The sequence below is a fragment of the Nicotiana sylvestris genome, chromosome 1 (assembly GCF_000393655.2).
Source record: "Nicotiana sylvestris chromosome 1, ASM39365v2, whole genome shotgun sequence".
Classification (NCBI taxonomy): Eukaryota; Viridiplantae; Streptophyta; class Magnoliopsida; order Solanales; family Solanaceae; genus Nicotiana; species Nicotiana sylvestris.
Window position 1 is genome coordinate 152,306,107 of NC_091057.1, and position 72,089 is coordinate 152,378,195.

Below are 72,089 nucleotides of genomic sequence, written 5' to 3' on the forward strand. Positions count from 1 at the left end.
ATTTATTTATAATAAATAATGTATCAACTTTTACGTAAAATTTTCATTTATAAATATTCCTCTAGAATAAACGCTTGGGCCATCACAGTTTATGAAAACTTATTAATACTTAGTTACTTCGAAAATAAGAAAACTGTGTATGCCCATAGGAATCCGCCAAAAGAGAGGTAAATTGGCGTACGTGGAAGAAAGTTGTGGGGGTATTTTGTGCTAACTCAGCTAATAAATTGTGTAGTACGTGTCCTTTCCAAGTTTGACACCAACAAGTTTAGGTACCTCTCATCATCAACAAATTCATTAGTATCTTATTGGTAATTAAGCCTCATCTCATCATTACAAAACTAGACTTTTATTTCAATTGCCGGTGACATGTTCGTGTGAAATTTTAAAGGCTTAGATCTCATTTCTTCTATCCCCCTCTTAAAACTCCTTTTTCTTCCAAATGAAAGCTAAATACCGAGCTCCACCCAATGAGTGATGAAAAGTTTTTCCGACAGATTTTTTCTTACTCCAAATTCAATCTCAAATTACAATTCATTATATTTGAGATGGGTAACCCAGCTTAACTAAATTAAAATTAAAAGATATTTCAGTTATAACAAAAAAGAACACATCTAGTCTTCTTCTCTGTAACAGTATGAGACCTTTATGAGAATTTTTTATAGAAATAATATAGGTCTCTTCATGAATTGAAAATCTCAATTTTATGATATATAGATGTGGATACAAGGAGGAGAAGGAAACAATTATGTAATTCAACAAACTGCTACTTGAAAAAACCAAAAAGAACAAAAACGAAAGTTGCCATTGTAAAATAAAAAAGTAAGCGCAGCCAGGCTACAACGTTGTCTGATGACTAAGGCCCGTCTGGCCATGAGTTTTGCCAAAATAAATTTGGGATTTATTTCGTGTTTGGCTATAAATTTTGCACATATTTTGGCCAAATCCCAAATCTCAAATTTCAAATCCCAAAATCAGCTATTGAGCTGGCCAAAACTTCAAAACTTGGGAATTATATACATGTTTTTACAAAATAAAATAAATTTGGGATTTATTTCGTGTTTGGCTATAAATTTTGCACATATTTTGGCCAAATCCCAAATCTCAAATTTCAAATCCCAAAATCAGCTATTGAGCTGGCCAAAATTTCAAAACTTGGGAATTATATACATGTTTTTACAAAATAAAACTGGAAAATATGTTTTGAAAACGTATATCCAAACACATTTTGATCTTCAAATCAAATTTTTTAAAATAAATTTGGGATCTATGACCAAACGCTAGCTAAAAAAGACGTAGATAGTGAGTTCTGTATTTTTCTTCCAAGTGAGAGAAAGGAGTTTTAGGAGAAGCAGACGATAAGGGATCTAAGCCTTTAGAATTTTAGAGGGACACGTGGCTCTAATCCAAACCTGTATTGATACATACTGGAGGTACAAGAGGAAAATGTTAATTAAATTATATGGCTTCGAATTTTATGTGGACTGCGATATTTTTTGAGTTAATTGGAAAAGATATAAAATTTAGTGCTTCACTCAACCTAATTTGTCTTATTTGCTATTGATTACTTTAAATACAATAATAAATTCGGTGAAATTTCATATACGGGATCCAAGGAGGGTATGTATATGTAATTCTTACCCTACTTAGAAAGTAGAGAGGTTGTTTCGATTTGATTGCCTCTTATGCTCAAGTCAATTGGAAGATTGCCTATTCAATTTCTGAATCATCCCTTTTTTCATGTTGTTTTAGCACAATAGGTTATTCCCATTTCCCTGGCAACTTGGGTAAAAATAACGAAAAATATCTTTGTTAGTAATGGAAACACCAAAAAAGAACGAAATTACATTTTTTTAGCTCATGTTAAGTACTTAATCTACAACCTAGACGTACTACCATATAGACTACGGGTGTATAAAGGAAATCGACAAGCCGCACCAATCCGATAATTCGAGTCAAATTGAGAAAAAAAAATCCGATTATGGTTTGGTTTGATTTTATTTGGTGTTGGAAAAAAAATTAAGTGGTTTGGTTTGGTTTTAACCAAAGAAAGTCAAACCGAAATCAAATCAACCCGACATTACATATATAAAATTTTTAGATATATTTAATATATAAATATACTTATTCTGATGTAATTTATTAAATATTTCTTAAACTTTTTCATAATTTTATCTTTTAAGATATTATTTCAAGTTTGGACTTAGAGCTTTTGAATGTTTCAATAAATTTAGAGCCATTAATACTAGTAACTTAAATAATGCTAACAAAAGCCCAAATCAAAATCAAATCAATACTAATGCTAATAAAAGAAGACATTCAATTCAATACTACGAACCACAATGTATTGAATATTTATTTTTTGCAATAATTTAAATAAAAATGCATAACCTAATTTTATTTTTTCTTCAACGTTTAGTCAAGTAATTAATACTCCCTTATTAGTTTACTTATTTTAGCATGACTTAGTACTTTTAGATTATATTTATTTTTATTATGACTTTTTAATTAGCAATATTTATATTACATAATTTTATTGTCTTTATTGTTGAATATTTTAGGATAATTCCATGACACATCTCATATTTTGTATTATTTTCTTGCAAAATACATTATATAATTGTATCTTACTAGGATTAACGAAATATTTGAACACAAGTTATATATTTTGTGCTGCAAAGATTTTACCGGAAAAAAAATCTGAAAAAATCCGAATAACCCGAAAAGCCGAAAAAAATCGAGATTGAATAACCCAAGTTTTATTGGTTTGGTTTGGTCTTTAAATTTAATAACCCGACACAATTAATTTGGTTTGATAATTGCAAAATCCGAACCAACCTAACCTATGTACACCCCTAACAGAGACATTAGACTACAGGTCGAGAGTCCACTGGTTGGAATTTGGAAACCTGTCAAATCTGGTTTGTGGATTTACGACTCTGAAACTGAAAGCAAACCCCTGACTCAAAGGATAAAATCCCGCAATTTTTAAAGTCAAAAGGCCAGGTTTCACTCTGTTAGATATAATTTCCCTATTTTGTAGTTTCGTGCTCAAGGCACCAAAACCAAAATCACTAGCCAATTGACGAGAGTTTTGATTGTGAAATGAATGATATTAATTATTAAGCAAAAACGTCGCTCCAGTGAAATTTGTGTGTTGATTCAAAAGGGCACAGAAGAAAGGTGCTCTTATTTAAATAGTGGAGTATCAGATTTCTCCGAGATAAGAGGTTTATAGCACGTTTGGCCAAACTTATAAAATCGTCTCATTTTGAAAAATACTAATCTCAAAGTGCTTTTTAAAAAATACTTTGGTAAAAAATAATTTGTACTTGACAGCTAATTAATTTAAAAAGTACTTTTGAGCAATAATCAGAGTTTAACCAAACTTTTAAAAAATATTTTTATTACTTTTGGGAAGAAGTTATGCTTCTCAAAAACTGCTTCTGCTTCTACTAAAAAATATATTTTTTTCCCTTCTAAAAGTTTGGCCCAACAACTTAACTTTAAAACAAAGCATTTTTAGCCAAAAAAAAGCTTGGCCAAACAAGCTATTAGTGTGTGAAAGGTGAACTTCTGAGACGGTATCCAAGAACACAACAGTACCTGCCGTTTAATTAACACGACTACAGCAATATACAGCTCAAAGCATGACGGAAATACCAAATCTGCCATATAAGGAACACGATATTACGCCAATTCTCACAATTTAGCAATTTGACAACGTTTACAGACCATATAAAAGGAGAGGATAAAAAGAATTGAAAAAATGAATCCCCATTGCTATTTTTACAATTTACAAAAAAAACCCTGACTGATATATAAGCGACACAATTCTCTCTATATATACACACATCAGTTTAAGAGGTCCAAAAAAAAAGCCTAAATAATTAACAAGACTGAAAGACTGAGCACTCTATCTTGCTATGCTATCTAGTTGAACTTATCTTTGATAGTAAATTGGGTGTTCGCGCTATAGGCCCCTGCAAAATAGTCTTTTCCTGCATACAAATACTCGCATGAGAACAGCAGCACGGGAATTTTAGACCACAATAAGCTGGTAATGCACCGATAAGAATTCCTGGGTACAAGTCAAGTACCAACATTTTTCTTTTGTATAACTTTTTTCCCAAACTGTAACCCCCCCCCCACCCCACCCCCACCCCATCCCCAGAGAGCTCCCTATCCAGGATCCCAATAATGGCCCTTTTCCACTTTATTCCCTTGGAGACTCACATCGCTGACTTATGGTTGGAGGTGCAGGGTCTTTATCACTGGGCTATCCTTCCATCATCAAGTCAAGTTACCAACTTTAGAGCTTATATAAGGATCTCAAAGCAAATTCAAAGGAGAACCACTGCAGACAACAATTCATGCAACAAATAGTTCTTTGCTGTGCCATTAACCCATGACTTGTTCACAGCCTTAAGAGATCATTGAGCATCACAAGCTTTACGGCACCATCTCCACCACATGTAAGAAAACCATGAGGAACAATTTGAATATCTGTAACAGCTGCCTGAAAACGCAGGAGAAAAAATCCCTTTAGTTTTGCAAGCTCAGGATCTCGGTAATTTTTCTTCCAACTATTCACGCATCTGATCAAAAAAGTTACCTGTACCACACCACCAAAGCCACGGGAGCTTGGCTGCAAGAAGGTGTGTCTTTCGTGCAATTTTGGCCAATGAAATACTAATTTTGCATTTTTGGCATCCCAAAGTTTTACATCTCCATCTTTACTTCCCGTCAAGAAAAAACTGGTATGTGGTATGGTTGATATTTTGGTAACACTCCCTGCACGAGATAAAGTAGAATTAGAGAAAGATCTCATTATGTACTGCCAATCAACTATCTACAGCATTTTCAGCCACAATCATCTAAAATGGTCCAATACCTGTGTGAGCCTTCGGAATATACCAGAGCATCCCATTACGATTCTGATCACCGGTTTTCTTCTTCATGTCAACCATGGAATTCACACCATGATCACCAATTTCTGTATGCTTCTGTCTTTTTGCCTTTCCAGTAGCTATGTACCGGAAATCATGAAGTCCAACATCACCACCTTTCCCACCCGTCACAATGAGGGGGGAAATAGAACCACTTCCTAAATCATTATCAAACACTGCTAGGGAGCGTGCACCTCCTGGAAACAAGAACAGGGTCAATAATCTTAGCAAGTTAAAAGCTTATAACGGCTAATGAACTAAACAAAGACCATTATCAAGGTTTTGCTAAGGTTCTGAAGAAAAGCACTACATGTAGACTTTAAGTGGCTTATACCTATTTTCTTGCCAAAAAAGACAGTCACTGAGAATCCACCATTTAGCTCTTGACAGATGAAATGTCCCCCCCTCACAGTCCTCCTCCGAATCCACCAATAATCCATATACATGTAGAATTTTCTTCTCATGAAGGTCACACATTTCCTAGACAAGAGCTTTATCCTTTTGCTGTCGAGTAGAATTCTTCTACTTGAGGGTTCTCTATAGATTAGGTTCACTTTGTTACTAATATCTAGGGTGTTTAATCTTAAATTAAATGTTCTACCTTTTGCTTTAAATTTGGGTCTTCGCTAAATTCTCTTTAATTGCTTTTCTAGCTTATTGTTATTCCTATCATTTAAAAACTGACATTTAAGAATAAATTGACATATCTTAGTTCCGCATTTGTCTTTTTGCTAGAACTTAATATTAGGAACTGTCCCGTTCCTTCACAAAAAGGAAAACATATCAACAAACGAACCTTCATGACACATTATGGAGGCTCGAGATGTCGCTGGTGGAGCAAGTGTGTCCCATATGACAACGTTAACACCACTGGAGCTATATCCCGCGGCAGCTATGATAGAACCACTTGACGTAACATATGTGACATCCCTGCAGTCATTACGAGGCACAGCAGGCTTTATAAGAAAGCAAAAGATGGAAACTATAGCAAAAGCATAACGACTGCATAGCAAGGAGCAGGAGAAACAGAAAACAAGGAAGATAAATGTAACTGCTTCATCTTTCAAATCACTCCGACAATGTTACTAGTTGGAACTGATATTCATGGTGTCCTTGCGGTTACTAATGACGCAACGAAAGACCAAGTGCAAGTAAGGAAAATAGAAACAATTTCAAACGCTTCCAGCCCCCTGTCACCATCCAAAGACAGTATAGAGCATTCTGGTGGTTACGGGGTGGTGCTAGGTACTGGAGAGGCACCAAATAAATAAGAAAGCTTTTCCGTTAATAATATATCAGTTCAGCTTCGAGACAACTTTGAGGAGATACCAATACTTAGTTTCGATGTATTATAATACTTGAACAGGAAGTTCATACAATTTTCGCTGCTTATGGTGTATGGTAATTAAGGAAAAGAGAAGGTTAAGGCCTACGAATGTTATTAAGTAGCAATGAGGCACTAAAGTACAAAGAGAGAATATCCAAAAATCTAACTTTTCAGTTTGGATACAATTTTGTGGAGATAGTAATGCTCAGTTCCACCTAACATAAAGTTAACACGATTTGGGTGCTTACGATGTATAATTATTAAAGCAAAGAGAGGATTCTGTTGGCCGAATGTTACTTCTGCCTCCTACTTCAAGCTGCCACGTGCACACAGTACCATCCGAAGCAGCAGATACAAATCTGTGACCACAATGATCAAATTTCACGGCAGATACAGAAGCAAGAGCATATGGTGGAGGGACATTTGCAGCAGGAAGCACTCCATATGTTGCAGTAGCTCTATCTTTGCCAAACTGCAGATATCAAAATTTATTCTAAATACCATATCTTAAGAAACCACAATAACACAAGTATGTGACGAAACAAGTTTCCAATCTCATGTAAGAACAACGAAAAAGACATAGCCTACAAACAGTAAAAGAAAAAGAAAATGGCCAGACATATCATGCCACTGCATGAAGATTACTTAATACTTACTAATTTGCAAGTACAGAAAATATTCTACATTCCTTTTAGGAGTCAAACTTGCTCAAGGTGCAAATTAAGCCTTACTGTTGCCACTGCAAAAGATCTAATTAATCTGTTGATCGTGATGCTTTACCTCCCACAAATATATGTGTGTATTGCTTGAGCCAACCAAGAAAAAAGGCCTTGAAGGGTGAGTTGAGAATGCCCTTGTCCTAACATTTTCTACGGTGGCAGGAGGGTCAAGAAACTCATCAAAATCCTCTTGAACTCCCCAGCCAAGACTGGATCCACCCGTATTGGCATAACCTGGAAGCCCAAATGTAGGTCTTGCCTGAAAACCTGCGCCAACAGTTGCTCCACCTAGCCCGAGGTGTGTGCCCTTTTTACTCCCGAGACCCACTCCAGGAGAGACGCAAGTAGGAATTGGTGTAGAATCGGATCCCGCCCAACCATTATGTGGCCAATCAGCTTCTGCCCAGACATTATCAAATCTGTTCGCACAAGGAAGTCCATCTTCCCAATTGAAGAATAATAATCCCTGAATCAGACATAAGTAGATTGAGCGATCAGGAAAAATGTCACTGACTTTACAAATATAGAAGATTACTGGGAAATTTAAATGTGAAACAAATAAAATAGACGTATTTACTTTATCGCCAAACTGTAAAGCGCAGAGTCTAAAGACCAGAATAGGAATTTACTATGAATGTCTAACAGGCAAAATACTTCCCGAGTAATATAACAATATCAGAAGGCAGCCAACTGATATTTATTCATCAATAAATCTCTTAAAAGCAAAATACTTTCCATTTATTATCCCTATTTAAAAACTAAGATCAGAATAATTTTCTGCACAATGAAATGATGAATTTGCAAAAGATCAGAGTTCATGGAAGTGTGAAGCATCAGATACAAATTTCTCCTATTGAAGTGACACTTGGGATACATTTGAGACACCCTAGAATTTGTACCGTTGACATTCCCACACCATATAACAAGTTGAATACAGCGAACATGAAAGATACCACGTGACTCATCTTTAGATTCACTTATGCCTCTCTCATATCATAAGTACACCTCTCAAAGTTCATAATAACCATGAAGTACCGTACTCTTAAAGTTTCACGAACATGCAGCCAAATCAGTTTAACATCTCCATTTACCCCACCACAAACATTTCAACTTATCCCAGTTTACTTATGCATCAAGTCGTTCTTTTAAGTATGAAACTTGGAGCTGGATGTTAATAATTGTAAAGTGACATGATCCCTAAAGCCACAAGTTTATTTCATGTTACGACCAAAATGATGTATCAGATGCATCCTAAACCACTGGGAAAACATCAAATTCAGATGCATAAAATATAGACCGCTAAATAAGCCCCAAAGCACAGTCTCACCTTCCGATTGCTAGCAAGAGCAGCTTCATGTTGATCAACGGAGTTGATGCACAAAGCCTGCTCAAATACAGGAGAATTGCATTCGTTAGCATCAAGAAAGAAGATTTGCCATTAAATTTACCTGTTATCTGTAAGAAATATAAAGTGCAATTCAAATTAAAAAAAATTAGGAGAAGAATTACCTCCAAAAGTTCTCCATTTCTCTTATATATCTCCATCGGACTACGAAAAGGCAAAACCTTCTTTGTATGGTTCGTATCTTTTCCCCCGGAACTTTGGAAAGGATGATTATTTGGTGACAAACAAGCAAGAGGAGATCCAGCTGCGCTGCTTGGACTACCAAACCTATCGTCTCTGTCACAAGTTTCCTCAGCTTCACACTCTCTTACAATGCTGGGGTACATTTCATTCCATCCTTTAAAGGACTTTAGCAAGGTATGCTGTAAAAACTTCTGGTCTTGAAGCAAAAATCCCTGATTAGCTTTCTTAAGCTCAGAACAAATATCCCATAATGCCTCAAATGCTGATAATTCATCTTCAGCAGTCAGCTTATCCAGATCATTATTTCTATGACTAAGTTTAGTATCTGGCGCTTTATGTAGGGACGGATAATCTTCAGACCAGAAAATAGTAGTTGCACCTGGATCTATGCTCTCCAGCAGGATGGATGCAAACCGATTCGTACAGTAAGAAGAGATGTGAGTACATGTGATCTTTAGTATCTTCGCCAGAAGTCCTGGAACAATCCCATTGTGGGTTGAGACATTGTTGCCATTTACACAGTTTAGTGAAGTGGATACACTGGGATGTCCGCCTGGAGGTAGAAACAAATCGCTTTCTTCATGTTCTGGAGATAGCAGATTTAGCTTGTATTTTAAAAAGCTAGATACATATCCCCAAAAAGAAGCAACCATGACATGCCATCTCTCTTCCGGAACAGACAACATAACATCCCCAAATTGTGCCCGTGGCATTTGATTCTTGTTCTGGAAAGAAGATCCAGCATCATGAATAGATAAATCATGAGCCACCGTTTCTCGAATCTCACAAAGCAGTTTTTGTATATCCTTTATGCCTGTCTCATCTGAAGTTCTTGCCATCAAGAGAGGCTTCACAATCAGGAGAAGAACACTGTAATCTCTTTGTACCAAAGCAGATGCAAACAGTAACAAATACTCTGTTAAATCAAGGATGGTGAAATGTGTCCCCACAAAATTTTCTGCAGAAGAAACTGAAGAAAACTGCATTGTGGCTCTAAGACACCATAATGACCAAGACAGCCTCTTTTTATACAGCTCTAAGACGGCGCCATAAATATTTTCATCAGCTCCATTACTCCTAAGGGCGAATGACTTCAAGTAGAAACAGTCCATGCTACACATAATGATGTATCTTGCAGAAATATAAAATAATTCTCCAGATACTTCAAGAAATAGCTTGGGAAGGAAAGCATACAATGAGCAACCATCAAGTTCATGGCCTTGCTCCATCGACAGATATTTATTTATGTAGTCTCGCAACAAGTAGCATCCTGTATACGCCAAACCACCATTGCAAAATGACAAAAAAGTCTGAAAGAGGAAAAAGGAAAAAACTGACAATCAGTCCTCCGGAAAGAAAAAAAACCCATAAACATAACACTTGTTCCATAAATAAGCAGAGATACCAAGTACATAAGATGTAGAGGAATTAAGGAGAATTTCAGTTGAAAGGATGCAATTGTCGTCATCAGTTCATCTTGAAAAGCTTCGACTGAAAGCTTGTATTCTTCATTCTCTGATACAGTATCCATGTGTCCCTGAAGACATATCATACCATGGTCTACCCAGCTTGGATGTCTCCTTAACATCTTACACAAGTATTGCATAGACAAGTCTGATCTCATGTGTGATTCTATCCGTAAAGCCACATCCGATGATAGCCAGTTTGATGAAGTTTCATTTAGCATTGCACGCAGCATTTCATGCAGGTATCCAGAGTCCACATTATCAGCCACACTTCCTCCAGTTGGACCACCAATGATGCTCACAGAAGATGAAAGGCATTCCAAAGCATCAAGCTTACATAGAAAAAGATAGGAAAACTTTTTTGAGAATGCGAAAAGAGATAGGAAAACTATAGTCCTTCGACGAAAAAAATCTAATTAAAATGAACATACAATGGTACATCCATACACACGACCAGGCTGGCTGAGAGGGTCGCTTGGCATTAGATAACATTAAGGTATACCCCCTAAACTGACTTATAGAAGAAAAGGTATGATAAAAGTCAATGTGTCAATCACAAGTGAACATTTCCCTAGATACTCTCTCTCCTACTTCCTAGGAGGTTAGAGCCACCTTTCCGGTGGGATCCTGTCAGGACGGTGTTTCGCTCCGGTAGAGCTGAGAAGAACCAACCCAGCTGCAACCAAGAAACCTGTATCCGAAGAAGAGGCTGAGGAGTTCCTGAGAAAGATGAAAGTGCAGGACTACTCCGTGGTCGAACAGCGGAGGAAAACACCGGCCCAGATCTCGCTGCTGTCATTACTAATCCATTCTGAGGAGCATCGTCGGGCCTTGATGAAGATATTGAACGAAGCTCATGTGCCCAACGAGATTTCTGTAAACCACCTGGAAACCATTGCCAACAAGATTTTCGAGGTGAACAGGGTAACATTCTCAGATGATGACCTGCCGATGGAAGGTACAGAGCATAATAAAGCTCTCTACCTAACTGTCAAATGTGAAAACTCGGTAGTTACTCGGGTATTGGTGGATAACGGTTCAAGTGCCAATATCTGCCCATTATCCACTCTAAACCAGTTAAAGATCGACCACGGAAGAATCCACAAGAATAGCATCTGTGTCCGAGGATTTGACGGAAATGGAACAGCCACTGTAGGGGATGTTGTACTTGAATTGACCATCGGTCCAGTCCTGTTCACCATGGAGTTCCAGGTGTTAGATGCCACAGTATCTTATAACCTTCTGTTAGGACGACCATGGATTCATGCAGCCAAAGCAGTGCCCTCCACCCTACATCAGATGGTGATGTTCGAGTGGGATAGGCAGGAGGTCGTGCTACACGGCGAGGACACGGCGTTCACCATGGGTGGCGCAATTGTATCTTTCATAGAGACCGATGATGACAAAGGTCCTTGGGTCTACCAGATTTTCGATACAGGGTCGGCAAACAAAATTGCTGAAGGAGAAATCATCCCGCACCCTAGGGTAGCTGCCGCGACAGTCATGATGGTCTCGGAAATGCTGGGTAATGGATTTGTGCCGGGAAAGGGCCTGGGAGTCGAGCTTCAGGGGATTGTCCAACCTGTCTCCCTGCCTAAAAATCTGGAAACTTTCGGATTGGGGTTCAAACCAACCGCAGCAGATGTAAAGCAAGCGCGGAAAATGAAGAAGAAAGTCTGGTATCTTCCCAAACCCGTGTCACGTCTTTCAAGATCTTTTGTCAAAGCAAGCGCCAAAGGGCCACCGGTCCCAAAGGTTCTAGGACCATTGAGTGGTATGGATGGGGACCTGAATCAGAGTTTCGAGAAGCTATTCGCTGATGTCAGTATGGTAGAAGCTGGAGAAGGTTCCAGCAGAGCAGGGATACAGTTTGTGGGGCCTGAGGCCAAAACCAACAATTGGACAGTTACTCCTCTTCCTGTCCGAGGGTAGTCTTGGTAGTAGGCTTTAATTTATGTTTTTGTTTGTTTTGTTTTGTTCGGATTATTCCAGGGTGTAATCCAAATTTTACTTTTGTTTTGTAAAAGTGTGAACCCTTTTATCCCGCAAGTTTAATAAAGTTCCCTTCTTTTGTCCCATTTTAATTTTGTTTTGTTCTTTTTCTTTCTGAACAGTTCTCTTTTTACTGGTTCTAACGACATGGCATGCACAACGGATCTTCGACCTAGTCTAATAAATCAATCTGAATCCGACTTAAGGGTACAAGAGATCGTTTGTGACGATGAATCTGAATATGACGAAGATAAAGCCTTCGAAGAGATAAGCCGAGAACTGTGCCAATTTGAAGAAAAACTCAAACCTAACCTAAATGACACTGAGGCTGTGAATCTAGGAGACGCTGATAATGTCCGAGAAACCAAAATCAGCATCCATATTGAGCCGAATGTCAGGGAAGAATTGATCAAAACCCTCGTGGAATTCAAAGATGTTTTTGCATGGTCATATGATGATATGCCGGGATTAAGCACCAATTTAGTGGTTCACAAATTGCCCACTGACCCGGCATACCCTCCGGTCAAGCAAAAGCTAAGGAAATTTAAAACAGAAATGAGTGTAAAGATCAAAGAAGAGGTGATTAAGCAGTTGCAGGCGAAGGTCATTCGGGTCACTCGATATCCCGAGTGGTTGGCCAATGTGGTACCAGTTCCAAAGAAGGACGGGAAAATCAGGGTGTGCGTCGACTACCGCAACCTCAACAAAGCAAGTCCCAAGGACAATTTTCCATTGCCCAACATCCATATCCTGATCGATAATTGCGCTGGGCGCGAGATCGGATCCTTTGTGGATTGTTATGCGGGTTATCATCAGATCCTAATGGACGAGGAAGATGCGGAAAAAACAGCTTTTATTACGCCATGGGGAACTTACTGCTATCGGGTAATGCCGTTCGGATTGAAGAACGCCGGGGCAACGTACATGCGAGCAATGACTACTGTGTTTCACGACATGATACACAAAGAAATTGAGGTGTACGTAGATGATGTGATCATAAAGTCCTGGCGTCAAGAAGACCATGTAGCAGATCTAAGGAGATTTTTCCAAAGACTCCGAAGGTATGATATCAAGCTCAATCCGGCCAAATGCGCATTCGGGGTTCCATCAGGAAAGCTGTTAGGATTCATCGTCAGTCGGCGGGGGATTGAGTTAGACCCATCCAAGATCGAATCCATCCGAGATTTGCCACCGCCAAAGAACAAAACAGAGGTAATGAGTTTGTTGGGTAGACTCAATTACATCAGCGGGTTTATCGCTCAACTCACGGCGATTTGTGAGCCCATATTTCGGTTGCTAAAAAAGGATGCTGGTGTAAGTTGGACGGCAGAATGTCAAGAGGCTTTCGACCAAATCAAAGGGTATCTGTCTAATCCACCCGTGTTGGTCCCGCCAGAATAGCAATAGTACAGATTCCACAGTTCTTTAACCCTATTTGATTAAAAGAAAAGAAAACAACATATGGGAAAGCAACAAAGCCAAATAAACAAGACTCGACCAAAGATTAATTTTCCAACTTAAGGGCCCACGAGGCATCATTCGGCCTCTTCGCGGCCCTTGGTGTGAGGTCCCTCTGCAAGCTCTTCAACTCATTCATAATTCGGTGGACGCAGCCCATGATGGAAACAAGGAGGGTTTTCCGAGGTATTTGCTCCCCTCCTAGGCATTTCATGTAGATGTAATGCCCAATTTCGTCGATCCTTCCTCGAATGTTGTCCCTCTCAATGAACAATTGCCTGATTTGTCGGTTCTTCAAACCCAGTGCCTGAGCATTGTCGGCAAGTCGATCCTGGAACAACTCCATTTGTCTTTCCATGCAGGCCATTGCATCGTAACAATGTCTCCTGTCGGCCTGAGCGTCTCGTGCTTGTTTGATGATCCGATCATGTAGAGTGGAGTTCGTTTCCCTTAATATCCCGATGCTCATTTCATAATCCCTTATGACCTGTTGCAGACGCTGTTTCCGGGCCATTGTGCATTTTGCCCATCTGACCTTCATCCTTGCTACGCGAGCTTCTGATTGTTCTAATTCTTCCTGGCTTTGGACGACCTGATTTTTCAAACTTGCTATCAACCTTTCGTCAGAGCGACGTTTCTGTCGGTCAATGTTACTTTTGCTGGCTTGGCGTAGGCGGGCCTTCAGTGTCTGGTTCTCTTGGGCTAGCTTGTTCTTTTCGCCCTGCTCCGAGGCGACTTGCACGTTGTTCTCAAATACAAGCCTCTCGACTTGTTGCTTTAGCCTCCCGATTTCAGCCCGGTAGCCTTCTTCTCTTTTTAACCAGCTCCACTCTGCCTGTGAAGATTCCTCAAAGCCTTGGATGTGAGCTCTCTTAGTTGGTCTCTGATGTTCAAGCTCTCTTCTGTACCACGGGAGGTATTTCGGAGACACTTCGCCCTTAGCCCGATCTCGTACACAAGTATCTAACTTCAGGGTTTGACATTCATTCCAGATCCTCCGAACGAATGCTTCAGGGAACTGCCCACCAGGTCCAATTTCAATCACCTGGCTACTGAGATCTTCTTCCTTCGGGATCACTTGGTATCGTCCCAACTGCCTCAACACCCTGCATGGTGCGTAGGGCTGGATACTTTGGAGACCCATCAACAGCAAATAAGATTCGGCGGCCGCCATGTGTATGACCTCATCTAGGGGTAGCCACTCGAATGCCCACTCTATCTGGTTTGCTGAAACAGAGCGCAGTAGCGTGACCCATTCGGCGACCCCTTCCGGCAATCTGAACCCGTCGATCCTGGTGGGAAACTCTTCTATACAAGTCTTTTGTGATGACCCATACTTCAGAAATTGAGGGCGACGACCCATACTTCAAAGAAATTTCCTCCGGTTTTGCAAAAGGTGAGCGCGCGGAAAATTTCCGCAATTATCAGTGGTGCCAGAGTGTTATTTTCTTGTCTGATCAAAGTATTGACGACCCCAGCAATTTGTATGTTAATTTTTCCGTCTCTTTTAGGGAACACCAAAAAACCCAGAAAGGCTATCATAAAAGCAATACATTTGTGCCTCTCCCACTCCAACCGGTTCTCCCCACTGCAGATCTTACTCTCGGGATTGTTGAGCCCTCCCAGATGACCGTATCTGTCGTACAGAAATGCAAAACTACAAAACCCTTTTGATAACTCTGGGTTATGAACCGTTCTGCGGATCTTTACGATATCCAGGAATTTGTGTATGGTTACAGCCCTTGGTGCAATGAGATACTGCTCTTTCATAGGGATGTTAGGACATCCAATGTACCCTGCCAACTCCTCCAGTGTCGGGGTGAGCTCGAAATCTGAGAAGTGAAATACGTTGTGGGCCGAGTCCCAAAATGAAATTAGAGCTCTGATAACGTCCCCTCGCGGATCGATGTCCAGCAATCCAACCAAATTTCTCAAGTATATTTTGACCGTATCTTGCCCCGATCCTCCCAAGTTGCTCCACCACATGCGTAAGCCCAGAGGAACTTTGTTTATAATGGCCTCAGATGAACACCTACTTGTGCTCATTCTGCACATTTATTAAGGTGTTTTTAGACAAGAAAGAAAAGATTTTTTTTTTGAAAGAAATAATATGTGTATATACATACATGGGTATATGCGTATATATATATAATTTTTGGTAAACAAAATCGGGGAGTTGGACCCGATAAGCGTTGCCTACGTATCCCACATCCGGTGAGAATCAAACTGACGTAGTTCGGGTAAGAAATTTATCTAAATCACGAGTCTTCTAAAACTGAAAAATATCTGGACATTGCTTTTTTTTCATTTTTATTTATGCTATCGAAACTCCTGTTATCACCCGCCGGTCAACATGCAAATTTGAAGCAAATTAAATGCGATAACAGACAAAATGCCACATGATGGTCTCCTTTTTTTTGTTTCAGGTTGTTATTCTTGGACGGGCCCAACCCCTGTGTTGAGTCCCCTAAGTCAAATGCAACGTGATGCAAATAAGCGTTTTCCTACTAGGGATCCGGCATGAAGTTATGTTTTACTAAGCTTCAATCTGGGCTTTGTTCTAGACCTGGCTTACACGAGCGAACAACTCGAGTCGAGGAGGGGGCTACGTACCGGGGACCCGCGGGGTCGTCCGGCTTTGTAACTTATCCGAGCCTCTTTCTACTTGGGCATTGGCACTAACAGAATAGGGAGTCTCGACCAGCGAGCTTCTCCCCGGAGGTAAGAAGAGAAGGGTTTCGGCACTGTTTATATGTACAGTTCAAATAATATCAAAGCGGTAAAAGCAGCATTTAGCACATTAGGCTCAAACATGTAAAAATCAGAAAGAACCAAATATAACAATTTATCTAAGATCGAATATCTAACCCTGAACCAGTGGTTCTGGGTCCATGTCCCCAATGGAGTCGCCAGAGCTGTCACACCTCCTTTTTCCGCACCCGCAAGAGTGCAAGGGAGTTTTTTCCAATTAAAGGACAACCGAAACGGGATTCGTTTGTCTATTTCAGAGTCGCCACTTGGGAGATTTAGGGTGTCCCAAGTCACCAATTTTAATCCCGAATCGAGGAAAAGAATGACTCCATATTACAATCTGCGTACCAGAAATCTGGATAAGGAATTCTGTTAACCCGGGAGAAGGTGTTAGGCATTCCCGAGTTCCGTGGTTCTAGCACGGTCGCTCAACTGTTATATTCGGCTTGATTATCTGATTTTATACAAATGTGAACTTATGTGCCAATTTTATCTTTTAACCGCTTTTATCATTTAATGTTATTTTTATCAAGAATTGCAACATCGTGGAAACACACCTCGAACCACGTTACAATCAATGTACCTGTGGTTAGAGCTACGTTTCAACTCTGTTGAGATTGGGATTTGGGTCACATAAATGTGCACCCGAGTTTAGGAAGATAACATTATTAAAGACGTGCCTAAAGCAACTAGCGTATTGTTATTTTTAGGGAAGGCCGTAAAATTCGCTAAACGGCCGGTTGGTTGTAGTGTGGCTTGCCAGCCCTGGGACCAACTGCCTACCTCGATCGTGGCAATTTCTTCTTTCTTTCTTCTTCCCAGCGCTCCTCCCGTGCCGCTCTGAATAGCCTGGGTCGTGGCCTTGAGTGCTGAGTAATTCAGGATTTTGTCAGACCTCAGACACTCTTCTATCATGACCCCTATCTTCACCACCTCGTTGAAGGATTTTCCAACCGTCGTTACCAAGTGACCAAAGTAGGTTGGCTCCAATGTTTGCAAGAAATAGTCCACCATCTCTCCCTCTCTCATGGGAGGATCGACTCTGGCCGCTTGCTCCCTCCAACGGAACCCGAACTCGCGAAAACTTTCCCCGGGTTTCTTCCCGGTCCTCAACAACGTGAGACGGTCAGGGACTATCTCGAGATTGTATTGGAAATTACCTGCGAAAGCCTGCGCCAGATCATCCCAAGTGTACCATCTACCGGAATCCTGCCAGTTGGACGGCAGAATGTCAAGAGGCTTTCGACCAAATCAAAGGGTATCTGTCTAATCCACCCGTGTTGGTCCCGCCTAAGCCAGGGAAGCCCTTAATTCTTTATTTGACGGTCCTGGAAAATTCATTTGATTGTGTACTGGGGCAACATGATGACACAGGAAGGAAGGAGCAGGCCATCTACTATCTTAGCAAGAAATTCACAGTATACGAGGTCAAGTACACTCAACTCGAGAAAACATGCTGCGCCCTAACTTGGGTAGCTCAGAAGTTGAAGCACTACCTGTCCTCGTATACTACTTATCTCATATCCCGTTTGGACCCATTAAAGTATATCTTTCAGAAACCTATGCCCACAGGGAGGTTGGCAAAATGGCAAATTGTGCTCACAGAGTTTGATATCGTCTATGTGACGAGAACAGCCATGAAAGCCCAGGCGTTGGCCGACCATTTGGCAGAGAATCTCGTTGATGAAAAATACGAGCCTTTAAGAACGTATTTTCCCGACGAAGAGGTAATGCATACAAATGAGCTGGAGTTACCCGAGGAAAACGACCCGTCCTGGAAGCTGAATGCTTCGATATATACATTTAACGAGGGCCCCGCAGCTTGTGCGTTTTTATTTGTCGAGGCTCATCTCGTCTTTATTTTAGAAGGATATCCTATAGCAACTACGTTTCTTGTCGCGTTTGTCTCTACTAATTGAAAGCAGAGATAGTCCTAGTTAATTATATGTTTGCAGGTTATTTATAGCAGGATTCGGAATGCTTTTACAAAGAGTAAACAAAGCCGCGACCCACGGGCCGGCGATCGGATCTCATGGTCCCAAACCCAGCTTATGCGGGATTGGCCAGGCCTGGGCCATTGATCTCACGGCCAAGGCCTGCTTAGCCCGTTTCGACTTGGGCTCAACCTTCGTGAGGTTGGGGAATGCAGACTTGTGCTATTTGTTCTAAAGGCGTGGTTCGACAATTATAATGAGGCAGTTTATCAAAAGGGAAATGAAATTAGCTAACATGGATAGTTCTATACTTGACATGCATTTAAGGACATGCTAATCATAAAACACAGCTAATTTCTAAAATGTAGCCCACTATACTGCCAGTCCTCTTGTCTGTCAACCTACACACAATATGATATTAAATTATCTTACATTTACATTCACTAAATAAGAGGACCAACCCCAGTATCCAACCTCACGAAAAAAATAACTCTGAAGAATAGCAATAGTACAGATTCCACAGTTCTTTAACCCTATTTGATTAAAAGAAAAGAAAACAACATATGGGAAAGCGACAAAGCCAAATAAACAAGACTCGACCAAAGATTAATTTTCCAACTTAAGGGCCCGCGAGGCATCATTCGGCCTCTTCGCGGCCCTTGGTGTGAGGTCCCTCTGCAAGCTCTTCAACTCATTCATAATTCGGTGGACGCAGCCCATGATGGAAACAAGGAGGGTTTTCCGAGGTATTTGCTCCCCTGCTAGGCATTTCATGTAGATGTAATGCCCAATTTCGTCGATCCTTCCTCGAATGTTGTCCCTCTCAATGAACAATTGCCTGATTTGTCGGTTCTTCAATCCCAGTGCCTGAGCATTGTCGGCAAGTCGATCCTGGAACAACTCCATTTGTCTTTCCATGCAGGCCATTGCATCGTAACAATGTCTCCTGTCGGCCTGAGCGTCTCGTGCTTGTTTGATGATCCGATCATGTAGAGCGGAGTTCGTTTCCCTTAATATCCCGATGCTCATTTCATAATCCCTTATGACCTGTTGCAGACGCTGTTTCCGGGCCATTGTGCATTTTGCCCATCTGACCTTCATCCTTGCTACGCGAGCTTCTGATTGTTCTAATTCTTCCTGGCTTTGGACGACCTGATTTTTCAAACTTGCTATCAACCTTTCGTCGGAGTGACGTTTCTGTCGGTTAATGTTACTTTTGCTGGCTTGGCGTAGGCGGGCCTTCAGTGTCTGGTTCTCTTGGGCTAGCTTGTTCTTTTCGCCCTGCTCCGAGGCGACTTGCACGTTGTTCTCAAATACAAGCCTCTCGACTTGTTGCTTTAGCCTCCCGATTTCAGCCCGGTAGCCTTCTTCTCTTTTTAACCAGCTCCACTCTGTCTGTGAAGATTCCTCAAAGCCTTGGATATGAGCTCTCTTAGTTGGTCTCTGATGTTCAAGCTCTCTTCTGTACCACGGGAGGTATTTCGGAGACACTTCGCCCTTAGCCCGATCTCGTACACAAGTATCTAACTTCAGGGTTTGACATTCATTCCAGATCCTCCGAACGAATGCTTCAGGGAACTGCCCACTAGGTCCAATTTCAATCACCTGGCTACTGAGATCTTCTTCCTTCGGGATCACTTGGTATCGTCCCAACTGCCTCAACACCCTGCATGGTGCGTAGGGCTGGATACTTTGGAGACCCATCAACAGCAAATAAGATTCGGCGGCCGCCATGTGTATGACCTCATCTAGGGGTAGCCACTCGAATGCCCATTCTATCTGGTTTGCTGAAACAGAGCGCAATAGCGTGACCCATTCGGCGACCCCTTCCGGCAATCTGAACCCGTCGATCCTGGTGGGAAACTCTTCTATACAAGTCTTTTGTGATGACCCATACTTCAGAAATTGAGGGCGACGACATAGATGCTCTATCATCCACATTTGTAGCAGTATATTACATCCCTCAAAGAAATTTCCTCCGGTTTTGCAAAAGGTGAGCGCGCGGAAAATTTCCGCAATTATCAGTGGTGCCAGAGTGTTATTTTCTTGTCTGATCAAAGTATTGACGACCCCAGCAATTTGTATGTTAATTTTTCCGTCTCTTTTAGGGAACACCAAAAAACCAAGAAAGGCTATCATAAAAGCAATACATCTGTGCCTCTCTCATTCCAACCGGTTCTCCCCACTGCAGATCTTACTCTCGGGATTGTTGAACCCTCCCAGATGACCGTATCTGTCGTACAGAAATGCAAAACTACAAAACCCTTTTGATAACTCTGGGTTATGAACCGTTCTGCGGATCTTTACGATATCCAGGAATTTGTGTATGGTGACAGCCCTTGGTGCAATGAGATACTGCTCTTTCATAGGGATGTTAGGACATCCAATGTACCCTGCCAACTCCTCCAGTGTCGGGGTGAGCTCGAAATCTGAGAAGTGAAATACGTTGTGGGCCGAGTCCCAAAATGAAATTAGAGCTCTGATAACGTCCCCTCGCGGATCGATGTCCAGCAATCCAACCAAATTTCTCAAGTATATTTTGACCGTATCTTGCCCTAATCCTCCCAAGTTGCTCCACCACATGCGTAAGCCCAGAGGAACTTTGTTTATAATGGCCTCAGATGAACTCCTACTTGTGCTCATTCTGCACATTTATTAAGGTGTTTTTAGACAAGAAAGAAAAGATTTTTTTTTTGAAAGAAATAATATGTGTATATACATACATGGGTATATGCGTATATATATATATAATTTTTGGTAAACAAAATCGGGGAGTTGGACCCGATAAGGGTTGCCTACGTATCCCACATCCGGTGGGAATCAAACCGACGTAGTTCGAGTAAGAAATTTATCTAAATCACGAGTTTTCTAAAACTGAAAAATATCTGGACATTGCTTTTTTTTCATTTTTATTTATGCTATCGAAACTCCTATTATCACCCGCCGGTCAACATGCAAATTTGAAGCAAATTAAATGCGATAGCAGACAAAATGCCACATGATGGTCTCCTTTTTTTTGTTTCAGGTTGTTATTCTTGGACGGGCCCAACCCCTGTGTTGAGTCCCCTAAGTCAAATGCAACGTGATGCAAATAAGCGTTTTCCTACTAGGGATCCGGCATGAAGTTATGTTTTACTAAGCTTCAATCTGGGCTTTGTTCTAGACCTGGCTTACACGAGCGGACAACTCGAGTCAAGGAGGGGGCTACGTTACCGGGGACCCGCGGGGTCGTTCGGCTTTGTAACTTATCCGAGCCTCTTTCTACTTGGGCATTGACACTAACAGAATAGGGAGTTTCGACCAGCGAGCTTCTCCCCGGAGGTAAGAAGAGAAGGGTTTCGGCACAATTTATATGTACAGTTCAAATAATATCAAAGCGGTAAAAGCAGCATTTAGCACATTAGGCTCAAACATGTAAAAATCAGAAAGAACCAAATATAACAATTTATCTAAGCTCGAATTTCTAACCCTGAACCAGTGGTTCTGGGTCCATGTCCCCAGTGGAGTCGCCAGAGCTGTCACACCTCCTTTTACCGCACCCGCAAGAGTGCAAGGGAGTTTTTTCCAATTAAAGGACAACCGAAACGGGATTCGTTTGTCTATTTCAGAGTCGCCACTTGGGAGATTTAGGGTGTCCCAAGTCACCAATTTTAATCCCGAATCGAGGAAAAGAATGACTCCATATTACAGTCTGCGTACCAGAAATCTGGATAAGGAATTTTGTTAACCCGGGAGAAGGTGTTAGGCATTCCCGAGTTCCGTGGTTCTAGCACGGTCGCTCAACTGTTTATTCGGCTTGATTATCTGATTTTATACAAATGTGAACTTATGTGCCAATTTTATCTTTTAACCGCTTTTATCATTTAATGTTATTTTTATCAAGAATTGCAACATCGTGGAAACACACCTCGAACCACGTTACAATCAATGTACCTGTGGTTAGAGCTACGTTTCAACTCTGTTGAGATTGGGATTTGGGTCACATAAATGTGCACCCGAGTTTAGGAAGATAACATTATTAAAGACGTGCCTAAAGCAACTAGCGTATTGTTATTTTTAGGGAAGGCCGTAAAATTCGTTAAACGGCCTGTCCCGAATTCTAAGTATTTTAATATATACACTTAGAGGGCCCCGCAGCTTGTGCATTTTTGTTTGTCGAGGCTCGTCTCGTTTGTTATTTAAAAAGAATTTGCAACGTCATGGAAATGCATCTCGGATCACGTCACAATCAATGTACCCATGATTAGGGACACATATCGATTTCGTTGAGATTTGGATTTGGGTCACATAAATGTACACTCGAGTTTAAGGAGATAACATTATTAAATACGCGCTTAAAGAGACTATCGCGTTATTATTCTAGGAGGGCCATGAGATTTGCTAAACGACCCGTCCTGGAAGCTGAATGCTTCGATATATACATTTAACGAGGGTCCCGCAGCTTGTGCGTTTTTATTTGTCGAGGCTCATCTCGTCTTTATTTTAGAAGGATATCCTATAGCAACTACGTTTCTTGTCGCGTTTGTCTCTACTAATTGAAAGCAGAGATAGTCCTAGTTAATTATATGCTTGCAGGTTATTTATAGCAGGATTCGGAATGCTTTTACAAAGAGTAAACAAAGCCGCGACCCACGGGCCGGCGATCGGATCTCATGGGCCCAAACCCAGCTTATGCGGGATTGGCCAGGCCTGGGCCATTGATCTCACGGCCAAGGCCTGCTTAGCCCGTTTCGACTTGGGCTCAACCTTCGTGAGGTTGGGGAATGCAGACTTGTGCTATTTGTTCTAAAGGCGTGGTTCGACAATTATAATGAGGCAGTTTATCAAAAGGGAAATGAAATTAGCTAACATGGATAGTTCTATACTTGACATGCATTTAAGGACATGCTAATCACAAAACACAGCTAATTTCTAAAATGTAGCCCACTATACTGCCAGTCCTCTTGTCTGTCAACCTACACACAATATGATATTAAATTATCCTACATTTACATTCACTATATAAGAGGACAGACATGCAACAAAAGGAACACATGCAACCGGAAGAGGAGAGAACATTTGGAGAGTGGACAATCGAAGAAGTTCTCCCCTCAAATTCTCTAGATAATGAAGAAGAAGAGGACCAAAGTTTGAGGCATCAATTTGGGTGCACCAAAATATTATTAGGTTGAGCAAAGAGTTTGGGGCGGAATTCAAAGGGTGCGAAAAGGAAGCACTCCAATTTTTCATGAAAATTGATGGAAAGAGAAGGAATTCAATGGAGTCAACATCACTGATTATGGAGACTGTCACACCAAAGAAGAAAGGAAGCAAAGAATTGAAAAACTTAGACCTTGGAAGCAGTTTCAAATGCAATGGCACAAGAAGCAGGGGAGGGTATATTGTCATCGATAGTCAATGATGATTAAAATAGTATCTTGGAATGTTAGGGGACTTAACAGAGTTAGGAAGAGGGAGTTGATAAAAAATATGGTGAGTAGCTGGAAGGCAGAAGTCTATTGCTTTCAAGAAACCAAGTAAGAAGGGGAAATCAGGGAGATAGTTAGAAAATTATGGGCAAATAGATGGGTGAAATATGCTCAGTTGGAAGCAAGTGGAACTAGAGGGGGTATTCTCATCATGTGGGAAAGTAGGGCATGGGAAGGGGAAGTCAGTAGTGTCGGTAGATATTCCATCACATGTAAGTTCAGTGGCAAAGCACAAGAATTTGTTTGGCATTTAACCAGTATTTATGCTCCTAATGATAGAGTTGAAAGAAAAGAAGTATACTGGACCAACTTGCTGAAATTGAGGATATACAAGAACTGAGGAGCTTGAATGAGGAAGACACACACAAAAAAACCTCTCTACTGCTAGAATTTTAGGAAAATGCTCGGAAGGAGGAGATAGCATGGAGGCAAAGGTCCAGGGCCTTTTGAAAGAAGGCGACAAAAATACTAAGTTCTTTCATAGAACTGCAAATGCCCATAAAAGATATAACAACATTGACAAGCTACAAGTCAATGGGAAAACTGTGGAGAATCCTGAAGATATCAAGAGGAAGATAATTTCTTTCTACCAAAACTTATACATAGAAGCTGAGGAGTGGAGACCACAATGCAGCCTAAGGGACTGCCAAACTATCAGCTCAGAGGATAATCGGATGTTATTGAATCCTTTTGAACCTCAGGAAATCTGGGAGAATGTCAAAGCATGTGCAGGGGACAAAGCACCTGGTCCAGATGGGTATACTATGGCTTTCTACATTCAATGCTGGGAAGTGATCAAGTCAAGATGTGATAGCTGCAGTCTAGAATTTTCAAGTTACTGGGGTCTTTGAAAAAAGCTTCAATGCTACCTTGGTGGCTTTGATTCCTAAGAAAGTTGGAGCTAAAGAACTGAAAGATTTTAGACCTATCAGTCTGATAGGTAGTATCTACAAAATAATCTCAAAAATCCTAACAGAGAGAATCAAGAAAGTAATGGGCAAGCTGGTGGACAATCAACAGATGACCTTCATCAAAGGTAGGCAAAAATGGATGCTATTCTCATTGCAAATGAGAGTGTAAATGCTAGAATAAAGAGCAAAGAACTCGGTATCATGTGCAAGCTGGACATAGAAAAGGCATATGATCACCTTAACTGGAAGTTTTTGTTGGGAATACTTTTGAAGATGGGCTTTGATGAAAGATGGATTAGCCGGATCAAATTCTGCATTAATACTGTCAAATTTTCTATCTTAGTCAATGGTTCACCTGTTGGTTCCTTTTCCTCTCAGAGAGGCTTGAGACAGAGAGACGCAATTTCCCCTTTCCTATTTATTCTGGCTATGGAAGGTTTACACAATCTGTTTAAAACTGCCAAAGCAAATAATAGGATCAGGGGTTTCAGGGTAAACTCTAGAGAGTCAACCAAATTGGAAATCACCCATTTACAATATGCAGATGATACTTTGGTGTTTTGTGATGCTAGCAGAGAACAATTGCTCTTTCTGAGAATGGTATTCATTCTTTTTGAAGCTATATCTGGACTACACATTAACTGGAACAAGAGTTTCATTTATCCGGTTAATGAAGTAATGGAGATGCATAGTTTGGCTAGAATACTGGGAGGGAAGATAGGAGCCCTACCAATACACTGGGAATGCCACTTGGAGCAAAAAGCTAATCAAAAGGAATATGGAATGGAGTAATTGAGAATGTGAAAAGAAACTAGTTAGTTGGAAGAGTCAATACCTATCATTGGGAGGTAGACTAATCCTCATCAATAGTGTATTGGATGTCATGCCTACTTACATGATGTCTTTATTTCCAGTTCTGGCCAGTGTAGTTAAAAGAATAGATGCACTGAGAAGAAACTTTCTATGGCAAGGCACCAGTGAAAAGAGTAAGTTACATCTGGTCAGGTGGGAAGTACTTATGACCAGCAAGAAGGAAGGGGGAATGGGGATCAGAAATTTGAAAACTCAGAACCAAGCATTGATGATGAAGTGGTTATGGAGGTTTGCTACAACAGAGCAAATTTGTGGAAGAAGGTAATTCAGGCAAGGTATGGGATGGAAGGTAGTTGGACAACAAAAACAGTATGTACTCCTTATGGGGTAAGTCTATGGAGGTCTATCAGAAACATATGGCCAATGTTCAGAAACAACACCAGTCTCAGAGTTGGAAATGGAATGATAACATCCTTCTGGGAAGATAAATGGCTTGGACAAAGAACTTTAAAGCAATTATTCCCGAACATCTACAATCTGAATCAACAACAAAGAGCTTCTGTTGGAGAACTTTGGACAGGTCAAGGATGGAACCTTACGTATAGAAGATTTCTATATGACTGGGAAATAGAGAGGCTGACAGTTTTCTATAATACTCTAGAACAGTTTACAGGGACCAACAACAATGAAGATAGGTTGTTCTGGCAAGGGGGAAAGAAGGAATTTTCTCTGTTAGATCAACTTCAAGGAGTACAACCATTCTAATAATCAGATTGGTTGTTGGCCTTGAAAAATGATTTGGAAAGTTAAAATAACTTACAAAGTGGCATGTTTTGTTTGACTTCTAGCAAGAGAAGCTGTCCTAATCCAAGATAATCTCACTAAGAGAGGATATCAGTTGGGGTCCAGATGTTACTTATGTAAAGCTCGGGAGGAGACAGTCAACCATCTTTTTTTGCACTGCAGTGTCACAGATCAAATTTGGAAGATATTCATCAACCTGAGGAGAATTCAATGGGTTATGCCAAGGAGAATCAGGGAAGTTCTAACAAGTTGGAAAAGAGATGGAATGCAGTCTGCCCAGAAGGAGAGATGGAAGATTGTCCTTGCATGTATATGGTCGACAATTTGGAAAGAAAGGAATCTAAGATGTTTTGAAGATACACATAGTACAATACAAAAGTTGAAAATGAGCTGCCTTACGCTCTTGTGTGAACAGGAGTGCTTAGAAGAGAGTGAATGTATTTTTGATGTTTTAGACCTCTTATGAGCTTTACAGAGACTTAGTTTGTCTCTCTTTGTACTCCCTTTTGTAATTATGGATGGCTACACTGAATTAGTGTAGTCATGTTTATATTTAATACAAAAATGTTACCAATTTCCAAAAAAAAAGTCAATGTGTCTAACTTTGATGCTAAACAGTCACATGACTCACATCAATTGCAAGATAGCAGCACTTATAATGCAAACACTTATCAGCAAAAGAAGCTTAGCCATGGTGGTAGGCCATTCTACCATCGCTCTGACATGGTATTAGGAACTTAATCTGCTTTTAGTAGGATTTAGGTTGACCATTTTACCAAAATTTAGGTCAGCCTTGATTTCAAAAGCCTAATCTAAATTGAGTTTATCCAAGTAGTACTTGACATGCAAAAGACGTTCTAGATTGGGGTTGTGCTAGATTCACTTTAGAAATATCTAATATGTTATTCTTTTTAGTTCTATACATATCTAATATGTTAATACATGAATCTTGCAAGCTATGTATTGACTTGAAAAACAGAACTAATCTAGATCAATGAATTTTCCAAAACTTAAAATTACATTTAAAAGGACCTCAGCCGAATTTTGTTATACGAATCTGCTTTACGACAAAATCATTTCCAAGTACTTGAGAGGAAATGAAGTTGGTGAAATGTGAAGTATGAGGTTAGGGCATTGGGTGGTGTTTTGTGATAATTCTGATAGCAAAGAGAAAAATAATGCTTACATATTGGTAAAACAAGTTATATGGAGTAGTAGTGGAAAGAGTTATAATGGAAAATAAACTACAGCCTCCAATGATGTAAGTCATTTAATTCATTTGGTGTAAATTAATAGGTTCAGGTGACCAAATAGCAATGATTTCATCAAGAAAAATATTTCACTTAGACCTAAACAAGTAAGTTGTGTTCTAATCAAAGTTAGATCAGTTCTGGTCCTTCAGGATTTCAGATCTCAAAGAGGATCATATCAAATATACAATTTCGGAGTCCTTAAAAGAACCCAGCCCCCCCCCCCCACACACACACACACACCCAAAAAAAAACGCTTGCGAATCCCCAAAATTTAGGGAAACCAAAAGAATTAGATGAACTTACAGGTAGACCGCATCTGCTTAAGGCAGTGGCCCTCATCAAGATCGCCCATCTACTCAAGGCAGCAGCATTTTGCTCCCCAATAGAATTCTTCATGGTAGTTTTGGCTGCTAACATTAAGCAAAAGTCACCAACGCTTGGATCTAAGAAGGCAGGTTGACGGGATGAGAATCTTGACTTATCGTTCAAGGAACCCGTTGGGAAAGCAAGCATTCTAAGAAAAGCATGTGAGGGTTTTCCTAATATCCACTGCAAATGAAGAACTTTAAATGAGTATATAAACAAGGGAACAAGATGCAACCAACACAATCCCTTAAGGAAAAAAAAAGCATCACTCTCTATAAAATCTAAACTTCTAGCTGAATACCTCCAGTACGCTTGCAAGCCAGTAGTCACCTTTGGCAAGAGCAGATGGGAGAAGCAATTTCGAAATAAGGTAATGCTCTAGCGTTCCACCATAACCTTCAACAAGTCGGCAAATTACAAGCGCAAGCTGCTCATCCCCAAGATTCTTCACACAAACAGTGACAGCAGATGTGGTATCTCCTCCAAGCAAAAAGAAAGCAATTGCAAGCTCCAACTGGTGTTTTCCCAGTAATACGTATGCATTCTTTAAAGCAGCTGCCTTATTTTTATCTTCCTAAACAAAGGGAATGGGTGAAACTTCTAAGCAACTAAACGCTGAGTAACGATGCTCAATAAGAAAATACAGAAGACTAAAACTTGGATTACAAACAAATTAACAAAGAAGAGTAACAGTTTCACATCAAGACCTCAACATTTTAAAACAGAGGTAATGTGCAGATCTTGTAAAAAACGAACCACAAGAAGAATATGTGAGAAGGCAAGTTAATAGTAATGAAATCTTTTGCTTATTTAACCAAAAAAAAAAAGAGATGTAAATTTAAGAGAAGGTACGAGAAATATAAAAGTAAAGTTTATGCACTTAATTTAACACGCTGTCAGATTTGCTTTAACATTTTCATAAGAATTATCCCAAATGTAGGGCATGGAAAGACAGTACACAAGATCATTTGATCACAACAATACGCTTTACAACATGTTCCTACTTTCCCAATTTAGATACTGGAAAAGAAAATTTAAGAAACAATTCAAGATAAATGGGTCAAAACTCACTCATAAATAATTGGTCAAAACTCGGTAACATTTCTTTTAAAATATTTGTATCAGGCATACAAATAAAGTAGCAGACGTTTAAAAATTACCTGAAAATTTCGTGAAAGAAATGCCACCAGAGGTTTGTCTTTCTCATCTTTGCTAATCTTGAAAAGGCCCGCTAAAACTTGAAGCCTATTCAATGCAATATACAGAAGTGCACATGCCTTGGGATCTCTTTTCTTCAAATATTGCTGCCTTGCCAGCTTTTCCATCTGCAGAAAACCCACCTAAGTCAGAGTTGCAATGCCAAATACAGAGGAAAATGAAAGCTAAGGATATAAGACATTGGTTCTTCCTGTTTCTTTCACCCCTTTCAGAGGAAAGAACAAGAGGAGTAGCTGTAGATTCAGTTGGGAGATGTTGAATTGTTTACAGAATATACAACTACACAGTACCTCCCAAAAAATAACCAAATGATACAGCTGATTTGTTTTATATCGTAAATCCTACCCCCCAAATCCCCCTCCAGGAGTTAACAGTTTCACTTTCCCACTTTGCTCCAGTGGTGGAAAACTCACTTTCCCAAAACCTCACTTGCCATGCTACAACCGAATTCACAATCTTAATGAAAAAAAGTACCTTCACTCGCAGTTGTGCCACACTTGTATACCATAATCCAACACCCATATCGCGCATTTCTTGCCAAGATGGTTCCTTAGATAAAAGAGAATCAAACAAATTCTCTTGGCAATCAGAGTGGAAAGCCCATCCAATCAGCCCCGAGTACACAACCAGCTCACCTTCTGATGGCAGTCTGCCAAATCGTTGAACAAAATACAGCTGCTGAAACCTCACTGAAACCCAAAACCTAGGAAGAAAAGACAAGTAGCATCAATGAATGATAATTTAATTAGAAGCAACTACAGCTGAATAATACCCACAAAAATTCTGAGCCAATCTATCAGAGAATATTGATGCATAGAGCCATCGGGTTTTCTTTTTGGTGTTTTTTTTTTTTTTTTTGGGGTGGGGGGGGGGATGGGGATTTTTATCCATTTATGTCACCATTTACAGTTTTTGCCAACTCTACTCTAATCCCAAGCATAGGGAAGAGTGATGCAATATGAAACTTTTAGTATCTATTTCTTTATGGCGGTGGTGTACGGACCAGCTTGTGCACACCTCGACTATTCTGCCTGCTACCTCCCTCTAGCACATGTACTAGATAACTCTCCCACCAAGGCTTAGGCTGGTGGGAAGAAATCACACCTAGTGTTTTTTGTCTCTGCTGAGATTCGGATGTAAGACCTTACGATTCTCCACCCACTTCAAAACTTAGTGTCTATATCTAAAGCAAAATTGGAATATGTTTTTCTTGTCTGCCAAAAACTACACTTCTGTGGTTGATTATCACTATACACAAAAATTGACAGAACACAGAAGCTCAAGAACTTAACATAAAGGTTGATCATAAAAAGAATGTTTGAGCCTTTACAAACTTGGCAATTGGCATGAAGATATGTTCACACGCATGGAAGATAATTTATTCTAATCTTCTAACTTAGACTTTACCTTCGACCAGGTCCATCAAGGCTATTATAGGCAGAAGTTGACTGCATATTGCTAACTTCATCTAGAAGATGAATAGCAGCACGAATTTGCATCATTTCAGTGGAAGATATAGTTGCAAAATTATGAAGTTTATCAAAGGCTTCTAGAAAGTCAGTAATTTCAGATCTTGCAGAAGAGATAGAATCAGATGCAGCATCTCCCCAGCTTGAGGAAGCTTGGAGGAAACCATTTTGAACCTCTGAAGGTCCACCCCATTGAAATGACTTCTCCCCAGTGCTTAACAAGACATGTCCTTCAAGATAGTTTGACAACGAAATGGGAAATATTAAACCACTGAAGGCTCGAAGGCAGCATATTTCCGCCGATAACTTTGAGGAAGCTACGTGTTTACTGAGACACTGCAGAGCTACATATGCACGTTTCCAATTACCTATACACATTTGGAACACACAACCCTAAGGTCAAACTCAAATTAGCAAGTATTATAAGTCTAAATAAAATAACTGGAATTTCATGATGGGAACATAAGCAGATAAGAAACAAATTGGCAACAATCTTCTGATGACATACAAACCTGGTAGCATTTTCAGACAAGTAAAACATAAAGCTGAAAAAGAAGGCACAATAAAATATCCATTACACAACCGACAGGGTAAGGATTTAGAGGATAGTTACATCCAAGAATAACAAATAGAGAAACAAAACCCAGTACAGGCAAATGATGTGGGTAGAAGATAAAAAGTTTCCTCTACTTTGCAATGATACAAATGTTTCCTGAAAGCAAGCGTGAGCCAACATCTCCCGGAGCAAATGAACACGATTGCTTTCTGATTTTAAGGAAACTTTATGGGATTACTTACCTTGTAAAAAAAACTTCGCGGGTCATTAGGTTCATGGCATAAGTTACAGGGATAAAAATATGAAGATTGTTATGCAGTAAAAAAATAATGCAAGGTTTTTTACGTAGGAATTGCAATACCAAGGTCAAATGCTAGTTGTATAATTAGCATGATTGTATAGGCTTTGCTTTAATTTTTTATATTAAAAATTTATTAAGAATATCTGATATTATCATGAATATTAGTTTTGTAAAAGAAAAGTTTTATGTTATTTACGATAACAAATCACCTTACTTTAAGGGGAGTTTTGTTAATTTAGGTGCTCCTATCCAAATATTACTAATACTCATTTTTCCATTTGTTAAGCAAGTACCATTAGATGTTGCATTAGTGAAACCAAAAGAGCCTTAAGTGTCATCTGCTTCTCTATGAAGAGCATCCAATCAACTAGGGTAGCTGGGATCTCAAAAGTGCTCCAAAAATGTACAAATATTAGAATGTTCCACTTAATCGGAAGAGCACTTTTATAAGTCAAACAGCCCAATAAAAAATCTAAATCAATTTTGGCAGCAGTACGCATTAGATGCTCCTATTTAGGCATGTTCCTGACTTTCACAACCTCGTAATTATGGCTGGGCATCGATTCATTTATGCTGAAGAACCAAATTGCACACAGCTGAAACAATTTCACAAAGTTTAATGTATTTTAACCAGCTTTGGTTTAAATTCTCAACACTGAATATCACCATCATGAGTTCACTAGGAGAGCCTAAGAATTAAAAATGAAGACAAGGAATAAACTTAAAAAACAAGCTCAATTCCTTATCAAATTTTCTTTCCTTCATAAGACCAGGTTTTGGCAGCAGGAAAGATGGAATACCAGTTGCTAAACTAAAGAATAGCATTGCTGCTGAATTCTGTCACGTCATACAATAGGACAAAAAGACAAGAATGAGGTATAAATCGCAAAGAAATTCTGATCCTCCCACATCAGGAGGGCCAGATACTACGTATTAAAACTATATGCGGCGAAATCAGAGGGTCCAATTTCTTGCTATTAAGTCATTTCAGAGGAACACCTCGAGGCCTCGAGGACGCGAAGCTGTGATCGAGTTCCCTCCCTCGAAGCTCGTCGAGGCCCGGCCTAAAGAGAATATTGATCGAGGCTAGAGTAAAATAGGGGATTCCCAATGCACACGGCTAAGTCTGACAAAGCCGGCCTACTCGGAGCCTGTATCAAGGTGTCACGTCTAGCCGTCTCATCTCCATGCCTTTACAATTAATGTATTTTGTACTATAACGGGATCCCCCTCCTATATAAAGGGGATCCTTACCACTTTGTAAGGGGTGGTTGTTGTTCCAACCATTCTACATAAGATCAATAACAACTCTCTCTCTCTCTTTTCTCTCTAACTTAGTCGCTCGAGACTACCACTTTCATTTATTGCTTTCGTACTTGTTCTTCATTTATTGCTTGATATCGGCCATAAAGAGCCTCCTTTAATTATATTCTAATTGTTAGCCCCTTCCCGGTTACCCCCGACAGCTCGAGCCCGACCCCAGGCATCGACCTCGAGGCCCTTCATCGGTTAGCCCGAGGCCCGGACGGCTAGCCCCTCGGTTTGATTATAACTCTGCTTTAGTTCGTAATTCCGCCGTTAAGCTTCACATATCTAGCATCAACTGCTCTAACAACTAGCATAAAAATAGATCGCGCATTTTTAGAGTTTCATTAACAAATTTAATTGTTATTACCATTTTCACGGTAAACAAAAACCAAACAACACTAAATTAAATTTCTCCTCCTAGTTTACTTATCCCTAATGAGCTCATCAAGTGACTTCTTGCCCTCCTAAGGACGATACTCGAGGCATTTAACTAGTATTTAACCAAAACCAACTTAAAAATGCATCTTTACTATTATCTATTAATAGATTTACCCTTCTCTCAAAAAATTCACCTTTACCTCCTCATTTTTTTAACTTTTTTTCCCAGAGCAAATCAATTCTTCAGAAAACAGTAAAGAAACAAGATTTTAACTTTAAAATAAAAGTCCATGTGTCATTACTATCAGAAACTTAACTTTTACACAAAACTAAGATATTTGGTTTTCAAAGAGAGCACATAGGATACCATCATAGAAAAATATTAATTGGACAATAAACCTGTTCATTTGTAAGGCAAGCAGGACACAGACATATGTTACCTAGTTCATAAAAGAAAAGGAAAGCCTAATAAGATAAACAATAAGATCCATTGGTCAAAACGGGACGATTATTACAAGACAATTTCTGCTGATGAGAGACAAAATTTGGATCCTATAAGTATCACGAAAAGTAGATTAACATTGGAGAATTTTGTTCAAATTGTATGCTTATACAAGAAATATTTGAGTTTACTAGCTGAAGAGTAAAGAGTGTAATTCAGTTTTTAGTTTGTCAAGAATCTGCTAATTATTTGGTTTAGAAGTTCAGATATAATAGAATTTACTTCCTAAATGCACATGTAAGTTCCTTAAAGCAGCCAACCACAAATTAATTCGTAAGAACACAACAAATGGTTTGGCTAAATCGTATTAAAACGTCTTCCATTAAAGAAGAAGAGGACTTGGGTATTTGATTTAGGGGAGTGGGGGAAGCGGAAAGAGCATCAACCAAATCATAGATACCTGAAAGTAAGTTTACAAGAATTGCCTCTGGGTGAACAAGAGGAAGAGATCCTCCTACAAGTTCTGCTATCTCTAAAATGCTCCAGATCCCATTTTTAACAGAAGTAAAGCCTTCTTTAGATTTTGTCAAGCTACTAAATAGTGAAGTCTCATTAACCACTTCCATTTTCAAGGGGAAATTAGCCTGATACTGTGCATAGTCACAATTGTTATGACCATAAAATATTGGCACTTTATTAGAACCATAATGACAGACAGAACTGTCCTTGCAAACTTTTCCACCAAGCTGGGGCAGAAGTTTCTTGTTCATAAAGTATGAGAACTTGCTAAACAGAGAAATATATTCATCATGAACAACCACTATCATGGCTTTGGGTCCCCAAAAGAAGTCTTGAATGGTAGGGTTAGTATCACTTGCTGCAAGACATACCCAGATGTTGCCTTCAAATGATTTTTCCGGTTCCAAATTGCATTGACCTCCACACCGCTTTTGAGAAAACACCTGCACCTTACCTCTTGAGCAAACTCCAAGTAAAAACTGACCATTCCCTATCGTCAACCAATTTGAAGCAATAACCTCTGCATCAAAATATAAAGTGTCTTCTAGTATAAAGCTGCCAGCGTCCTCAATTCGCGCACATTCCCATATATGAATAGCAGAAGTACTTAAGTGACCTTTTGAGATAGTTGCAATTTTTCTGCCACAGACACTTGCAGATATAGCCAAAACAGGGCCTTGCTGCAAAGCAATCCGACCAACAAGATCCCATTGAGAATTCGAGCTCCCAGCAGGCACACTTCTCCATAATAGCAAGCTACCATCAAGACAACCAGTGACCATATGATAAGCAAAGTAGTTGCTATATAAATTATTAGCAAAAATTTCTTCAGTTAAACCAGAGTTTGTGGGACAGATCACAGCATAACTTGAAATCTTATCATTGTCATGGGGCTCTGGCAAAACTGATGAACAAGGTTCGACAGACACAAGGTATGTATAACCAGAATAACTACTCTCAAATTTCCATATATTGTTCTGCAAGGTGTTTGCACTGTCAAAACTGCAACCACAGCGTGTTTCCGACAAATCACAGTGATGAAGGTCAATTTTCCACGATAATGCCAGAAAGCCTTTTTCCCACACAGCAAACAGCAAAAAGCTATTTAAAATAGTTTTGTTACAAGTGGAAGGCAACGGAATTGAAAAGACGCTATCCGGGCCCTGTCCATGACTTCCAGCGGTAAGTGGTATAGTACATATTTTGTCACAAACTATTTCCAATTCTTCAGTTTTCACAGCCTTAACTACTAAAAAATCTATTCCATCTACATGTCCAATGACAAGAATACGTTCTTCACTTAACAGAGTGGGTGCCCATCTTAAGCTTGTATACTTGGGTTGTTGAGGGAGTGCTATCGCACCTTTTCCAAGCAGTTTCCAAGATGGGCTCAAAGTTGGGAGGCCCACAACAGTATTTGAAGCAGAAGAAAACAACCAAAAGAGGAGCTTTCCTTCAGTGTCCAGGGAGGCAGCAAATTCCAACTCAGATAAACAAGGATGAATTGCAACTTGCAGAATTTTACTGCAGTGACTGTCTGCATTTGAAAGTCCCCTTGCACATAGTGATAGTAAACATTCAGTCTGACATTTATTTGGAGGCGACTCGTCTGTGCTACTCAGTTCTGAAGATACCTCGGGGAATTTTGAAGAATATAACTGCATCCAGGCTAGAGAGTTACTTGGTAATAGACTAATAAAAGAACACACTGCTGGTGGACCAAAGACCTGATTTCTCATGATAAGGACTTTATTTAAGAGCAATCCCCTTGGCACCTCGTTAGGACTGTTCAACTCTTTTCTTTTCCACAATGTCACCCTTGGGGCTCTCACTGGAGAAAAATCATCAAGACAATGAATAGCCCAAAAGGTCAGTGTCGTTTGAGGACCTACGGCAATCAACCATTCACACCTGCCAGCATTGCTTTGTTGATGTTCATCTGATGAGGTATATGTCACAGCCTCCTCATTGACAGTTATTATACCATTAATATCTGTTGCCCATCTTACAGACACATCCAAGCCCAGCATTCCATTTAATGCTTGGTTTACCTCAACTACAGCGACAACACGAAAAGAGAATTTACTCAGTTTGTGATCATTACTATCCTTGCCAACTTTTCTAACCCTCCCATCATCAATCTCATTCCAGAGCCTTACAGCTCCATCTAAACAGCATGTTAATAACACCAACCTCCTAGAATAGCTGCCATCTCTAGTTGACTGTGTAACTAAAGATGGTCTCCACTGAATCATAGAAACTGGTAACGGATGGGGTAGCATAGCTTCTAAATGTCCGGCGTCTGCATCTCTTTGACATACCAAAACACATTTGTGTCCTGCATGGATTTTCAAACCCGAACCTTCACTATGTGAAGGTGCAGCAGCCAAAGGTCCTTCAATTGACCAAGTAGCAGAAATCAGAGTCTGAGGCAGTTGTGGTTTAAATCTCCAAGCTATTTCCCACGATCTCTCCTTCTTTCTCCATAATATCAATTCAACGCCACCTGAAACTATCCCATCTCCTGATCCCGTCCATATGATTGAGTCCACCTTTGTAGATTGTACTAGTGTTGAGGTCTGGCTCCAACAAAAAGAACCTGAATATGAGTAAATAAATTTATACATCTAAGAGGGATGGAAGGGAGGGGAGAGAGAGATTTAATATCCAATTAACCAATAGTAGTAACTGATAGCAAAACAATTGCTTAAAGTTCCATATTCGTATCCAGTAAGAACCAGATCACCTCCTAAACAGAATAGCTTTTGAGTTTAGCGCATAGGATCCAACTAATGCAAGAGTACTGATTTTATTTCCAAGTACACTTAGATGATACGCAGCTCTAACTATGTGACGTACCAAAGAAAAAAAGCACCCTTTCACCAAGTTGGACATCCCGCTGAGCCATTCTTGTTTAGGCATTGATTTTCATCTAGCTTTAACATCTAGTTTGCAAGAACCCCTAATTGGCCTTAAATAATTCAGTGTTGGACTGTTGAAATGAAATAGGCTAAAATAAAGCAAAATGAACACATGGATTTCAGTAAAACCCACCCTAACTAATTTGTGATTGAGACGTGGTTGATTAAATTTATTGAATTTTACTCTTGCTCCTAGTGTAAGAATATTATGGCCATTCTCCAATGCATTACACTGCAAATCATGCATGACTGTACCACGCATATTGCTTGATCCAGAGATCCAGAATGAAAGCATTTCTACATCAAATTACAGGGATATATCTTAAATATTCATCCAAACTAAAGCAACGAACATGTACCAGAATAGTATACACACTTTTAGATAAGTACGTAACGTTGTTAATCAAAAAGGCAACAAGACAGTGCTGGATAGGTAGAGAAAGGAAAAAGATTGTTCCTTTATTAGATTAATAAAGTATAATAAAGTAATCAACTACATAGCATATTAGTATATACATTCGAGAGCGAGATCAGGAAACTGAAACTTACTATGAGAAGCGTCAGAATTGTAAGAAAACAATCCAATGCAGTTATCGAGTGCGGCGGCAAGGTCTCCAGAAGAAGGCGTCACCGGGGACCAAGCAACGGCGGAGACAGTGCCAGTGCCGTCGATTGACAGCTCGAGGACCTGCTGAAAAACTGTGCCGATTACAGTCTCATTTTGTGAGATAGGATTAGGGAATTGACGTATGACGAGGAGAGACGAGGCACCGTAGGCGATCCATGAGTAGCCAGCGAAGTTAGGCTGCCAGTCAATTGCTGGCTCGAATTCGGACGGAGATTTTGATCGGTTCGGTGCCGGAGGGATGATCTCCGATTTGATCAGCTGAAGTGGTAACTGCGAAACGACGTCGTCTACTGAGTTACAACAACTGATATTATGACTCTCCATCGTGGAAAGTTTGAGAAAACGGAGGGGTTCCCGTCGGGAGTCTTGCCAGATTTAGCTTTCGAGTGAGTTGTAGACGAGCTTATAAATCTTTGTCCCAAAAATCCAAATTATGTTGGGTGCCCAAAGGTTTCAAATAAGTCAATTGGGTCCTTTAACTCTTTAGGACTTCAATTTATGTGTGAATTCCACCAACAGATCCAACTATACAAGGATCCCATGGTTCAGGGACAAGTTATCCAAATAAATAGTTTTTCCACTGTCTCAAACTCTCAATATATGTGATATACCTTTTTTAGTCTGACCCAACAAAATTAATAAATTAATTTAAAAAATACTTTAACTATAAACTTCTTAATTTACAAGATAATTTATAGTCATATAATTATTTATGACTTATTTTAGACCATAAATTTTAATTTTTTCTTTTTTAAACTCTGTACACTTTGAAGTGCATCATATTAATATGAATGGATAGGGTTATAGATAAGATACACAATCATCCTTAAAACTTGTTTCCATTTGTTAGCTATAAACTTAAACTTTACCGGACCTTATTACTGTTATTTAATATGATATAGTAACTTATCAAAATATTACCATTTTAAACAAAGAAAATTTTAATTTGAAACTCAAAATGAGGTATTGTAGAAAATAAATTTGCGTTGAAAAAATAAAATTAAGACCCAAATATATTGCAACAATTGTAGTATTTGATTTCGGATAATATGAGTGCACAATCTCTATGAATCATCTGATTCTTCTTTCCAATAGTAAATAAATTCAAGGGTCCTTGAGTATGATCTTGAATCTATATTAGTTGCCACGAAAGATGATCCTGTCTATCGGGACCTGCGGGCATGAGATGCAGCGTTGTTGATACCCAATTTTTTCCTATATATTTTTTACACTCAAAATGCTTTCAAGATAGCATGTGTATGCATATATAAGCATGCCCAAGAGTTTTGGTATTTTTTCCCCAATTTTTTTAAGATTTTTAAAATCAATTTATTGTCTATTTTAACAGTACAAAATCCAATAATTATTTCTAAAATTATCATTTTGGTGAATAATTTATTTCCATCCTCGTATTTACACCAAAATATAATTAAAGTGATTTTTGCATATTTTTACAAATTTATTTGATATTTGTTTAAACTAAATTGCATAAAATTGCAATTATAGCCTATATTACGATTAATAGTGTTTTGCAATTATAAAATCATTCCCAGTATTTTTAGATTAATTTTTTATATTATTAATTAGTTCAGCACTTTTAATTTGTTTTTAAAATCATTTTAACTATTCTATATAAATTAAAAAAAGGAGAAATTGGTTATTTAACACATAGCCACTGTAATTTCAATTCTAGCCCAAAATTAAACCCCAATGCCACCCAATTAAACGACCCAATTTCATTTTTTTACCCGACCCCTTGACCCAATTGCTAAACCCATCCGATTTTTCTTTTAAATCCTGGCCGTTGATCATTTTTGATCAACGGCCATAACCTATCCTTTCCTTTTTTAATCCCTAACCCCCTAACCCTAGTTCATTTACCCAAAGACAGCCGCCTCCAAACTCCCTTCATCTCCCAAAACCTCTCTAGCCCTCCGAAACCCTAACCCTATTCCATCGATCTTTGTCTCATTCCCACCGAAATCCATGGCAACCCTGGCCATAGGTGGCCTGTGCTCACTCTCCCTCACCACTAACTTAAGTTACTCGAAGATTGGAGGCCTGACTTCCATGGTCTCCTTTAGATCTGTCTCAGATCTGCAAGATCCATGGCCTCTCCGGCCATTTTCCGGCATGTTCGAAGCAATATGAGTCTCTCCGACTCATGATCCGACTTTCCTCAAGACTTTCTCATCCTAGGGTCTTCTCTGCCATTTTTAAGTCTTCTAAGGTTCTGTACTCGTCTATTTCTCTCAGAGCTGTGACGTGTTGGGTCTTTAATAGACGTTTTAGGGCTTTTCCCCAAATTTTCTTTTCAAAATTTGTTTGAATCCAATTTTGGGGTTTCTGGAAAAACTTCTTTAAAGGTTTTCTAACTCTTTTGCTCTCTCCTATGTGTGTTTATGCTCGCTTGGTTATTTCTTATTATGTTCAAGATTGTTCTTATTTCTTTACTAATTTTGCAAGATTCTTTTCTGTTCTTTGTTCACGTGCTAACTTAGGTCATTGCTTCTCACTCTTTGCTATGTATGTTTAAGTTCGTGCTTTGATTTTGTTTCACTTTACTAAGTTTCGTTGATATTCCTACTCAGCATGTTCTTGCCTACCTTTTGTCTTAAAACTCGTAGTTTCTCTTGCTTCTATTTGTGTATGTCTGCCTCTCTCAATGACTTTGAACGACTTCTCACCTCTGTTTCCATTTGAAACCCTAAAATTTGGGGGTTTCCCTTCGAGTAGATGGCACTAGGGTTTCACTTTGGAACCCTAGGTTTCCAGACTCGTTGTGAGCCTGGAACTGAATTCGGAATCCTACTTGCCTGTGATTCTAAAATTTTCATTGTTAAGCTTTTCTTTTGTTTGAACTGTATGCTTTATATATGAGGAAAAACTTCCCTTTCAAAGATTTCACCCAGAATTGATTTTCAAATCCCTTTAATCATGTTAGTGATTCATCACTGATTTCTTTCGATTAAATCCCTTTTACCCTACTAGCTGTTTATTTTGATCCTTTTGCGTGTAAAATCATAGGCTTGTGATGTTTTCCTTAAATACTTGATCTTGTGTATCGCTTCTGTGATTCTGTACCAACGTTTGAATTATTTTTTCCTTATTTACCTGAGGTTCTTTGTGATTACAATTGGATACGGGATCCTTTTGACTGATTTTCAAACTGATACCTTATTTTTACTTTATAAAGAACACTACTATTCCATCTTTACTTAATTATCAACTATGTACTTGACCTTATTTGTGCACTATATGGTTTTCTTACCTTAATCAAGCCTTAGTAAACTAATATTTTCCTCTTTATTCCATCTTGATTAGCCATTTGACCTAGACCCCTTAATTAAAGGAGTCTAGTTGTTTTAATTGATACTAATTGATTGGTTTATATGTTTGTGCACTCTTTGCCTGCCTTACTTGCTTTCAAAAACTATATAAGGACCTAGTCCTCCATATTTCTATCATCAATCAATTCTCAAAAATCATAAACACACGAAAATACACCAACTCACACACTGAACTCACTCTTTCTTGCAATACCGTTTTTCTGATCCTGCTTTGCTTGAGATTTTTGGAACTGCTGTCTGCAATTTGGCTTTTTCAAGGCTACTTTTGCTTACTTATTTTCTTTAAAACTGGTATGTCCTTTGTTTAAATATTCTGCCTCACCCCCTATGTGTTTACTTCACAGCTTCAAGCTTCTTGTTTACTTTATTGCTTATATGCTGTAATTTGTGCTTCATATCTCCTTTCTTTGCTTCTGTTTCTGTTATGAATCCTCTACCCATATTCCCTTGTATGTGCTGAGTTAAGTTCTTGGCCTGACAGTATCCTAATTACTGTCCAAGCCTTGGCTTAATCCACAATGGATTCTAACTCACAATGCTTGACTAGCAGGCTGCTCAGGGGTGTGCTAGCATCCCAATTGTTGGGCATGACCACTAGTTTGCCCTGTCTCTCTCTAATTCCCTTCCCCTTGTGCACTTACACCTATTCCTAGAATCTTAAGTTCTGCCCCTCTCTTTTGAGCCTTGCTTTGGGACCTTGAGTTCCCTCTGAATTTGGACATCTGAGAGCTGGCATTTCCACACTGCACTATGTTCTTGATTCTGAAATATGTTTGGGGTGTAAGCACTGCCCTGAGTCCCTTTGAGGCTCTTGGGAACTCTTACACACCCCAAATATGAGGAAGTCTTTTGGAAATCTGATCCTCGAAGTTGGTTTATCTCATATTATTGGACTTTCAGTCGGAATTAGGCTGATTAGATGTAGTTGGAATGTTCTGATGTAATTTTCACTTTCTCCCTCTTTCTGATTCATTCAAGTTGTAATAATTTGTAATAACTATGGGGTATATAGTAAAAATGGGGGGAGGGTTGCTTATTGTATGCACAAGGGTAGATATCATGCTCATTAGGTATTACTTTCTGCAAATTATGTCAAGTTCTGCATTCTCCAATACTTGTCATATAGAGATCCTGCCTTAGATCCTGCATTTATCATAAAAAATCATGTTTTAGATTCTGCATATATTTTATATAGAAAACCTGCCTATATGACTGCATAACCTCTGCATTTTTGCATTTAGAAAATTTGCCTATAGGACCTTTTACAATTCTGCATTTCAGCATCTAGAAAGCATGCCTATAGGTCTTTCAGTGTTTCTGCATGCCTATAGGTCTTTCAGTATTTCTGCATGTATACGCCACTAGGCAACCAACTTTAGGCTTAATAATAACCAATTAATTTAGAGATCATGTCTATAGGATTATTGCAACTGTTAAAATCAATGACACTTAGAAACCATGCCTATAGGATCAATTAATTAAATCAGCCTCGTTTTGAATCTAAAACCCATCTTAAAATCTGCAGATCTCTTTTACTAAAATCAGTAAAGTTTTTCCTTAAAATCGGTATACTTTGCATTATTAGATATCCTGTCTATAAGTTTCACCTAGGCAAGCTGGTAGGTAATTGATTAACTGTATCAGTTTTGATAACTACATCTAGTCAGGGCTAATTTCCTCATCTGGAAAATATGTGATAAATCAGTCTGTCCTACACTTTGCTTAATTAAAGACCCAATCAGTATTTGCAAGTCATGCTAAACAATTTGCTACTTTGAATGAGGAGGCCTACTTGAGCCTTAACTGCTATTTGCTCCCTTTTAGATGTTATTTGTTATTGCCTATCGTTTAGCTTTTTTATCCTTTTAAAATTATGAAAAGCCCCAACTCCCTCCCCTTTAGGATTAGTAGTCTCAATGCCTCCGAGACTGATAGGATTGGAGCAGGTAATAGCATGCAATAAGTAACGATACCATTCCGCGCTTTAATGCCTTCACGGGGTGGGAAGGGTAGATATGGATATGATGACCGGTGCGCTAATATCATGTGCGACCCCTCTTCTGAGGAGTGATTGCTGGATATTGCATTGATGTGATCCATATTAATTATAAACCTAGGACCTCTCCCCCTTTATTTGCTTTTCTTGTAAAACTATTCAAGTCTTTTATAAATTTCTACCTCTTTACCTTTCTCAAGCTTCGATTTATTCGCAATGTTGTATGTGAACCCTTTCTATTTGAGCCCTTAATTACCTACTTGATTATGTGAAGTCACAATATGACATGGCCGGGAACCACACTAGTGGATCTTGAGGGGTGCCTAACACCTTCCCCTCGAGATAATTTCTAGTCTTTACCCAAACTCTGGTTCTTCAAACTCAAATCCTTTATAGTGTCCTAATGCACTTAATCATTAGGTGGCGACTCTTCAAATGCAAACCCAATTCCCAAAGGGAACGAGTTGTCCTCCCAAATGTCATAAACTCGATTTCGCGAGAAAAATGGGGCATCGACAGCATGGCGACTCTGCTGGGGATTTCTTTAGGCTTTTATCATTTCGTGTTATTTGTGACTTTATTGCTTTTATTTGCCTTTATTTAATGTCTTTATCTTTTCTTCTACGAAACTGACTTGGTTTTTGTTTCTTTTTCTTTAATGCTTTCTTTTACCGCTTTCCTTCAATACTATTGTAATTATGAGCAATTATTGTGATCATTACTTTATGAACGCGCAAATACGTGACAACTTGTTTCATTCTTGTAATTGCATATTCAACATCATATTCCACTCGTGCCAAACAAAATATCATAGCAACACTTATAATGAGTGGTTGCGCTCTTCCGATATCATCACCCCCTAAATTTGGCAAAGGCATATTTGCGGTAAAACCAGTCGATCAGCGGTGCAGTCGACGGTTCTGTGCCTTTCCCTCTTGAGTTGTCTGCTCACGGGTACCAGTCTAATACCCCATAGAAACCTTACTCTGTTTAACTGTGCATGCATCATGGTCAAACCTAGTCGAGTTAGTTATGTTGTCCACGTAATGACTCTTTAAGATAGCCCTGTCCAAAGTCCACTGTGTTTCCTTGGAACCCAAACGGACACTACCACGTCTATGCATTTATTTGGAGAACTAAATACTTCTTATGCTAATTATTGATTTAAATAGTCGAGTCTAGCGGGGGATAAGGGCCTAACACTTTGTTTTGCAGAAAATGAGGCACGAAGTCCCTAGATTCGGCATGGTAACCAACATTCACTCAAGGTTGCTAAGCTGGTGGGAAGACCTTCACTCTAGTGATCAGATTCTCGTCCGCAAATATTTGGGAAATTTGCCTTCTCTTTTGGAAATCCAACCCGACAACAAAATCATAGAGGCTGCAACTTTATTCTAGGATAGCGACAGATCTATGTTTTGCTTCGGGAACCTTGAAATGACACCTCTGCTCGAGGAAATAGGAGGGTTAGCTGGTATTCCTTGGGAGACTCCGGGTTTGCTTATGCCAGAAAATCGCAAGGGTAGGGGTTTCCTCAAGATGACGGGACTAAAGAAAAACCCAGACTTGACCTGTTTGAAGGACTCTTACATTCCTTTCGACTATCTGTACGAGAGGTACGACCATAGCAAGTCCTATCGCACTTACCCAGATGAATTTGCCCTCACCTCATTGGGGCATATCCACATAAGAGTCTTCGTCTTTATGTTCTGTTTTTTGGGGATGATAGTATTTCCTATGAAGAAGGCTAGGATCCATACCAGACTAGCCATGGTCACCAAGACTCTAATGGAAGGTATTGGCGGGCAGCCTTTCAGCATAGTACCAATGATTGTCGCAGAGATATACCGAGCCTTGAAAAACTGTCAACAAGGGGCCAATCACTTTGAGGGTTGTAACTTACTACTCCAACTTTGGCTCATGGAGCACCTCCAAAAGGGTAAATATCGGCAAGAGATTTTGCGCAGAGACTGGGATGATCATATCGCCTTCCATCAGCCAAGGCGAATGAACTATATGCCTAACATGTTTGTTCAACCAGAAGATGCTAAAGGGTGGGTAGAGTTGTTTGAAAATCTGAAGGAAGACCAAGTGCGGTGGATGTTCGAGTGGTTCCCTACTGAAGAGTTCATTGTCCGATCTCGGGATGCATCATTTCTTATACTCATCGGTCTAAGGGTAACTTATCCTTATGTCCCTCTCCGAGTCATGAGGCAGGCAATGAGAAAGCAGGTTATACCAAGGGTCGACAAGATGAGTCACTTCAAGGCTGACTTTCAAGATGACGATAGCCCTCACAAGTGCCAGGCTCAGCACATGTGGCACTACAAAATCATCCTGAGAAAAGATTCCATAGAACCAGATAGGTATCATACTGGTTATACCCCATACTATCCAAGTTGGTTGGAAGACGATCATAGTGTGTTAGGACAACCCGAGTTTGTTCGAGGTCACAGGATCATCGATGAAAAGGCTAAAGTACAGGTTAAGTATAACCAATTGCGCAAGAGGATTCGAGAGTGCGAAAGTGAACATCGGGAAATTCAAGAAGCACATCAAAAGTTGATTGAAGAATGGAAATATATGGTTGTCAGCGCCAATAAACGACTGGGGTATTTGGAGCGGGGTTTGGTGGATTGGAAAGGAATTTCATCCAGAAGAGCGAAAACTGCCAGAATGCTGAGGGAAACGAAGGAGGACACTTGGCTAGAGCCTACTTGCTGTTGGGACTACGTGAGCTGGTGAAGCTGTTCGATGGAGTTAAAGATGCCAATTATGGGGAAGGTCCTTCTGGGACCAAGTAGTTAGAGTCTTTTCTTTTCCTTTAAAATGTAATAAGGTCAATGGCCATTAGTGACATTTTATTTTCTGCAATTTTAGTGTCGTTTTGGGATTTATCTTATTTTTATCATTAAAATGAGGCATTTAGCATTATAAGTTCTCCAAACTATTTGTCGTTAGGCCTACCTCGGGCACAACGAGGCACCAAAATTAGGACACGATTTATATTATTGCACTATGTGCTTAAATCGTTATGACATTTTCTTCTCATAATCCACACCAACTTGTTACCTTGTTTTGTTTTTACTTTTGTTTTATTCCCCTCCCCAAAAGGTTAGTTCGTGCACTCTGGCATCATCATCCTACTCCACAAGATCCAAGGGCCCTCCACCTCCTCCTCCTCTGAGTCCTATCAGAAACAAGAACAGAAGGAAAATAGAAGATTTGAACAACTCGGCCGAAAGGGTAGAGGTTCCTCAGGGTATTCAGGTTTTCAAAGAAAGTGTCGCGTAGCTTGAACATAAGTTATTGAAATTTCAGGAAGAACTGGACCAAGTTCGGAACTTGGCAAACTTATCATTTTCCCTCACTACCCCAGATGTCAACTTTCCCAATGCTCAAAATCCCGCACCTCCACAAAACATCCTAAAACCACAGAAACAACCCGCTCCCCATCAACACTGCAACACATGTCACACTTCAAACAACACCCCACTACTCATTCCTGAAACACTAAACTCTACAAATGATCATCCCCACAACACCCCCATCTATGTGGAAACCATACCACACTATACTCAACCTATTTCAAGCACACCAGAGTCTGATGATGAAGACTCTCTTATCAGGAACCTGGCCGCAGAACTCAAGAAGATGACTAGCCGAGTCCAGGGTGTTGAAGGAAACAAAGGTATCGAGGGGCTGAATTACGAGAACCTTTGTATTCAGCCAGATGTCGAACTGCCCGAGGGGTACAAACCTCCCAAGTTCGAGATGTTTGATGGCACAGGGGATCCCAGAATTCATTTGAGAACCTACTGCGACAAGCTGTTTGGGGTAGGAAAGGATGAAAAGATTCGCATGAAGCTCTTTATGAGAAGTCTGAAAGGGGATGCTCTATCTTGGTACATCAGCCAAGACCCCAAGAAGTGGACGAATTGGGTAGGTATGGCATCCGATTTCATGGACAGGTTCAGATTCAATACGGAGAATGTGCTAGATGTATTCTATATCCGAAATTTGAAGAAGAAACCTACAGAGACATTCTGCGAGTATGCTACTTGTTGGGGATCAGGGGAGGCTAAGGTCAGGCCGGCCTTAGAAGAAGAACAGATGAACAGGTTTTTCATTCGAGCTCAGGACCCACAATATTATGAGAGGTTGATACTGATTGAAGGCCAGAAATTCTCCGACATTATCAAGCTAGGAGAAAGGATAGAGGAAGGCATTAAAAGTGGTATGGTCACTAACTTTGAAGCATTTCAGGCCACCAACAAGGCTCTACAGTCTGGTGGCGCATCCAAGAAAAGGGATGTGAGTGCCTTGATGGTTGCACAGAGAACAAAATTCCCAATAAAATACCAAACCTACCCAATATCGCCTCTCACATATCAACCTACCCCGAATTACCAAGCACCCTCGCCTTCCTACCAAGCTCCACCGCCTACTTACCAATCATGTCCACCACCCACATATCAACCTACCTCACCAAGATATTCCCAGCCCACACCCGTCTACCAAGCCTATAATGCTCAGCCCTCTCACTATCAATCACCTCCTACCCACCAAAACTTCCCTAGACCACGACCTAACTTCGACCGTAGACCTCCCAAACAATACACCGCCATCGCCGAACCAATCGAACAGCTGTATGAAAGGCTCAAAGCTGCTGGTTATGTCACCCTTATCCCTGCCATAACTCCAGAAAATCCTTCCCATTGGGTCAACCCGAACAAAATATGTGCATACCATTCCGGCATGAAGGGGAATACCATTGATGAATGCCGCTATCTAAAGGATAAAATCCAAGATTTAATTGATAACAAGATCATCGTGGCAAAGGACATGCTCCTAATGTTCACAATAACCCTCTGCCTGACCACAAGGGTGGAGGCATTCACGTTATCGAAATAGAAGATGATTGGGACCCCAAAGGATCGATTGGATTGATTGCTGAGGGTAACGAGCCAAAAAAACCAACAACCACACTTAATCCAATTGTTGTCCAGATCCAGCCTTCCGGGGACGATGAAGTAAACATGTCTATACCACTTGAGTTCGAAGCACCTTCTTCTGCAAAGGCGCCCGGACCAATTGAGGTCGAGTTTGGATCCCCGAAAGCACCTGTGCCATTTGAAGTTACTGTGTTACCTCCCAAAACAAGGGTACCTATTCTTTTAGCAATGTCAGCCATAGAACCGTTCCATACGAAGGCCATCCCTTGGGATTACACCGCCGAGGCGAGAAGGAAAGGGAAAACCAAATCTGGAGAAGCAATTGCGGCACAGGGTATGACCAGAACCCGCAGGGTTTATACTCCAAACCATCTAGCTAAATCCAGTAAGCAAGTCTCTGGATGACCAACCGTCACTGAAAATGGGCATGATGACCTCTGGAGGAAGATACAAGCAAAGGAGTACTCAGTCATCGATCAGTTGAACAAGACGCCAGCTCAGATCACCATTTTAGCCCTGTCGCAAAACTCTGATGCACATAAGAACGCCTTATTGAAAGTGTTGAGCGAGGCATATGTGCCCAGTAACATAACTGGAGGAAAAATGGCGAACATGGTAGGACAAGTGTTGGAGAGTCATAAAATCACTTTTCACGAAGATGAGCTGCCACCAGAAGGGCTAAGCCACAATAAAGCATTGCACATCACTGTGCAATGCGAAGATTACTTCATCACCAGGATTCTGATTGATGGAGGGTCCAGCCTCAATATTTGTCCATTGGTGACTCTCGGAACATTGGGAAAGAGCATGCATGAGATCAAGGATGGGGTCATCAACGTCAAAGCTTTTGATGGTTCCCAAAGGTCCACTATTGGGGGAATCAGTTTGTGTCTGCAAATGGGACCGACTTGGTTCGACGTTGATTTTCAGGTGATAGACATCCGAACATCTTACAACTTGCTATTGGGACGGCCCTGGATTCATGCAGTCGGTACTGTAGCATCAACCATACATCAAGCAGTGAAATTTGAATGGAATCACCAAGAGGTAATTATTCATGGCGACGGTAGAAATCCCATATACAGTCGCCAGACCATCCCGGCAATAGGAGGAAGAAGGAAAATATGTGAAGAAACCACCACCACGTCGAGCGGGTCAACGCCATGGACAATGATAAATGATGGGACAATAAGATTGAAAGCATACTGAATTGGTGTGGATACGAGCCTGGCAAGGGACTCGGCAAAAACCTCCAAGGAATCGCCAAACCCATCAAGCTGAAGAAACATGGTACCACTTTTGGCTTGGGATATGAATACACCTGGAAAGAGTTTAATGAATGGTCCCCACTATGGCGCAGTCCCTACTACCCACTGGAGCATCCGATACCTCACCTAAAGCAGACTTTCCAGCCAGCTGATGTCATATATGGATCAGAAGAAGAGGAAGCGTTGGCGGCAATAAGGAATTTGTTTTTGGAGGATGACAATATGGACTGATGTGTCATTTTTGAGGAGGAAGGAGAGGAAGGCCCTTCCATACAAGCTGTGAGCCAAGAAGCACGCCTAAATAATTGGTCCTTCAGAACCACCAGAGCCCGGAGAGCTTCGGGGTAGCAAGGCTGAACAAAGCACCATGCATTACCTTTTACTTTTTTGCTAGTTGATTTTCTTTCCATATTTTCTTTAAAGAACTCTAATGTTCAAAACAATTATGAAATTTATCAAAGCATTTCAATTTCTTATAAATATCGCTCTTACTATTTTTCTATCATTTACTTTATTTACACAGCACTATTATTACATATCTTGATGAACCGACGATTGTGACATGCAACGAGACAATGCAACAAATGGACATAGACTCAGAAGAGGATGATATACCAGAAGAGGTCGTTAAAGATGTTGAGGATTTTGAGAATAGACCTAAGTCTAACTTGGACGAAACTGAGGTTGTCAACTTGGGGGATACAGAAAATGTCAAGGAAACGCGCATCAGTGTTCATCTGTCACCATCAGAAAAGAAAGAGTACGCGAAATTCCTAAGGGAATATGAGGACATATTCGCCTGGTCATATGATGATATGACCGGTCTTAGTACATCTATTGTGGCTCACAAATTGTCGATAGATCCGACATGTCCACCGGTAAAACAGAAGCTCAGAAAGTTCAAACCTGACATGAGTTTGAAAATCAAGGAAGAAGTTACCAAGCAGGTCAAAGCCAAGGTTCTTAGGGTAGTAGAGTATCCGACATGGTTAGCCAACATCGTGCCAGTACCGAAGAAGGACGGGAAGGTTAGAGTTTGTGTTGATTACCGGGATCTCAACCGGGCCAGTCGAAAAGATGACTTCCTCTTGCCAAACATACACATCATGATTGACAACTACGCTAAGCACGAGCTGCAGTCATTTGTTGATTGTTTTGCTGGATACCATTTGATATGGATCGACGAGGAGGACGCGGAGAAAACGCCTTTCATTACACCGTGGGGAATGTATTATTACAAGATGATGATGTTTGGGTTAAAGAATGCTGGGGCCACCTACATGAGGGCCATGACTACTATTTTCCATGACATGATACACAAGGAGATCGAGGTGTATGTAGACGATGTCATCATCAAATCTAAGAAAGCCATTGACCATAGGGAAGATATGAGGAAATTCTTCAACAGACTGAGAATGTACAATCTAAAACTGAATCCCGCCAAGTGTGCGTTCGGGGCCCCTGCTGGAAAGTTACTTAGGTTCATCGTAAGCCGCCGAGGAATAGAACTGGATCCATCAAAGGTTAAGGCCATTTAAGAATTGACACCGCCAAAGAACAAGAAAGAGGTTATGAGTTTCTTGGGGAGACTCAATTACATCAGTCGGTTCATAGATCAATCCACTATCATTTATGAGCCAATCTTTAAGATATTGAAGAAAGATGCTGCTGCTAAATGGACAGATGATTGTCAGAGAGCCTTCGACAGAATCAAGGATTACCTATCAACGCTGCCAGTTCTGGTTCCGCCCGAACCGGGTAGACCGCTATTGCTCTACCTTGCAGTATTGGATAGAGCATTCGGTTGTGTTCTAGGGAAACATGACGAAACAGGGAGAAAAGAGCAAGCCATTTATTACCTCAGCAAGAAGTTCACCCCGTATGAGGCTCAGTATTCTCTATTAGAGCGCACTTGTTGTGCTTTGACTTTGGTAGCTTAGAAGTTGAGGCATTATTTCTATGCCTATACCACTTATCTCATATCAAGAATGGATCCGCTGAAGTATATCTTCCAGAAGCCCATGCCCACTGGCAAGCTAGTCAAGTGGCAAATCCTGCTAAGTGAATTCAACATTGTCTACGTAACCCAGAAGGCAATCAAAGGACAAGCATTGGCAGATCATCTTGCTGAAAATCCCGTGGATGGAGAATACGAGCCTCTAAAGACATATTTTCTTGATGAAAAGATATCTTCCATAGGAGAAGATATTGCAGAATCCTATGACGGTTGGAGAATGTTTTTTGATGGAGCAGCAAATTTCAAAGGAGTTGGCATAGGAGCAGTCCTAGTATCGGAAATCGGCCAGCATTATCCGGTATCTGCCAAACTCAGGTTCTCGTGCACCAACAACATGGCCGAATACGAAGCCTGCATCTTAGGGCTCAAGCTGGCCATTGATATGAACATTCAAGAGTTACTAGTGATCGGAGATTCAGACTTGCTCATACATTAGGTCCGAGAAGAATGGGCAACCAAGAACACCAAGATACTCTCTTATCTGCACCATGTACGGGAGTTGAGGAAGAGATTCACAAAGACGGAATTCCAGCATGTTCCCAAAGTCCAGAATGAGTTTGCCGACGCATTGGCTACCTTATCATCTATGATTCAGCATCCAGATAAGAACTTCATAGATCCTATTCCGGTAAAAATTCATGATCGGCCAGCCTATTGCGCTCATGTCGAGGAAGAAGCAGACGAAAAACCGTGGTTCTATGACATCAAGGAGTATTTAACAATATGAGAGTATCCAGAACTTGCAAATGCTACTCAGAAGCGCACACTTCGGAGGTTATCTAACTACTTCTTTCAAAGCAGAGGAATCCTGTATATGAGAACTCTTGATTTAGGACTACTAAGGTGTGTCGACGCAAAGGAAGCATCTAAACTGTTAGAAGAGGTCCATGCAGGGACCTGAGGTCCACATATAAATGGTTTTGTCTTAGCAAAGAAGATACTCTGGGCAGGATATTTTTGGATGACTATGGAAACAGACTGCATCCAGTATGTCCAAAAGTGCCATCGTTGTCAGATACATGCAGACATGATAAAAGTGCCTCCAAATGAGCTTACTGCAACAAGCTCGTCATGGTCATTCGCCGCTTGGGGAATGGATGTTATCGGACATATCGAGCATGCCGCATCAAGCGGGCATAGGTTCATTCTAGTAGCAATTGATTATTTCACCAAATGGGTTGAAATAGCGTCATATAAGGCAGTGACCAAGAAAGTCATGGCAGACTTTGTTCGCGACCGTATCGTTTGTCGGTTCGGCATCCCAGAGTCAATCATTACTGATAATGGTTCCAATCTCAACAAGTGATCTGATGAAAGCAATGTATGAAACATTCAAGATCAAACACAAGAACTCTACAGCCTACATACCTCAGATGAATGGAGCTGTAGAAGCGGCCAACAAAAATATCAAGAAGATACTAAGGAAATGATAGAAAAGCATAAGCAATGGCACGAAAAGCTATCATTCGCTCTATTGGGATACCGTACCACAGTTCGCACATCAATTGGGGCAACTCCTTATATGCTGGTTTATGATATAGAAGCGGTCATTCCTTCTGAGGTAGAAATTCCCTCCTTAAGAATCATACAGGAAGCAGAACTTGACGACGCAGAATAGGTAAAAAGTCGCTACGAGCAGTTAGCTCTTATAGATGGGAAAAGAATGAATGTAGTTTGCCATGGTTAACTTTATCATAACCGAATGTCTAGAGCCTTCAACAAATCAGTCAAGGCAAGAAAGTTTACACCGGGGCAGCTGGTATTGAAGAAAATATTCTTGCATCAAGATGAAGCCAAAGGGAAATTCTCTCCCAATTGGCAAGGTCCGTATATGGTTCATCGGGTTCTAACCGGAGGATCCTTCATACTCGCAGAAATGGACGGAGAAGTCTGGCTGAAGCCAATCAATTCAGATGTAGTGAAGCGATACTCTGTGTATCCATTTATGATTTCTTTATGATGTAATTTGAACTACGCTTGACCTTATTCTTGTTTAAGAGGGGATACGTAGGCAGCCCTATGGGTTCGGTCACAAATCAATGAAATTTTCATTTCCCCCGCCATTGGAAACCGGGGCAGAATTTTGAGGAGGACCTTTAAAATTCTGAAGTTGATTTTCAGCCAGTCATTGCACGCAGCCGTCAGAAGCACCATCCCAGTAAACTGGGGCAGAATTTTGAGGAGGACCCTCAAAATTCCGGAGCGAGAGAGGTTGCAATGTCTTGAACCGCATCGCAGTCATCGGTTCATCTAAAGAGAACTATTTTCAACTATGTATTCATATTACATTTTTACTAAATCATGCATGTCTACTATCAAATTGCTTTGTTTAGCGATGCTACCCCAATGATACACAACGCCAAGCATGACGAGCAAAGTCCATGGGCATACGAACTAACCTTCCCCTCTTTTATAAAACTCACGATTTTTTCTTTGGATGCAGGCACCCAAGACATAAAATCATCATATACGATTACACACTCATACTTTTTTAGGAATACAGCTCTCAAAATCATCACATATTTACAATTGCTATCCGTACGCGACATCCCCTGCAGCCGCAATATAGCAATCAGCTATCAGCTGTCACCTGTCAGCTAAGAGATTTCATTACTATTCGCCTTTTATTTTCTGCATTGCATTAGGCTACCTTTCTGCCTTTCGAGACTAAGCATTGTCTCTATCTGCATTTCTTGTATTGTATAAGGCTACCTTTCTGCCTTCCGAGACTAAGCATTGTCTCCATCTGCATTTCTTGCATTGCATAAGGCTACCTTTCTGCCTTCCAAGAGACTAAGTATTGTCTCTATCTGCATTTCTTGCATTGCATAAGGTTACCTTTCTGCGTTCCGAGACTAAGCATTGTCTCCATCTACATTTCTCTACATTGCATAAGGCTACCTTTCTGCTTTCCGAGACTAAGCTCTGTCTCCATCTTGCATGGCTGAAATATCGCCACCTTATATTGCATGGTTGAAATATCGCCACCTTTATTCAAACCGTGCACCGGCTAAAATATCGCCATTTTATCTTTCTTGCACGACTGAAATAATGCCACCTTTTATTTACATTTTGCATCGGCTGAAAGATCGCCGCCTTTTATTTAAATCTTGCATCGGCTGAAAGATCGCCACATTCTGAATTTCATGGGCTGAAAGATTGCTAAATTTTCCAAAGGCGCCACTGTTCGGAGGCACCATTTTCATAGCCCGAGAACGCCGTGCCATGGCCTGAGGACCTCATTTTACCTTTTGCATATCATTATTCAAAGGCATTATGGTTCGGAGGCATCATCCCCATAGCCCGAGAATGTCATTTCATAGCCTGCAAATCCTTTATCGTACGCTTCATGGCTCAGGACGTCATGGTCTGAGGACGTGATCCTAACCGTCCAAAGGCAGCATTCATGGTCCAATGGGAACTTGCATCACGTTTAAATTTATGCACAATATATGTTTGTATTGCTCACTTGCAGGTACGCCGGTTATCAATGGCCGTCTCAGTAGGAGCGATCCCGCTCCAGTTCCCGCAGCCCATCAGACTTCAACCATCCTTCTCAACCCGAATATCTCGTCCGTTATTGTAAAATCCCCATCGGCATATTCCGCTGATGGATCCTGAACTACATATGACATAATTCCTGTAAAACCAGGGATATGTAAGCAGCTCAGGAACCAGGGCTCAGTCAAGACCTTTCAAATCGTTTCCTTCGGTCAGAATTGGCCATCATATCTTTACCCGACAACTCTTTCATCCTTTTCAGGTAAAGAGGGGCAGCTGTTGATACCCAATTTTTCCCTATGTATTTTTTACACTCAAAATGCTTTCAAGATAGCATGTGTATACATATATAAGAATACCCAAGAGTTTTGGTATTTTTTCCCCAATTTTTTTAAGATTCTTAAAATCAATTTATTATCTATTTTAACAATACAAAATCCAATATTTATTTCCAAAATTATTATTTTGGTGAATAATTTATTTCCATCCTTATATTTACACCAAAATATAATTAATATGATTTTTGCATATTTTTACAAATTTATTTGATATTTTTAAAGCTAAATTGCATAAAATTGCAATTATAGCCTATATTACGATTAATAGCGTTTTGCAATTATAAAATCATTCCCAGTATTTTTAGATTAATTTTTTATATTATTAATTAGTTCAGCACTTTTAATTTGTTTTTAAAATCATTTTAACTATTCTATATAAATTAAAAAAAGGAGAAATTGGTTATTTAACACATAGCCACTGTAATTTCAATTCTAGCCCAAAATTAAACCCCAATGCCACCCAATTAAACGACCCAATTTCATTTTTTTACCCGACCCCTTGACCCAATTGCTAAACCCATCCGATTTTTCTTTTAAATCCTGGCCGTTGATCATTTTTGATCAACGGCCATAACCTATCCTTTCCTTTTTTAATCCCTAACCCCCTAACCCTAGTTCATTTACCCAAAGACAGCCGCCTCCAAACTCCCTTCATCTCCCAAAACCTCTCTAGCCCTCCGAAACCCTAACCCTATTCCATCGATCTTTGTCTCATTCCCACCGAAATCCATGGCAACCCTGGCCATAGGTGGCCTGTGCTCACTCTCCCTCACCACTAACTTAAGTTACTCGAAGATTGGAGGCCTGACTTCCATGGTCTCCTTTAGATCTGTCTCAGATCTGCAAGATCCATGGCCTCTCCGGCCATTTTCCGGCATGTTCGAAGCAATATGAGTCTCTCCGACTCATGATCCGACTTTCCTCAAGACTTTCTCATCCTAGGGTCTTCTCTGCCATTTTTAAGTCTTCTAAGGTTCTGTACTCGTCTATTTCTCTCAGAGCTGTGACGTGTTGGGTCTTTAATAGACGTTTTAGGGCTTTTCCCCAAATTTTCTTTTCAAAATTTGTTTGAATCCAATTTTGGGGTTTCTGGAAAAACTTCTTTAAAGGTTTTCTAACTCTTTTGCTCTCTCCTATGTGTGTTTATGCTCGCTTGGTTATTTCTTATTATGTTCAAGATTGTTCTTATTTCTTTACTAATTTTGCAAGATTCTTTTCTGTTCTTTGTTCACGTGCTAACTTAGGTCATTGCTTCTCACTCTTTGCTATGTATGTTTAAGTTCGTGCTTTGATTTTGTTTCACTTTACTAAGTTTCGTTGATATTCCTACTCAGCATGTTCTTGCCTACCTTTTGTCTTAAAACTCGTAGTTTCTCTTGCTTCTATTTGTGTATGTCTGCCTCTCTCAATGACTTTGAACGACTTCTCACCTCTGTTTCCATTTGAAACCCTAAAATTTGGGGGTTTCCCTTCGAGTAGATGGCACTAGGGTTTCACTTTGGAACCCTAGGTTTCCAGACTCGTTGTGAGCCTGGAACTGAATTCGGAATCCTACTTGCCTGTGATTCTAAAATTTTCATTGTTAAGCTTTTCTTTTGTTTGAACTGTATGCTTTATATATGAGGAAAAACTTCCCTTTCAAAGATTTCACCCAGAATTGATTTTCAAATCCCTTTAATCATGTTAGTGATTCATCACTGATTTCTTTCGATTAAATCCCTTTTACCCTACTAGCTGTTTATTTTGATCCTTTTGCGTGTAAAATCATAGGCTTGTGATGTTTTCCTTAAATACTTGATCTTGTGTATCGCTTCTGTGATTCTGTACCAACGTTTGAATTATTTTTTCCTTATTTACCTGAGGTTCTTTGTGATTACAATTGGATACGGGATCCTTTTGACTGATTTTCAAACTGATACCTTATTTTTACTTTATAAAGAACACTACTATTCCATCTTTACTTAATTATCAACTATGTACTTGACCTTATTTGTGCACTATATGGTTTTCTTACCTTAATCAAGCCTTAGTAAACTAATATTTTCCTCTTTATTCCATCTTGATTAGCCATTTGACCTAGACCCCTTAATTAAAGGAGTCTAGTTGTTTTAATTGATACTAATTGATTGGTTTATATGTTTGTGCACTCTTTGCCTGCCTTACTTGCTTTCAAAAACTATATAAGGACCTAGTCCTCCATATTTCTATCATCAATCAATTCTCAAAAATCATAAACACACGAAAATACACCAACTCACACACTGAACTCACTCTTTCTTGCAATACCGTTTTTCTGATCCTGCTTTGCTTGAGATTTTTGGAACTGCTGTCTGCAATTTGGCTTTTTCAAGGCTACTTTTGCTTACTTATTTTCTTTAAAACTGGTATGTCCTTTGTTTAAATATTCTGCCTCACCCCCTATGTGTTTACTTCACAGCTTCAAGCTTCTTGTTTACTTTATTGCTTATATGCTGTAATTTGTGCTTCATATCTCCTTTCTTTGCTTCTGTTTCTGTTATGAATCCTCTACCCATATTCCCTTGTATGTGCTGAGTTAAGTTCTTGGCCTGACAGTATCCTAATTACTGTCCAAGCCTTGGCTTAATCCACAATGGATTCTAACTCACAATGCTTGACTAGCAGGCTGCTCAGGGGTGTGCTAGCATCCCAATTGTTGGGCATGACCACTAGTTTGCCCTGTCTCTCTCTAATTCCCTTCCCCTTGTGCACTTACACCTATTCCTAGAATCTTAAGTTCTGCCCCTCTCTTTTGAGCCTTGCTTTGGGACCTTGAGTTCCCTCTGAATTTGGACATCTGAGAGCTGGCATTTCCACACTGCACTATGTTCTTGATTCTGAAATATGTTTGGGGTGTAAGCACTGCCCTGAGTCCCTTTGAGGCTCTTGGGAACTCTTACACACCCCAAATATGAGGAAGTCTTTTGGAAATCTGATCCTCGAAGTTGGTTTATCTCATATTATTGGACTTTCAGTCGGAATTAGGCTGATTAGATGTAGTTGGAATGTTCTGATGTAATTTTCACTTTCTCCCTCTTTCTGATTCATTCAAGTTGTAATAATTTGTAATAACTATGGGGTATATAGTAAAAATGGGGGGAGGGTTGCTTATTGTATGCACAAGGGTAGATATCATGCTCATTAGGTATTACTTTCTGCAAATTATGTCAAGTTCTGCATTCTCCAATACTTGTCATATAGAGATCCTGCCTTAGATCCTGCATTTATCATAAAAAATCATGTTTTAGATTCTGCATATATTTTATATAGAAAACCTGCCTATATGACTGCATAACCTCTGCATTTTTGCATTTAGAAAATTTGCCTATAGGACCTTTTACAATTCTGCATTTCAGCATCTAGAAAGCATGCCTATAGGTCTTTCAGTGTTTCTGCATGCCTATAGGTCTTTCAGTATTTCTGCATGTATACGCCACTAGGCAACCAACTTTAGGCTTAATAATAACCAATTAATTTAGAGATCATGTCTATAGGATTATTGCAACTGTTAAAATCAATGACACTTAGAAACCATGCCTATAGGATCAATTAATTAAATCAGCCTCGTTTTGAATCTAAAACCCATCTTAAAATCTGCAGATCTCTTTTACTAAAATCAGTAAAGTTTTTCCTTAAAATCGGTATACTTTGCATTATTAGATATCCTGTCTATAAGTTTCACCTAGGCAAGCTGGTAGGTAATTGATTAACTGTATCAGTTTTGATAACTACATCTAGTCAGGGCTAATTTCCTCATCTGGAAAATATGTGATAAATCAGTCTGTCCTACACTTTGCTTAATTAAAGACCCAATCAGTATTTGCAAGTCATGCTAAACAATTTGCTACTTTGAATGAGGAGGCCTACTTGAGCCTTAACTGCTATTTGCTCCCTTTTAGATGTTATTTGTTATTGCCTGTCGTTTAGCTTTTTTATCCTTTTAAAATTATGAAAAGCCCCAACTCCCTCCCCTTTAGGATTAGTAGTCTCAATGCCTCCGAGACTGATAGGATTGGAGCAGGTAATAGCATGCAATAAGTAACGATACCATTCCGCGCTTTAATGCCTTCACGGGGTGGGAAGGGTAGATATGGATATGATGACCGGTGCGCTAATATCATGTGCGACCCCTCTTCTGAGGAGTGATTGCTGGATATTGCATTGATGTGATCCATATTAATTATAAACCTAGGACCTCTCCCCCTTTATTTGCTTTTCTTGTAAAACTATTCAAGTCTTTTATAAATTTCTACCTCTTTACCTTTCTCAAGCTTCGATTTATTCGCAATGTTGTATGTGAACCCTTTCTATTTGAGCCCTTAATTACCTACTTGATTATGTGAAGTCACAATATGACATGGCCGGGAACCACACTAGTGGATCTTGAGGGGTGCCTAACACCTTCCCCTCGAGATAATTTCTAGTCTTTACCCAAACTCTGGTTCTTCAAACTCAAATCCTTTATAGTGTCCTAATGCACTTAATCATTAGGTGGCGACTCTTCAAATGCAAACCCAATTCCCAAAGGGAACGAGTTGTCCTCCCAAATGTCATAAACCCGATTTCGCGAGAAAAATGGGGCATCGACAGCATGGCGACTCTGCTGGGGATTTCTTTAGGCTTTTATCATTTCGTGTTATTTGTGACTTTATTGCTTTTATTTGCCTTTATTTAATGTCTTTATCTTTTCTTCTACGAAACTGACTTGGTTTTTGTTTCTTTTTCTTTAATGCTTTCTTTTACCGCTTTCCTTCAATACTATTGTAATTATGAGCAATTATTGTGATCATTACTTTATGAACGCGCAAATACGTGACAACTTGTTTCATTCTTGTAATTGCATATTCAACATCATATTCCACTCGTGCCAAACAAAATATCATAGCAACACTTATAATGAGTGGTTGCGCTCTTCCGATATCATCACCCCCTAAATTTGGCAAAGGCATATTTGCGGTAAAACCAGTCGATCAGCGGTGCAGTCGACGGTTCTGTGCCTTTCCCTCTTGAGTTGTCTGCTCACGGGTACCAGTCTAATACCCCATAGAAACCTTACTCTGTTTAACTGTGCATGCATCATGGTCAAACCTAGTCGAGTTAGTTATGTTGTCCACGTAATGACTCTTTAAGATAGCCCTGTCCAAAGTCCACTGTGTTTCCTTGGAACCCAAACGGACACTACCACGTCTATGCATTTATTTGGAGAACTAAATACTTCTTATGCTAATTATTGATTTAAATAGTCGAGTCTAGCGGGGGATAAGGGCCTAACACTTTGTTTTGCAGAAAATGAGGCACGAAGTCCCTAGATTCGGCATGGTAACCAACATTCACTCAAGGTTGCTAAGCTGGTGGGAAGACCTTCACTCTAGTGATCAGATTCTCGTCCGCAAATATTTGGGAAATTTGCCTTCTCTTTTGGAAATCCAACCCGACAACAAAATCATAGAGGCTGCAACTTTATTCTAGGATAGCGACAGATCTATGTTTTGCTTCGGGAACCTTGAAATGACACCTCTGCTCGAGGAAATAGGAGGGTTAGCTGGTATTCCTTGGGAGACTCCGGGTTTGCTTATGCCAGAAAATCGCAAGGGTAGGGGTTTCCTCAAGATGACGGGACTAAATAAAAACCCAGACTTGACCTGTTTGAAGGACTCTTACATTCCTTTCGACTATCTGTACGAGAGGTACGACCATAGCAAGTCCTATCGCACTTACCCAGATGAATTTGCCCTCACCTCATTGGGGCATATCCACATAAGAGTCTTCGTCTTTATGTTCTGTTTTTTGGGGATGATAGTATTTCCTATGAAGAAGGCTAGGATCCATACCAGACTAGCCATGGTCACCAAGACTCTAATGGAAGGTATTGGCGGGCAGCCTTTCAGCATAGTACCAATGATTGTCGCAGAGATATACCGAGCCTTGAAAAACTGTCAACAAGGGGCCAATCACTTTGAGGGTTGTAACTTACTACTCCAACTTTGGCTCATGGAGCACCTCCAAAAGGGTAAATATCGGCAAGAGATTTTGCGCAGAGACTGGGATGATCATATCGCCTTCCATCAGCCAAGGCGAATGAACTATATGCCTAACATGTTTGTTCAACCAGAAGATGCTAAAGGGTGGGTAGAGTTGTTTGAAAATCTGAAGGAAGACCAAGTGCGGTGGATGTTCGAGTGGTTCCCTACTGAAGAGTTCATTGTCCGATCTCGGGATGCATCATTTCTTATACTCATCGGTCTAAGGGTAACTTATCCTTATGTCCCTCTCCGAGTCATGAGGCAGGCAATGAGAAAGCAGGTTATACCAAGGGTCGACAAGATGAGTCACTTCAAGGCTGACTTTCAAGATGACGATAGCCCTCACAAGTGCCAGGCTCAGCACATGTGGCACTACAAAATCATCCTGAGAAAAGATTCCATAGAACCAGATAGGTATCATACTGGTTATACCCCATACTATCCAAGTTGGTTGGAAGACGATCATAGTGTGTTAGGACAACCCGAGTTTGTTCGAGGTCACAGGATCATCGATGAAAAGGCTAAAGTACAGGTTAAGTATAACCAATTGCGCAAGAGGATTCGAGAGTGCGAAAGTGAACATCGGGAAATTCAAGAAGCACATCAAAAGTTGATTGAAGAATGGAAATATATGGTTGTCAGCGCCAATAAACGACTGGGGTATTTGGAGCGGGGTTTGGTGGATTGGAAAGGAATTTCATCCAGAAGAGCGAAAACTGCCAGAATGCTGAGGGAAACGAAGGAGGACACTTGGCTAGAGCCTACTTGCTGTTGGGACTACGTGAGCTGGTGAAGCTGTTCGATGGAGTTAAAGATGCCAATTATGGGGAAGGTCCTTCTGGGACCAAGTAGTTAGAGTCTTTTCTTTTCCTTTAAAATGTAATAAGGTCAATGGCCATTAGTGACATTTTATTTTCTGCAATTTTAGTGTCGTTTTGGGATTTATCTTATTTTTATCATTAAAATGAGGCATTTAGCATTATAAGTTCTCCAAACTATTTGTCGTTAGGCCTACCTCGGGCACAACGAGGCACCAAAATTAGGACACGATTTATATTATTGCACTATGTGCTTAAATCGTTATGACATTTTCTTCTCATAATCCACACCAACTTGTTACCTTGTTTTGTTTTTACTTTTGTTTTATTCCCCTCCCCAAAAGGTTAGTTCGTGCACTCTGGCATCATCATCCTACTCCACAAGATCCAAGGGCCCTCCACCTCCTCCTCCTCTGAGTCCTATCAGAAACAAGAACAGAAGGAAAATAGAAGATTTGAACAACTCGGCCGAAAGGGTAGAGGTTCCTCAGGGTATTCAGGTTTTCAAAGAAAGTGTCGCGTAGCTTGAACATAAGTTATTGAAATTTCAGGAAGAACTGGACCAAGTTCGGAACTTGGCAAACTTATCATTTTCCCTCACTACCCCAGATGTCAACTTTCCCAATGCTCAAAATCCCGCACCTCCACAAAACATCCTAAAACCACAGAAACAACCCGCTCCCCATCAACACTGCAACACATGTCACACTTCAAACAACACCCCACTACTCATTCCTGAAACACTAAACTCTACAAATGATCATCCCCACAACACCCCCATCTATGTGGAAACCATACCACACTATACTCAACCTATTTCAAGCACACCAGAGTCTGATGATGAAGACTCTCTTATCAGGAACCTGGCCGCAGAACTCAAGAAGATGACTAGCCGAGTCCAGGGTGTTGAAGGAAACAAAGGTATCGAGGGGCTGAATTACGAGAACCTTTGTATTCAGCCAGATGTCGAACTGCCCGAGGGGTACAAACCTCCCAAGTTCGAGATGTTTGATGGCACAGGGGATCCCAGAATTCATTTGAGAACCTACTGCGACAAGCTGTTTGGGGTAGGAAAGGATGAAAAGATTCGCATGAAGCTCTTTATGAGAAGTCTGAAAGGGGATGCTCTATCTTGGTACATCAGCCAAGACCCCAAGAAGTGGACGAATTGGGTAGGTATGGCATCCGATTTCATGGACAGGTTCAGATTCAATACGGAGAATGTGCTAGATGTATTCTATATCCGGAATTTGAAGAAGAAACCTACAGAGACATTCTGCGAGTATGCTACTTGTTGGGGATCAGGGGAGGCTAAGGTCAGGCCGGCCTTAGAAGAAGAACAGATGAACAGGTTTTTCATTCGAGCTCAGGACCCACAATATTATGAGAGGTTGATACTGATTGAAGGCCAGAAATTCTCCGACATTATCAAGCTAGGAGAAAGGATAGAGGAAGGCATTAAAAGTGGTATGGTCACTAACTTTGAAGCATTTCAGGCCACCAACAAGGCTCTACAGTCTGGTGGCGCATCCAAGAAAAGGGATGTGAGTGCCTTGATGGTTGCACAGAGAACAAAATTCCCAATAAAATACCAAACCTACCCAATATCGCCTCTCACATATCAACCTACCCCGAATTACCAAGCACCCTCGCCTTCCTACCAAGCTCCACCGCCTACTTACCAATCATGTCCACCACCCACATATCAACCTACCTCACCAAGATATTCCCAGCCCACACCCGTCTACCAAGCCTATAATGCTCAGCCCTCTCACTATCAATCACCTCCTACCCACCAAAACTTCCCTAGACCACGACCTAACTTCGACCGTAGACCTCCCAAACAATACACCGCCATCGCCGAACCAATCGAACAGCTGTATGAAAGGCTCAAAGCTGCTGGTTATGTCACCCTTATCCCTGCCATAACTCCAGAAAATCCTTCCCATTGGGTCAACCCGAACAAAATATGTGCATACCATTCCGGCATGAAGGGGCATACCATTGATGAATGCCGCTATCTAAAGGATAAAATCCAAGATTTAATTGATAACAAGATCATCGTGGCAAAGGACATGCTCCTAATGTTCACAATAACCCTCTGCCTGACCACAAGGGTGGAGGCATTCACGTTATCGAAATAGAAGATGATTGGGACCCCAAAGGATCGATTGGATTGATTGCTGAGGGTAACGAGCCAAAAAAACCAACAACCACACTTAATCCAATTGTTGTCCAGATCCAGCCTTCCGGGGACGATGAAGTAAACATGTCTATACCACTTGAGTTCGAAGCACCTTCTTCTGCAAAGGCGCCCGGACCAATTGAGGTCGAGTTTGGATCCCCGAAAGCACCTGTGCCATTTGAAGTTACTGTGTTACCTCCCAAAACAAGGGTACCTATTCTTTTAGCAATGTCAGCCATAGAACCGTTCCATACGAAGGCCATCCCTTGGGATTACACCGCCGAGGCGAGAAGGAAAGGGAAAACCAAATCTGGAGAAGCAATTGCGGCACAGGGTATGACCAGAACCCGCAGGGTTTATACTCCAAACCATCTAGCTAAATCCAGTAAGCAAGTCTCTGGATGACCAACCGTCACTGAAAATGGGCATGATGACCTCTGGAGGAAGATACAAGCAAAGGAGTACTCAGTCATCGATCAGTTGAACAAGACGCCAGCTCAGATCACCATTTTAGCCCTGTCGCAAAACTCTGATGCACATAAGAACGCCTTATTGAAAGTGTTGAGCGAGGCATATGTGCCCAGTAACATAACTGGAGGAAAAATGGCGAACATGGTAGGACAAGTGTTGGAGAGTCATAAAATCACTTTTCACGAAGATGAGCTGCCACCAGAAGGGCTAAGCCACAATAAAGCATTGCACATCACTGTGCAATGCGAAGATTACTTCATCACCAGGATTCTGATTGATGGAGGGTCCAGCCTCAATATTTGTCCATTGGTGACTCTCGGAACATTGGGAAAGAGCATGCATGAGATCAAGGATGGGGTCATCAACGTCAAAGCTTTTGATGGTTCCCAAAGGTCCACTATTGGGGGAATCAGTTTGTGTCTGCAAATGGGACCGACTTGGTTCGACGTTGATTTTCAGGTGATAGACATCCGAACATCTTACAACTTGCTATTGGGACGGCCCTGGATTCATGCAGTCGGTACTGTAGCATCAACCATACATCAAGCAGTGAAATTTGAATGGAATCACCAAGAGGTAATTATTCATGGCGACGGTAGAAATCCCATATACAGTCGCCAGACCATCCCGGCAATAGGAGGAAGAAGGAAAATATGTGAAGAAACCACCACCACGTCGAGCGGGTCAACGCCATGGACAATGATAAATGATGGGACAATAAGATTGAAAGCATACTGAATTGGTGTGGATACGAGCCTGGCAAGGGACTCGGCAAAAACCTCCAAGGAATCGCCAAACCCATCAAGCTGAAGAAACATGGTACCACTTTTGGCTTGGGATATGAATACACCTGGAAAGAGTTTAATGAATGGTCCCCACTATGGCGCAGTCCCTACTACCCACTGGAGCATCCGATACCTCACCTAAAGCAGACTTTCCAGCCAGCTGATGTCATATATGGATCAGAAGAAGAGGAAGCGTTGGCGGCAATAAGGAATTTGTTTTTGGAGGATGACAATATGGACTGATGTGTCATTTTTGAGGAGGAAGGAGAGGAAGGCCCTTCCATACAAGCTGTGAGCCAAGAAGCACGCCTAAATAATTGGTCCTTCAGAACCACCAGAGCCCGGAGAGCTTCGGGGTAGCAAGGCTGAACAAAGCACCATGCATTACCTTTTACTTTTTTGCTAGTTGATTTTCTTTCCATATTTTCTTTAAAGAACTCTAATGTTCAAAACAATTATGAAATTTATCAAAGCATTTCAATTTCTTATAAATATCGCTCTTACTATTTTTCTATCATTTACTTTATTTACACAGCACTATTATTACATATCTTGATGAACCGACGATTGTGACATGCAACGAGACAATGCAACAAATGGACATAGACTCAGAAGAGGATGATATACCAGAAGAGGTCGTTAAAGATGTTGAGGATTTTGAGAATAGACCTAAGTCTAACTTGGACGAAACTGAGGTTGTCAACTTGGGGGATACAGAAAATGTCAAGGAAACGCGCATCAGTGTTCATCTGTCACCATCAGAAAAGAAAGAGTACGCGAAATTCCTAAGGGAATATGAGGACATATTCGCCTGGTCATATGATGATATGACCGGTCTTAGTACATCTATTGTGGCTCACAAATTGTCGATAGATCCGACATGTCCACCGGTAAAACAGAAGCTCAGAAAGTTCAAACCTGACATGAGTTTGAAAATCAAGGAAGAAGTTACCAAGCAGGTCAAAGCCAAGGTTCTTAGGGTAGTAGAGTATCCGACATGGTTAGCCAACATCGTGCCAGTACCGAAGAAGGACGGGAAGGTTAGAGTTTGTGTTGATTACCGGGATCTCAACCGGGCCAGTCGAAAAGATGACTTCCTCTTGCCAAACATACACATCATGATTGACAACTACGCTAAGCACGAGCTGCAGTCATTTGTTGATTGTTTTGCTGGATACCATTTGATATGGATCGACGAGGAGGACGCGGAGAAAACGCCTTTCATTACACCGTGGGGAATGTATTATTACAAGATGATGATGTTTGGGTTAAAGAATGCTGGGGCCACCTACATGAGGGCCATGACTACTATTTTCCATGACATGATACACAAGGAGATCGAGGTGTATGTAGACGATGTCATCATCAAATCTAAGAAAGCCATTGACCATAGGGAAGATATGAGGAAATTCTTCAACAGACTGAGAATGTACAATCTAAAACTGAATCCCGCCAAGTGTGCGTTCGGGGCCCCTGCTGGAAAGTTACTTAGGTTCATCGTAAGCCGCCGAGGAATAGAACTGGATCCATCAAAGGTTAAGGCCATTTAAGAATTGACACCGCCAAAGAACAAGAAAGAGGTTATGAGTTTCTTGGGGAGACTCAATTACATCAGTCGGTTCATAGATCAATCCACTATCATTTATGAGCCAATCTTTAAGATATTGAAGAAAGATGCTGCTGCTAAATGGACAGATGATTGTCAGAGAGCCTTCGACAGAATCAAGGATTACCTATCAACGCTGCCAGTTCTGGTTCCGCCCGAACCGGGTAGACCGCTATTGCTCTACCTTGCAGTATTGGATAGAGCATTCGGTTGTGTTCTAGGGAAACATGACGAAACAGGGAGAAAAGAGCAAGCCATTTATTACCTCAGCAAGAAGTTCACCCCGTATGAGGCTCAGTATTCTCTATTAGAGCGCACTTGTTGTGCTTTGACTTTGGTAGCTTAGAAGTTGAGGCATTATTTCTATGCCTATACCACTTATCTCATATCAAGAATGGATCCGCTGAAGTATATCTTCCAGAAGCCCATGCCCACTGGCAAGCTAGTCAAGTGGCAAATCCTGCTAAGTGAATTCAACATTGTCTACGTAACCCAGAAGGCAATCAAAGGACAAGCATTGGCAGATCATCTTGCTGAAAATCCCGTGGATGGAGAATACGAGCCTCTAAAGACATATTTTCTTGATGAAAAGATATCTTCCATAGGAGAAGATATTGCAGAATCCTATGACGGTTGGAGAATGTTTTTTGATGGAGCAGCAAATTTCAAAGGAGTTGGCATAGGAGCAGTCCTAGTATCGGAAATCGGCCAGCATTATCCGGTATCTGCCAAACTCAGGTTCTCGTGCACCAACAACATGGCCGAATACGAAGCCTGCATCTTAGGGCTCAAGCTGGCCATTGATATGAACATTCAAGAGTTACTAGTGATCGGAGATTCAGACTTGCTCATACATTAGGTCCGAGAAGAATGGGCAACCAAGAACACCAAGATACTCCCTTATCTGCACCATGTACGGGAGTTGAGGAAGAGATTCACAAAGACGGAATTCCAGCATGTTCCCAAAGTCCAGAATGAGTTTGCCGACGCATTGGCTACCTTATCATCTATGATTCAGCATCCAGATAAGAACTTCATAGATCCTATTCCGGTAAAAATTCATGATCGGCCAGCCTATTGCGCTCATGTCGAGGAAGAAGCAGACGAAAAACCGTGGTTCTATGACATCAAGGAGTATTTAACAATATGAGAGTATCCAGAACTTGCAAATGCTACTCAGAAGCGCACACTTCGGAGGTTATCTAACTACTTCTTTCAAAGCAGAGGAATCCTGTATATGAGAACTCTTGATTTAGGACTACTAAGGTGTGTCGACGCAAAGGAAGCATCTAAACTGTTAGAAGAGGTCCATGCAGGGACCTGAGGTCCACATATAAATGGTTTTGTCTTAGCAAAGAAGATACTCTGGGCAGGATATTTTTGGATGACTATGGAAACAGACTGCATCCAGTATGTCCAAAAGTGCCATCGTTGTCAGATACATGCAGACATGATAAAAGTGCCTCCAAATGAGCTTACTGCAACAAGCTCGTCATGGTCATTCGCCGCTTGGGGAATGGATGTTATCGGACATATCGAGCATGCCGCATCAAGCGGGCATAGGTTCATTCTAGTAGCAATTGATTATTTCACCAAATGGGTTGAAATAGCGTCATATAAGGCAGTGACCAAGAAAGTCATGGCAGACTTTGTTCGCGACCGTATCGTTTGTCGGTTCGGCATCCCAGAGTCAATCATTACTGATAATGGTTCCAATCTCAACAAGTGATCTGATGAAAGCAATGTATGAAACATTCAAGATCAAACACAAGAACTCTACAGCCTACATACCTCAGATGAATGGAGCTGTAGAAGCGGCCAACAAAAATATCAAGAAGATACTAAGGAAATGATAGAAAAGCATAAGCAATGGCACGAAAAGCTATCATTCGCTCTATTGGGATACCGTACCACAGTTCGCACATCAATTGGGGAAACTCCTTATATGCTGGTTTATGATATAGAAGCGGTCATTCCTTCTGAGGTAGAAATTCCCTCCTTAAGAATCATACAGGAAGCAGAACTTGACGACGCAGAATAGGTAAAAAGTCGCTACGAGCAGTTAGCTCTTATAGATGGGAAAAGAATGAATGTAGTTTGCCATGGTTAACTTTATCATAACCGAATGTCTAGAGCCTTCAACAAATCAGTCAAGGCAAGAAAGTTTACACCGGGGCAGCTGGTATTGAAGAAAATATTCTTGCATCAAGATGAAGCCAAAGGGAAATTCTCTCCCAATTGGCAAGGTCCGTATATGGTTCATCGGGTTCTAACCGGAGGATCCTTCATACTCGCAGAAATGGACGGAGAAGTCTGGCTGAAGCCAATCAATTCAGATGTAGTGAAGCGATACTCTGTGTATCCATTTATGATTTCTTTATGATGTAATTTGAACTACGCTTGACCTTATTCTTGTTTAAGAGGGGATACGTAGGCAGCCCTATGGGTTCGGTCACAAATCAATGAAATTTTCATTTCCCCCGCCATTGGAAACCGGGGCAGAATTTTGAGGAGGACCTTTAAAATTCTGAAGTTGATTTTCAGCCAGTCATTGCACGCAGCCGTCAGAAGCACCATCCCAGTAAACTGGGGCAGAATTTTGAGGAGGACCCTCAAAATTCCGGAGCGAGAGAGGTTGCAATGTCTTGAACCGCATCGCAGTCATCGGTTCATCTAAAGAGAACTATTTTCAACTATGTATTCATATTACATTTTTACTAAATCATGCATGTCTACTATCAAATTGCTTTGTTTAGCGATGCTACCCCAATGATACACAACGCCAAGCATGACGAGCAAAGTCCATGGGCATACGAACTAACCTTCCCCTCTTTTATAAAACTCACGATTTTTTCTTTGGATGCAGGCACCCAAGACATAAAATCATCATATACGATTACACACTCATACTTTTTTAGGAATACAGCTCTCAAAATCATCACATATTTACAATTGCTATCCGTACGCGACATCCCCTGCAGCCGCAATATAGCAATCAGCTATCAGCTGTCACCTGTCAGCTAAGAGATTTCATTACTATTCGCCTTTTATTTTCTGCATTGCATTAGGCTACCTTTCTGCCTTTCGAGACTAAGCATTGTCTCTATCTGCATTTCTTGTATTGTATAAGGCTACCTTTCTGCCTTCCGAGACTAAGCATTGTCTCCATCTGCATTTCTTGCATTGCATAAGGCTACCTTTCTGCCTTCCAAGAGACTAAGTATTGTCTCTATCTGCATTTCTTGCATTGCATAAGGTTACCTTTCTGCGTTCCGAGACTAAGCATTGTCTCCATCTACATTTCTCTACATTGCATAAGGCTACCTTTCTGCTTTCCGAGACTAAGCTCTGTCTCCATCTTGCATGGCTGAAATATCGCCACCTTATATTGCATGGTTGAAATATCGCCACCTTTATTCAAACCGTGCACCGGCTAAAATATCGCCACTTTATCTTTCTTGCACGACTGAAATAATGCCACCTTTTATTTACATTTTGCATCGGCTGAAAGATCGCCGCCTTTTATTTAAATCTTGCATCGGCTGAAAGATCGCCACATTCTGAATTTCATGGGCTGAAAGATTGCTAAATTTTCCAAAGGCGCCACTGTTCGGAGGCACCATTTTCATAGCCCGAGAACGCCGTGCCATGGCCTGAGGACCTCATTTTACCTTTTGCATATCATTATTCAAAGGCATTATGGTTCGGAGGCATCATCCCCATAGCCCGAGAATGTCATTTCATAGCCTGCAAATCCTTTATCGTACGCTTCATGGCTCAGGACGTCATGGTCTGAGGACGTGATCCTAACCGTCCAAAGGCAGCATTCATGGTCCAATGGGAACTTGCATCACGTTTAAATTTATGCACAATATATGTTTGTATTGCTCACTTGCAGGTACGCCGGTTATCAATGGCCGTCTCAGTAGGAGCGATCCCGCTCCAGTTCCCGCAGCCCATCAGACTTCAACCATCCTTCTCAACCCGAATATCTCGTCCGTTATTGTAAAATCCCCATCGGCATATTCCGCTGATGGATCCTGAACTACATATGACATAATTCCTGTAAAACCAGGGATATGTAAGCAGCTCAGGAACCAGGGCTCAGTCAAGACCTTTCAAATCGTTTCCTTCGGTCAGAATTGGCCATCATATCTTTACCCGACAACTCTTTCATCCTTTTCAGGTAAAGAGGGGCAGCTGTTGATACCCAATTTTTCCCTATGTATTTTTTACACTCAAAATGCTTTCAAGATAGCATGTGTATACATATATAAGAATACCCAAGAGTTTTGGTATTTTTTCCCCAATTTTTTTAAGATTCTTAAAATCAATTTATTATCTATTTTAACAATACAAAATCCAATATTTATTTCCAAAATTATTATTTTGGTGAATAATTTATTTCCATCCTTATATTTACACCAAAATATAATTAATATGATTTTTGCATATTTTTACAAATTTATTTGATATTTTTAAAGCTAAATTGCATAAAATTGCAATTATAGCCTATATTACGATTAATAGCGTTTTGCAATTATAAAATCATTCCCAGTATTTTTAGATTAATTTTTTATATTATTAATTAGTTCAGCACTTTTAATTTGTTTTTAAAATCATTTTAACTATTCTATATAAATTAAAAAAAGGAGAAATTGGTTATTTAACACATAGCCACTGTAATTTCAATTCTAGCCCAAAATTAAACCCCAATGCCACCCAATTAAATGACCCAATTTCATTTTTTACCCGACCCCTTGATCCAATTGCTAAACTCGTCCGGTTTTTCTTTTAAATCCTGGTCGTTGATCATTTTTTATCAACGGCCATAACCTATCCTTTCCTTTTTAATCCCTAACCCCCTAACCCTAGTTCATTTACCCAAAGACAGCCGCCTCTAAACTCCCTTCGTCTCCTAAAACCTCTCTAGCCCTCTGAAACCCTATCCATATTCCACTGATCTCCGTCTCATTCCCACCGGAATCCATGGCAACCCTGGCCATAGCTGGCCTGTGCTCACTCTACCTCACCACTAACTTAAGCTATTCGAAGATTGGAGGCCTGACTTCCATGGTCTCCTTTAGATCTGTCTCAGATCTGCAAGATCCATGGCCTCTCCGGCTATTTTCCGACATGTTCGAAGCAATGTGAGTCTCTCCGACTCAGGATCCGACTTTCCTCAAGACCTTCTCATCCTAGGGTCTTCTCTGCCATTT

At 40.5% G+C, this 72,089-nt stretch overlaps 3 protein-coding genes across 3 annotated transcripts; 2 read left to right on the forward strand and 1 right to left on the reverse strand.

The window, feature by feature from the left end:
- Positions 1-4,224: 4,224 nt before the first annotated feature.
- Positions 4,225-37,919, reverse strand: LOC104213830 (uncharacterized). The gene is made up of 16 exons (XM_070169538.1): positions 37,461-37,919; positions 33,932-36,589; positions 30,425-30,854; positions 29,492-29,720; positions 28,960-29,124; positions 28,101-28,373; positions 27,737-27,982; positions 9,989-10,381; positions 8,505-9,893; positions 8,323-8,379; positions 7,057-7,461; positions 6,525-6,748; positions 5,746-5,879; positions 4,895-5,146; positions 4,616-4,794; positions 4,225-4,519 (listed from the first exon to the last, which is right to left on the reverse strand). The coding sequence occupies exons 1-16, from the start codon at positions 37,861-37,863 to the stop codon at positions 4,418-4,420; spliced, it is 7,539 nt and encodes a 2,512-aa protein (XP_070025639.1). The 5' UTR covers positions 37,864-37,919; the 3' UTR covers positions 4,225-4,417.
- A 12,478-nt stretch (positions 37,920-50,397) lies between these two features.
- Positions 50,398-51,852, forward strand: LOC138876243 (uncharacterized). Its single transcript, XM_070155150.1, has 4 exons — positions 50,398-50,631; positions 50,758-50,850; positions 51,202-51,375; positions 51,562-51,852. Exons 1-4 carry the CDS (start codon positions 50,398-50,400, stop codon positions 51,850-51,852), a joined length of 792 nt encoding a protein of 263 aa, XP_070011251.1.
- A 14,713-nt stretch (positions 51,853-66,565) lies between these two features.
- LOC138876249 (uncharacterized) lies at positions 66,566-68,020 on the forward strand. The gene is made up of 4 exons (XM_070155155.1): positions 66,566-66,799; positions 66,926-67,018; positions 67,370-67,543; positions 67,730-68,020. The coding sequence occupies exons 1-4, from the start codon at positions 66,566-66,568 to the stop codon at positions 68,018-68,020; spliced, it is 792 nt and encodes a 263-aa protein (XP_070011256.1).
- Positions 68,021-72,089: the final 4,069 nt, after the last annotated feature.

Excerpts from the sequence above, each read along its gene's own strand:
- LOC104213830 (XM_070169538.1), bottom strand. The coding sequence starts at position 37,863 with ATGGAGAGTCATAATATCAGTTGTTGTAACTCAGTAGACGACGTCGTT. Across the intron at positions 29,125-29,491 it reads TGGCACAACTGCGAGTGAAG|ATGGAAAAGCTGGCAAGGCA; the intron begins GTACTTTTTTTC and ends GGTTTTCTGCAG. Across the intron at positions 6,749-7,056 it reads CACACATATATTTGTGGGAG|TTTGGCAAAGATAGAGCTAC; the intron begins GTAAAGCATCAC and ends TGATATCTGCAG.
- LOC138876243 (XM_070155150.1), top strand. The coding sequence starts at position 50,398 with ATGACTACTATTTTCCATGACATGATACACAAGGAGATCGAGGTGTAT. Across the intron at positions 50,632-50,757 it reads TAGAACTGGATCCATCAAAG|ATATTGAAGAAAGATGCTGC; the intron begins GTTAAGGCCATT and ends CCAATCTTTAAG. Across the intron at positions 51,376-51,561 it reads GAGCAGCAAATTTCAAAGGA|GTCCGAGAAGAATGGGCAAC; the intron begins GTTGGCATAGGA and ends CTCATACATTAG.
- LOC138876249 (XM_070155155.1), top strand. The coding sequence starts at position 66,566 with ATGACTACTATTTTCCATGACATGATACACAAGGAGATCGAGGTGTAT. Across the intron at positions 66,800-66,925 it reads TAGAACTGGATCCATCAAAG|ATATTGAAGAAAGATGCTGC; the intron begins GTTAAGGCCATT and ends CCAATCTTTAAG. Across the intron at positions 67,019-67,369 it reads TATCAACGCTGCCAGTTCTG|GCAATCAAAGGACAAGCATT; the intron begins GTTCCGCCCGAA and ends GTAACCCAGAAG.